Raw genomic sequence first — 71,445 nt, forward strand, 5'->3', positions numbered from 1 at the left:
TTGCCCCTTAATAGAAAAAAAAGAATTGGGTAGTCTAAATTTATATTATTTTAAAAGAAACAACAAAAAATCTTTGGCTCCTACTCCATTTCCCATAGGCTCCACATATTGATTCCCTGAGAGACAAAAAATATATCTGTCCCAGCATCAGATATATTCAACGATCGAGCATCCATGACCCTGTGGGCTGGAGAATTCTGAAGATTCACAACCCTTCCAGTGAAGAAATGTCTCCTCATCTCAATCCTAAATGATTGCTCTCATATCATGAGATTATGCTCCCACGTACTAGGTTCCCTGCCCTGGGGACTCAATCTCTCAGTGTCTATCCCGCCAAGCACCTTCAGAATTTTGTATGTTTCAATGAGATCACCTCTCATTCTTCTCATTTACTCAGCCTTGTATATCGCAGGACAAATTCTCATCTAAGGGACCAACCTAGTGTACTGCGTCCACTGCAAGAGTTTCCTTCCTTAAATACGGAGACCAAAACTGCACAGTACTCCAGGTGTGGCTGCATCAAAGCCCTGTCCACTTGAAGCAAGGTCTCCACTCCAATCCCCTTTACAATAAACACCAACATTTCACTTTCCTTCCAAATTGCTTGCTCTATCTGCATGCTAAGGTTCCCGTACCAGCCTCCCTGAACAGGCGCCGGAATGTGGCGACTAGGGGCTTTTCACAGTAACTTCATTTGAAGCCTACTTGTGACAATAAGCGATTTTAATTTAATTTCATTTCAAGGTTGTGTATCTTGTACAAGTACACCCAAATCCCTCTGAACACCATTATTTATGACTTCCACGACCGTTAACAAAATATCTTGCTTTTCTATTCTGTTAGAACACCAGAGTGGAGTCGCAAGCAGAAGACATGGATAAAAGACGGGAAGAATTCCCAGGATGGGAATGCAGGAAGAGAGGAAAGGGAGGACCAATGGAGTTAGAGGGAACCGGGGAAGGGGCCATCTGGAGGAGTAGACCACTGGTATGAACCACCAGGGAGAGGAGCAAAGAGGTTCCAGTTGTAAAATTTCTGCAGTTGGCAGGTTTTAACAAGGGCTCAGGAGAAGCCCTGTTGAGTGAAAACACAGCAGAAAGTTGGTGATTCGTACCATTCGCTGTTGGAGCAGCGTTAACCCTTTGGAACAGTAGTGTTTTGTTAAGAGCTGAGGTTGTGCTTGTGAGTTGGTGCTGGAGTGCAGATTTGTGAATCCAGGGGAAAGGAGTCTCAATGGTGGGCCATCGTTGAGGAAGTGTGAGTCGGGTGACGTTTGGAGAGAATTCCCAGGCTAGATCTTCAAAGATGAAGACTGGAATCCCTCATGCGAGGGACAGAGTTTCCACCAGATTGGCTGGCTCATGGTGTTTACTGGGTGGGTTCTGAGAAATCTGTGGGACCTGTCTTGGCCATATTTGCCATTTATTGTGCAGCATAGTGTCTTTGTTTACAGTTTGCCTGTTAATTCACATGTAGCTCACATTAAGAGTATAAGATAGATATTGTACATTATTTTATTTTTCTGAACTTGTAAAATAAAGTTTATTTTGTTTGTTCAAAAACCTTGAGCGGGATTCTCCATTCCCCGACACCTCCAAAACGGCATCATCGAGGAACGCGCCACGCGCCGTTGGGACGGCCTCAGGACGTCACCTGAAGGCCCTCCCCTGATGGGCCGAGTTCCCGACCACGCGGTTGAATGGGGAATCCATGGTCTCAGCAGTCGGGAACCTGGCGTGGCGACTTCGGACTGTGTCCACCACCTCCACAGTCGGGTGGGAGCCGTGCTGCTGGCTGGGAGGGGGACTTCAACGAGGGCTGGGGGGACTGGTAGGGGGGTGGCGAGTGGGTGGCCAGGGGGGAACTATCTGGCAGGTCGCGTCCACCCATGGCCAACCCATGTTGTACGGCGCGAAGGCTGCAGGTCGTCGCCATGTGCATGCGCGGCCACGGGCCCAGCAATTCTCCGGCCGTTTTTGTCGTGGACGCCAGGCGTTTACGTGGCACGACTGCTAGCCCCGCACCGGTCAGAGGATCGGTGCTGAGGCGCAGCCAATTTTTTTGACTTAAAAGGTCATGGATCTTCTGGGAATAGCCTGAAAATTGGAGAATCCAGCCTTTTGTGTCTCGATTTAAATTGTGTCGACTTTAAGCAAAACGTTACTGGTTCCTAACCCAATCGTACCAAAACCTTGGGGTTTGGTGTATCATCATAACAATTCTTACTACCAAACTGAATACCTTATGCTTCCCCACATTATAGTCCATCTGCCATCTTGTTGCCCATTCAGCGAACCTGCCTATATTTCTTTGCACCCTCTGTCTCCGCTTCACAGATTGCATTCCTACCCACCTTTTATCATCAGCAAACGTAGACACATTATTCGGTGTCTCTTCTTCTAATGTAGATTCTTGATGGCTGAGGCCTGAGTACTGATCCTTGCAGCACTCCATTAGTTACAGCCTGCCAACTTGAAAAATGTCCTGTTTATCCTTACTGTTTGCTTCCCATCTGTTAATCAATCCTCTATCCACATTAGGGTATTTCCCCCAAATCCATGAGCCTTTATCTTGTGTTTGAACCTTTTGTGTGGACCTTACTAAAAATCCAAGTATACTACATCTACTGGTTCTCCTCATTACATCCTCAAAAAACTGGTTGAGATAGGCTAGACAAAGAAAAGTTATCATTAGCTGCTGGTACAAGGGTGAGGTGACACAGATTTAAGGATTTGGGCAAGAGATGCAAGGAGGAATAATTTATTTTATGCAGTGAGTGGTAATGACCTGGAATTGACTGCGTACAAGATTGGTAGGGGCTTAGGTGATGAATCATTTCAAAAGGGAATTGAGTTGGCACTTGATTAACAGAACTATGTGGACAGAACAAGGGAATGGGACTGATTGGTTTACTCTACAGAGAGCTGGCATGAATTTAATGGGCTGAATGCTCTCCTTACATGCCATAATGTCTCTAACTATGTGTAGTTTCCAAGTTAGTCTCTCCTATTTCCATAGAAGCAAAGGGCAAGCAACAATTATTAGCTGTATCTGAACAGCAATAATACTGTTCTTAACTCGTACTAAATATTCATTCCAAGCCGCATTGCCCACTGAACCAGTAGGTAGACGGACTTGATCATTGCCGTTCCACAGCCTGCCATCCCAAACTCTGCTCTTTCTTTCCTTCCTACTCTGAATATTCTTAGCTACTGCGCCACGTTGACATCTGACGAATTAAGTCATTTGAAATAGAGAATTTGCAATGGGGAACTCGAAACATAAATCATATCCCAATGTTTATAGAATAGCATGTACACAAATCTAATGTCACTGATGTGTTGAAATGATGCAGGAAGTTGCTCTCTCTATAGTAAACGACTTAACAAACTTGCTCCAGTGAAAGTGCCAGTGATATATAAAATTTATGCTGGAATTTTCCAAGTTCTACATTGTATTAAACAACTGTACATATTTTTAAAGTATGCAATTCTCAGGTAGAAAAACTTACTTAAATTGGTAACATAAGGCTATCGAAGTGATTATTTGCATTTTATGTAAGTTTGCCTTGGAATCATTATAAAATCTCAATTAATTCACAGAATCATACAGCACAAGGCCTTTGGCCCATCCTACTAGCTCCAGCTCTCTGAAAGAGTTATACCAAGGGCCCACATTGGCCCATTAAGTGTTCATGTGGAGCTACCGACCTTGATAAATTGAATCCATTTGTTTTTCTCATTATCATTTTTTTTAAGGAAATAATTATCTAAATCTGTTTCTGGTTTAACAAAATAACATCAGATATCTAAAAATCTCCTTGGCACTGGATATTTTAAAAGATAACAGCCAGAACCTGTGAAATCATAAAAATATGAAATTATATCGAAAGCTTGCTTGGCTCAACAGTCATACCAAGTTAACAGTTACACTATTTTGCCAAGCAAAATGACATCATGTGCCATGGGGCTAATGGCTTATGTATCGCCCGCTAACCAATCACACAAGTGGCTCGCAGATGTGCATCAATGAAGGAACTAACCATGTCCTGTTTTTTAAGGCCATTTCGCTCAAAGAGAATTTTAATTTATTACAGGAAACAAATGTTTGCAACATTCATTGGTATTGTGCAGAATATTTGAGACAGGCTTCCAGTTTTTTGAAAAGAAATTTAGAGTACCCAATTAAGGGGTAATTTAGCGCGGCCAATCTACCTAACCTGCACATCTTTTTGGTTTGTGGGGGTGAGACCCACGCAGACACGGGGAGAATATGTAAACTCCACACGGGCAGTGAACCGTGGCCGGGATCGAACCCGGGTCCTCAGCGGCCTTGGCAGCAGTGCTAACCACTGCGCCACCGTGCTGTCCAAGAGATTGGCTTCTAGTAACGTTTGAATTGCTACAAGTAAATTTCTGTACCTGTTGTAATTTACATTCATTAAAAAAAGGAGTTGCATAGAAATCCATAAATGTGCCTCAGTCTTGCATTTCCTTATTATTGACATTTTAAGTAACAGCATTGCAGCTCTTAACATGTTGGGTTTTTGACTGCATTTTAATACATCCTCTTGTTATTAAGGTCGCCAATCCCTGACCTATTCAATTAGTCCACTCTTATGCCACACCCCTGCAAAAGCCACCTTTCCAAGCTTGTATCCAATTCCCCCTTTGAACGTTATTGAATCTGTTGGCACCACCTTTTTAAGTAGTGCATTTCAGAACATAACGCAGTGTAAAAATATTTCCCCTCTCCCATCTGTTTTTTTTTGCTAATTACCTTAATGGGTCCTGGGATCTGTTTGCTGTTTATGCTGGTAATTGGTGCTGGATTTAGTATTGTTATGACTCTCCAAAGTGGCCTTTCAAAGGTCACTCACACCCACCACCCAAGTATTTGCTCCCAGCTGGACTGAGAGGCTGGGGCCAGGCTAGCCAACTGCACTTTTAACCCCAAGCCGCTTGGAGTTAGGACTGTATGGAATAGTGGGAGATGGATGGGTAGGTTTCAACCACATGCAGTTGGGAATACAGTTGCCTTCTTGAACACATCACAAATATATGTCTATCCATCAATTAATTTTTTTCCATGTGCTTTAATGCTTGCACATTAAGCTCCCTGCCTGCAATGCTCTGGCGAACAGTGTTAAAGTAAGTTAGAAATTTGATCTCGGAGGCCCAGTGATTAGCACTGCTGTCACACGGCGCCACTGTCCCATGTGGAGTTTGCACATTCTCCCCATGTCTGCGTGGGTCTCACCCCCACAACCTACTGATGTGCAGGATAGGTGGATTGGCTATGCTAAATTGAAAAACAAAATTGCGCACTTTAAATTTATAAATTTTTTAAAAAAGAAATTTGATCAACACTGCTAATAGCTTACTGCCCACCCTGGAACACAATTGTTTTGGGTTGCACGATAGCACAGTGGTCAGCATTGTAGCTTCATAGCACCAGGGACATGGGTTCGATTCCCGGCTTGCAACACTGGGCTGGATTCTCCGCAGCCTCGCGCCAAAATCGCGTTCAGCGCGGTGGTAGAGAATCCACTTTCACGCAGAAATCCGGCCCAGCGCCAGTCCGGCGGTTTTGCGGGACCCGAGAATCGGTGTGATCGCGGAGTACACTATGCAGCCGGGGGCCCATTGTGAGGCCAGCCCAGCGATCCTCCGCTCCCGGCGGCGTGGAACTAACCTGGTATTGCCGATCGGGATGCTGGCATCGCAGCTGCGGACTCAGTCCGCCACCACCCTGGTAGGGGGCAGGGGTATCGGACGGGTCGGGGGGGGGGCCTTATGGGTGGCCGGGGGATTAGATCCGCGGTTAGATGCTCGGGCGCGTGGCCGATCAGGGCGGTCTAATTCTTCTGCCTGCCTCAGAGTCCGCCATGGACCTCGGGGCGGCCGCTGAAGACCGCCGCCATGCGCATGTGCGGACTCCGAACCGAAGGTGCGGGGGCCCGTATCCGCAGCTAAAGCTGTGAGATTTACTCCGGGTCCCTGCTAGCTCCCTGCAGGGCACTGAAATAGCTATCTTTTTTCAGGAATCTCTGGAGTAAAGCTCCAGCATTTTTACACCAGTGTGGGGACATAGTCCCATTTTGGGAGAATCCAGCCCACTGTCTGTGCGGAGTCTGCACGTTCTCCCCGTGTCTGCGTGGGTTTCCTCCAGGTTCTCCGGTTTCCTCCCACAAGACCTGAAAGACGTGCTTGTTAGGTGAATTGGGCGTTCTAAATTCTCCCCAGTGTACCCGAACAGGCGCCGATTCGGGCATTTTCACAGTAACTTCATTGCAGTGTTAATGTAAGCCTATTTGTGACACTGATAAAGATTATTATTAAAAATAATTCTCGGCCCTGCCCCCGACAATGTCGGAAGCGACAATTTCCTTGATTCTAAAGCGGGACAAGGACCCACTGCAATGTGGATCGTACAGACCGATTTCGCTCCTCAATGTGGACGCTAAGTTATTGGCAAAAGTGCTGGCCACGAGGATCGAGGACTGTGTCCCGGGGGTGATCCACGAAGACCAGACGGGATTCGTAAAGGGCAGGCAATTAAACACTAATGTGCGGCGGCTCTTAAACGTGATAATGATGCCATCGGAGGAGGGAGAGGCGGAGATAGTGGCAGCTATGGACGCGGAAAAGGCCTTTGACCGAGTAGAGTGGGAGTACCTCTGGGAGGTGCTGCGTAGGTTTGAGTTTGGGGGAGGGTTTATCAGCTGGGTTAAGCTCCTTTACAGAGCCCCGGTGGCGAGTGTAGTGCCGAACCGGCGGAGGTCGGAGTACTTTCGGCTGTACCGAGGAACGAGGCAGGGGTGCCCCCTGCTGTTTGCATTGGCGATCGAACCCTTGGCCATGTCACTGAGGGAGTCTAATAAATGGAGGGGGGTGGTCCAAGGGGGAGAAGAGCATCGGGTGTCGCTATACGCGGATGACCTGTTGCTGTATGTGGTGGACCCAATGGAGGGGATGGTGGAGGTCATGCAGACTCTAAGGGAGTTTGGGGAGTTTTCGGGCTATAAGCTCAATCTAGGGAAGAGGGAGCTCTTTGTATTACAGGCAGGGGACCAAGAAAGAGGGATAGGGGACCTACCGCTGAGGAGGGCGGAGGGGAGTTTTCGGTATCTGGGGATCCAGATAGCCAGGAGTTGGGGGGCCCTACATAAACTGAATCTGACGAGGTTGGTGGACCAAATGGAGGAGGACTTCAAAAGTTGGGACATGTTACCGCTCTCGCTGGCGGGTAGAGTGCAGTCGGTCAAAATGGTGGTCCTTCCGAGGTTTCTGTTTGTGTTTCAGTGCCTTCCCATCGTGATCACCAAGGGCTTTTTTTAAAGAGAGTAGGTAGGAGCATTATGGGGTTTGTGTGGGCGAATAAGACCCCGAGGGTAAGGAGAGGGTTCCTGGAACGCAGTAGGGACCGAGGAGGGTTGGCGCTGCCAAACCTAGGGAGCTACTACTGGGCAGCAAATGTGGCGATGATCCGCAAGTGAGTTATGGAGGGAGAGGGGGCAGCATGGAAGAGGATGGAGATGGCGTCCTGTAAAGGAACGAGCTTGGGGGCGTTGGTGACGGCACCGCTGCTGTTCTCGCGTCAAAGTATACCACGAGCCCGGTGGTAGCGGCAACGTTAAGGATCTGGGGCCAGTGGAGACGGCACAGGGGTGCAGTGGGAGCCTCGGTGTGGTCCCCGATCAGGGGTAACCACCGGTTTGTCCCGGGGAAGATGGACGGGGGGTTCCAGGGCTGGCATCGGGCGGGGATTAGAAGAATGGGGGACCTGTTCATTGACGGGACAATTGCGAGCCTAGGGGCACTGGAGGAGAAGTTTGAGTTACCCCCGGGAAATGCTTTTAGATATATGCAGGTGAGGGCTTTTGTGAGGCGACAGGTCAGGGAATTCCCGTTGCTCCCGGCACAAGAAATTCAAGACAGGGTGATCTCGGGTGATTGGGTCGGGGAGGGCAAGGTGTCGGCAATACACCAAGAGATGAAAGAAGAGGGGGAAGCGCTAGTAGAAGAGTTGAAGGGTAAATGGGAGGAGGAGCTGGGGGAGGAGATCGAGGAAGGTCTGTGGGCTGATGCCCTGGGTAGGGTTAATTCCTCCTCCTCGTGTGCCAGACTCAGCCTGACACAATTTAAGGTGGTTAAGAGCGCACTTGACGGGGGCGAGGTTGAGTAGGTTCTTTGGGGTAGAGGACAGATGTGGAAGGTGCTCAGGGAGTCCGGCGAACCATGTCCATATGTTTTGGTCATGCCTGGCACTGGAGGGGTTCTGGAGAGGAGTGGCGGGAGCAATATCTCAGGTGGTGAAAGTCCGGGTCAAGCCAAGTTGGGGGCTAGCAATATTTGGAGTAGTGGACGAGCCGGGAGTGCAGGAGGCGAAAGAGGCCGGCATTCTGGCCTTTGCGTCCCTAGTAGCCCGGCGAAGGATCTTGCTAATGTGGAAGGAGGCGAAGCCCCTAGTGTGGAACCCCTCCCCCTAGATGCTGTAGATTTGAACCTCTTTCACCAGAGCATCAGCCTGGGCCTCTGGATTACCAATCCAGTGATATTATCACTCCCCCACTTTCTCCCCTAAACTACATAAACTGAACGATTTTTCTTGATAAAGACAAATCTCCTTACCCAAGTCTGAACAGCTATGCAAGTCCATAGCCACAGCTTATAGGCTGACACTGATGCAAACGGGTACTGCTGGGGTTTAATCATCATTGGTATCCTACAATACTACAAACCTACCTGCCTCAAATGACAGAGTTCGCTTGGAAAGCTTAACTCACTGCCAATTTTCTGTTAGTATGTTCAGAATCCGATATAAATGAAGAAAATGATGAACAGTGGAAACCTGGTCAAACAGAAAGAATTTTGCAGGTCTTCCTAAAAATAGCTTAAATGCTGAACACTGCAAGCCAGTGTTTATACATAAGAATTAAAAAGCCTGGGACTGGAGCACGAATCATGCTCACAAAAGGAGTAACAAGCTGCATTTAAGCAACACCATTAACATAGACAGATGTACTGTGTTTCACACATGGATAGTTGAATCTTTCTTCCCTCCCTTGTTGCCCAGTTTCCCCTCACTAGACTCCAGTTCATTGCAAAGTGACCTGTCTCCGTGCATCTCTCAAAAGGACACGATTCGCGAGTGGGTTGATTGAGCAAGTGCTGGAAGCATCTGTTGAAAAATGACAACCCATGCCAATTCTTAACTGTATATAAGTTTACACATAGGAAATAAGAGCATGAACCTTAATCACAGCGTACTGCCACAATCGCCGTGTCCTTAGTGAGACTGGAGAGGTAGTTTTTTAGTTCAAAAAAATCGACAAATTTAAATTAAAAAAAAAATTTAGAGTGCGCTATTATGTTTTTCCAATTAAGGGGCAATTTAGCGTGACCAATCCACCTGGCCTGCATATCTTTGTGAAACAGACAGGGGGAGAATGTGCAAACACCACACGGAGAGTGACCCGGGGCCGGGGTCGAACCTGGGTCTTCAGCGCCGTAGACAGCAGTGCTTACCACCCCACAAAATACTATTAATTGCAAATCCAGACAGAGGACTTGTGAATAGTCCCAAACTAGTATGAATTGCCAAATGATGGGTCAAATCCCCCACCAAGTTTACGAAAGAGAATTAATCTAATAACTGCATTGCAATGTTGATTTTCACTAGGTTTAGTGGATTATTTATATATATTGTTTAATTTAAAGTACCCAATTCTTTTTTTTTTCCCAAAAAAAATAGGGGGCTGGTTTAGCACACTGGGCTAAATCGCTGGCTTTTAAAGCAGACCAAGGCAGGCCAGCAGCACGGTTCAATTCCCGTACCAGCCTCCCCGAACAGGCGCCGGAATGTGGCGACTGGGGGCTTTTCACAGTAACTTCATTGAAGCCTACTTGTGCCAATAAGCGATTTTCATTTTCAAATAGAATGGCCAATTTCATCTACTCTGCGCATCTCTTTGGGTTGTGGAAGTGACACCCACCACCGCATTCCAATGTAATGAATTATTGGGATATAATTGAATACCTGGATTGCATTATTTAGTTTGTGATTTCAGTGTGAACGATGAATTGTTGGATCTTTAATATCACAAACTGCAAACAAGTGAAAAAGACATTTAGGAGAGTACACATTACCGCCACGCTGCGTTAACACAAAATGTATTACAATTAAGCAGCCTTTAGGCTTTTCCCTACCTGGTTGATGGTCTATAAACAAAGCTGAAAAAATAAATCATTTTGTTCACAAAATTGTTGTGGTGCAGAAAGAGGCCATTTGTTCCAGTGTGTCTGCACCGACTCTCCAAATAAGAATTATGGCTTAGTGTAATTGTCCCTGCATATTGTTTCTATTCAAATAATTATGTAATTCCCCCTCGAATGAACCTGCTGCCACCACACATCCAGGCAGCGCATTTCAGACCCAAGCCGCTCTCTGTGAAAACATTTTCTCGCTCATCACATTTGCTTCTTTTGAAAATCACTTTAAATATGTGCCCTCTCGTTCTTGCACCTTTGACCAGCGGGACCTCTCGTTCTCGCACCTTTGGCCAGCGGGAAGTTTCTGCCACTTTACTCTGGTCAGACCCTTAAGATTTTGAACATAATAATCAATAATAATCTTTATTGTCACAAGTAGGCTTACATTAACACTTCAATGAAGTTACTGTGAAAAGCCCCTCATCGCCACATTTCGGCGCCTGTTCGGGTACACCGAGGGAAGAGTTCAGAATGTCCAAATTACCCAACAGCACATCGTTCAGGACTTGTGGGAGGAAACCGGAGCACCCGGAGGAAACACATGCAGATATGGGGGGTTCGTGCAGACTCTGCAGACAGTGACCCAAGCTGGGAATCGAACCCGGGACCCTGGCGCTGTGAAGCAACAGTGCTAACCACTGTGCTACCGTGCCGCACTAGCGAGTCTCCTCTAAGCCGGCTTCTCTCGAAGGAGAACAGTCCCAACCTCTCCAATTGACCCTCATAACTGAAGTTCTCACCCTGGAACAATTCTTGCAAACCTCTTCTGTGCTCTCTCCAATAATGTTCCCATCTTTCCTAAAGGGTGATGTCCAGAACTGTGCGCAATATTCCAACTGAGGTCTAACTCGTGTCTTGTATAATTTCACCATAACCTCCTTGATTATTTACTCTATGCTCCTATTAATTAAGTCCAGAATACTACATGCTTTAACTGTTCCCTCCACCCGTCCTGCCACCTTCAATGTTCTGTGCACATTTACACCCAGGTCCCTCTGCCCCTCTACCCCCTTAAGAATTTTACCCCTTATTTTAAATTGTCTCGCCATATTCCTCCTACCAAAATGCATCACCCCACACTTCTCCACATTCAGCTTCACTGCCACCTATCTGGCCACTCCACCGACTTATCTATGTCCACTTGAGCTTCTACACTGTCCTCTTCACAGGTTATAACACATCCAAGTTTTGTGTATCCGCAAACTTTGAGATTGTCCTCTGTACACCAAGATCTAGATCATTAATATAAATCAGGAAAGGGAACACCACTACAAACCTTCCTCCAGCCCCAAAAATATCCATTGACTATTACTCTCTCCTACCTATTATTCATACAATTTTGTATCTATTGTTACTGTCCACATTATTCCATGAGCTCTTACACGTCTCAGAAGTCTGTTGTGTGGCACTGTATTGAATGTCGTCTGAAATTCCCCAGTACACCACATCAACAGTATTCCCCTCTCCTCAAAAAACTCAGAGGTTCCATCTCAAAGGCCAATCCACATACAACAACCTGCTCTGAAAGCTCTGCCCACATTTTGACAGCGGTGATAAATTGCACGCAACAGCTAAGATAATCCACTACATTATTTTTAAAAACCCACTCATAACATTCTAAAATCAAAAAATCAATTCACCTCATCACCCGATGCTAAGGGATCCTTTAAAAAAAAACAGGATCCTAATCTACATCCTTATCAAAAACAAATCAGTTCTTCTTGGGGTCATTCCCCGTCCTCCCCAGCCCATGCACCAGGTTTCGTTGAAATCTGTGCATTAGGTACAATCTGTTGTTTAGTCAAAAGGGACCCGAATCATTAATAAATAAATAAACTATTGTCACAAGTAGGCTTACATTAACACTGCAATGAAGTTACTGTGAAAATCCCCTAGTCGCCACATTCCAGGGGCTGGTTTAGCACACTGGGCTAAATCGCTGGCTTTTAAAGCAGACCAAGGCAGGCCAGCAGCACGGTTCAATTCCCGTACCAGCCTCCCCGAACAGGCGCCAGAATGTGGCGACTAGGGGCTTTTCACAGTAACTTCATTGAAGCCTACTCGTGACAATAAGCGATTTTCATTTCATTTCATTTTTCATTCCGGTACACAGAGGGACACTTCGGAATTCTCAGCTGATACGGGAATTGAACCCGTGCTGCTGGCCTTGTTCTGCATCACAAACCAGCTGTCTAGCCCACTGGGCTAAGCCAGCCCCATGGTAACCAGTCTCCACCAGTAATCATAAAGCTGCCAGTCTGGATGGTGTTCAAGTCTTTTGGGTGAAAGCTTACACCCATAAGTTTCAGAATCAGGTGCAACAGTCAAGGCTGACACCTACCTTTTTTAGTCAATGGTGTGCATTGTTCCTTTATCATATAGCCATGTAAAATGGCCACCTGCAAAGGACCATTTGGTCAATTTGGGACACAGACAGGTACACAGCCTCTGTGTGTTGTGCAAAGAAACCAGACTTGGCTGAAACTTGCATCCATTAAGAGTCAATCACCATTTCCCCCAGGACAATAGAGTTTGAATCAAGGAGTTACAAGAGTAGCAGACTAACCGGCACGCCCCCACCCCCTTATTTGGAAAGGCCTAGGTGCCTGGGACAATGATAGCTGAGGCCCACCCAGCTATCGAGGTATCCGCCCCCTAATTGGCTGAGATTGATGAGGGTGATTGAAAACCCTATCGATCCATTGGACCTGGAGTAAGGAGCGCCCAAAAGGGCATGAAAGAGACGAAGGATAAAAAGCCCTGCGCACTCGAGATCTGTCTCTTTTGGGACCGGCCTGTGCGCGACCAACTACAGCAGAACAACCAAGTTCAAAGACCCGCGACCATTCCTGAAGGACGAGCCCAGCTGAGACGAACCCAACATCTTCCAACCGACCTCGTGGACGTGACCCGGATAAAGGCCTCATCTCGCACAGTGCCGGTCCCAAGTTAAGTAACGGTCATCTTAGTTGTTAGGTGTAGTTTAATACGGAACCGAGTGTATTATTGAACAGAGATACAAGTCTTGTGTTATTAATAAACTGTGTTTTTGAGCTAACATATTGGTTGTGTGGTCATTTGGTCAATATAAGAAACAGCTTGTGGTTCACATAACGGGTAAGAAAAGGCAACAATCAGAACCAGTTTAGTTTCTAGCCACAATAAAACTCAAGTAACATCCTATTAATAAGATAAGATAGCAATATTGAGACAGTACCTTCTACACATAGGGCATATTATCAAAAATTATCCTGCAAAAGTCATCCAATCTTCCCACCGATCGTGGTTACGGTTGCTTGTACATTGTGAGCCAGCAGCTTAACCCAGGAACCTATAACTGGCCTCAAACGCTCTTGGGGATGCAACCAAACTAACTTTACATGCTTAATCTTTACTGTGTGTGGCTACGCGGTAGTTAAGTGGGCACAGCACCACGCTAGTCAATGAAGTCATTAAGGCCAAGTACCAGAGTGCTCACAAACAACAATTTTATAGCACCCAGAAATGTCTTCACAGGAGCATTAGAAACCATATATATCTTTTAATTAAAACATTTAGAGTACCCAAATCATTTTTTTCAATTAAGGGCAATTTAGCGTGGCCAATCCACCTACCCTGCACATCTTTGGATTGTGGGGGCAAAACCCACGCAAACACCGGGAGAATGTGCAAACTCCACACGGACAGTGACCCAGAGCCAGGATCGAACCTGGGACCTCGGCGCTGTGAGCCAGCAGGGCTAACCCACTGCGCCACCGTGCTGCCCTTCAAAACAAAATACGATGACAACATCACCACTCCCTTTGTTCAGGAGAAAAACAATGGGTGCAAATATAAGTCATTATTCATAAAAGCAATGTACGACAGATAAATATTTAATCCCACTTCCGGGCAGCATGGTGGCACAGTGGTTAGCCCTTCAGCCTCATGACGCCGAGGTCCCAGGTTCAATCCTGGCTCTGGGTCACTGTCCGTGTGGGGTTTGCACATTCTCCCCGTGGCTGTGTGGGTTTCGCCCCCACAACCCAAAGAGGTGCAGGTTAGGTGGATTGTCCACGCTAAACTGCCCATTAATTGGAAAAGAAATAATTGGGTACTCTAAATTTATATATTTTTAAAAACAAATTTAAAATTCCACTTCCCGGTGAGAGTTCGTCATTCAACAAAAACAAAAGCTTTTTGATCGGATCGACCAACCTCACTTCAAATCCAGGCATTTATTCACACAAGATAACACAATCAGGAAGAACCGAGACATAGTGACTCCATTGTCATTCCCACTTCCACATCCCGCGACTTGGAGTTGACCAGTTCACGCCTGATCTCGGGTGAAATCTGCGAATGGCAGTGGGTTCTCAGCAGTTCCAGCAATGACTCTTTCTGCTCAGAGGAGAGATCTTCCTTGTATCGCTGGGCAAAGGTGAGCAGACTCTGGTGCCACAATACGGGCAGGTCTCGCTTATCAGTCCTGAACTGCAGGAAGTGAAACACCAAAGAGTCGATAACTCGGAAGGGAAGTGCATACTTCTTGTCGATCATCAGCCGAAGGAAGATGCTGTTTGCTCCATTATATTCCATTTCTGCAATCTTCAGCATTGCAGCACTGTTAACAGAAGATGGATTGTGGTAAAGAGATAGAGATACTGATATCACAAAACGGCAGATTATAAAAATGTATGACTCCACCATCAATGAGTCATCAATGAAGCTAAGAACAATTGTTTGATTAACTTAGAAAATACTCAAATTTGCATTTATAAACATGCAGAAACTAAGTTACAACTTGCATTGCATTAACTGCTTTATCCCCCCTCTGCAAAAATATCACTCGAGTGGAAATTGTTGATTGTTTATTTATTTCAAAACGTAACTAGTTAGGGAAGAACCAAGATAGAGGGAGAACCGCTCTCACCACAAAGGGTAGCTACAACTCACGTGGAAAAAAATAGATTTTAAAGCAAAATACCAGGCAGCACGGTGGTGCAGTGGTTAGCACTGCTGCCTCACGGCGCCCAGGTCCCAGGTTCGATCCCGGTCCCGGGTCACTGTCCGTGTGGAGTTTGCACATTCTCCCCGTGCTTGCATGGGTTTCGCCCTCACAACCCAAAGATGTGCAGGGTAGGTGGATTGGGCGTGATAAATTGCCCCTCAATTGAAAAAAATGAATTTATAAATTTATAAAAAAAAGAAAAGAAAATTCTGCAGATGCTGGAAATTTGAAACCTAAACAGAAAATGCTGAAACAACTCGGCAGATCTGGCATCTGTGGAGAGAGATGTTGAGTTAATGTCTCGAGTTCGTATGACTCTTCTACAGAGCTGCAGAGTTGCCATTAAGCCATGTTGGAGATATTAGGAGGGGTGGCCAGAAGTGCAAATTATACATTGTTAATAGTGTCATGTGACAATGTATATTTAAATAACACCTTTAACAGAAACATACGCCTAAAAGTGCTTCCCACATGGGATTACCAAATAAAGAGTTTGATGTGCAATTTCCCTTCCCTTCACTTAGAAAGCCACATGTAAAAACCAACAATTACCTGGTGTGTAGAACAGGGATGGAGCATTTTGTCAGAATGCTGCCGATAATGATAGCTTCTCGAAGTGTGCACGTGCCAGATTCACACAAAGGAAGGAGAATGCCTGGGGAAATGAGGGGAAAAGTTAATTTTAAAAATTACAATTAAACATCTATTCTTGCCTTCTGTTTTTTTTTTAAACCTGTCCCACTCTTGCACAAAGGAAAAAGTTAGAAATTCACGGAAAATAAAAAACAAAAGTGCTGGAAATACGCCAGGACAGTGAACACTCCTCAGAACGGTTCAAACAAAAGATCACAGGCCTGACATAACTTTTTCTTGCTCAATATGGACAGCGCGGTAGCACAGTGGTTAGCACTGTGGCTTTATAGCGCCAGGATCCCAGGTTAGATTCCCCGCTGGGTCACTGTCTGTGAGGAGTCTGCACGTTCTCCCCGTGTCTGCGTGGGTTTCCTCCGGGTGCTCCGGTTTCCTCCCAGTCCAAAGACGTGCAGTTTATGTGGATTGGCCATGATAAATAGCCCTTAGTGATCAAAAAGGTTAGGAGGGGTTATTGGGTTACGGGGATAGGGTGGAAGTGAGGGCTTAAGTGGGTCGGTGTAGACTCGATGGGCCGAATGGCCTCCTTCTGCACTGTATGCTCTGTGTAATACTAGACCTGCTGAGAATTTCCAGCATCTTCCGTTTTTATTTCTCACGCCCGTTTTCCCTCTCATGTTATAAACCACTTATTGTAGGGGCAGCAGGGAACAGCATGGCGCCGAGGTCCCAGATTCGATCCTGCCTCTGGGTCACTGTCCGTGTGGAGTTTGCACATTCTCCCCGTGTTTGCGTGAGTTTCGCCCCCACAACCCAAAGATGTGCAGGGTAGGGGGATTGGCCACGCTAAATTACCCCTTAATTGGAAAAAATGAATAGGGCACTTTAACTTTAGGGGAAAAAAATATTGTAGGGGCGGCACGTTGGCGCAGAGGTTAGCACTGTTGCCTGTGGCACTGAGAGCCTTGGGTTCGATCATGGTCCCGGGTCACTGTCCTTCTGGGGGGTCACTGTCCTTCTGGGATTTGCACATTCTCCCAGTGTCTGCATGGGTTTCACCCCAACAACCTAAAAGATGTGGTTAGGTGGATTGGCCATGCCAAATTTGCCCCTTAATTGGAAAAAATGAATTGGGTATGCTAATTTTTTTTTTTTTTTTTTAATCCAATAGAGTTTTTAAACTTTTTTAAAAATAATTTTTTTAAATTCATTTTTTCCAATTGAGGGGCAATTTAGCGTGGCCAATCCACCTACCCGGCACATCTTTGAGTTGTGATGGGTGAAACCCACGCAAACACGGGGAGAATGTGCAAACTCCACACGGACAGTGACCCAGAGCAGGGATCGAACCTGGGACCTCGGCGCCGTGAGGCCACACTGCTAACCCACTGCGCCACCGTGCTGCCCAGCCAAGGATGAACTTGACCTGGTGGTATGCCACGTCAGACAGGGGATACCAAAGAGACACATTCTGAGACATCTTTTCCAAGCCTTGGTTTTACTGGCCAGCATCAGCCTTGCAAGGTACCTGCCCTGATTAATGCTGTAATTTTTCTTCATTACAGATCAAACCGAGCAGCAGAGGCCAGAAGAATTACATTCAGCATATTTGTACCAGGAAAATAGTTTGGCTTTTAAATACCAATCAATTTTTCGTTGCCACCACCAGTGATTGGATTGGAATCATTGGCACTTCCTCCACATCGTCGATGGTTCAAGATGGCCTCCAATCAGAACACAAGTACAGAGGGACAATCTACAGCTACACTTCGTCACGGTTCAAGTTAAGGAACGTCGTTCCTACTTATGCCCCCAGTTCAATCTTACTGGAGTCCCAAGAACAACGATGCTGATCTGGGTGCGCATCCGCTGTCTCAGAAAGGGTTCTATGAAACTGCACATCAACCGTACTCTGCTGATCAGGGATAGTTTAGAAGATAAAAACTTCCAGCGCACCTGTTGTTACAATAAGAAGTCACATAGGTAGTGAAAGTTACAGGGTTCATTTGCTGATGAGTTAAAATGGAACCAGACGCATCCCTACATTAATCCTCTCAATTCTCTTTAACAGAGAAAATCCATCTTACCTTTAAACCAGGCTCCGGGTTTGAAAAGTGCTTTCTTTAAGGCCGCATAAAGGTGGAAGTTGAGGCGTTTGTATTCTGCGATATCATCTCGCATCCGAGGCAAAAGCACCAAGTTATAGAATCTCTGTGCCATCCTTGCCTTTAGATTGGCGGAAAAGATCCTGAAGGAGAATTGGGGGCGGAATGAAAGATGTGAAACATTGCATCAGGATTGCACCATTATTTTCTTTAAAAAAACAAAGATGGTGATATCGGGCTGAAGCAATATCCTGTGGAGGCTCAGTTCCTTTGGATACCAGATGACCAAACTGAGCTAATGATTAAGAATATCACAAGCGACTAGCCCCCAACAGAGCGCAATGGACCCTCCCCCTCGGCAGAGAAAGCAACCCTACAATAAAAGCTTTCCTTCAGTCGTAAATCTAATCAAAGAACTCTGTGGGTGGGGCAGACACGACTTGAACTTAAAAACAAGTACAATACTTTTATATATATTTTTAAATTTAGAGTGTCCAATTCATTTTTTCCAATTAAGGGGCAATTTAGCGTGGCCAATCCAACTATCCTGCACATCTTTGCGTTGTGGGGGCAAAACCCACACAAACACGGGGAGAATGTGCAAACTCCACACGGACAGTGACCCTGAGCCGGGATCGAACCTGGGACCTCGGCGCCGTGAGGCAGCAGGGCTAACCACTGCATCACCGTGCTGTGTACAATACTTTTATAATCCTCTCCTAGCAAAGCATAAAGGTTGAACTGCCCACAATTTTTAAGTACACTTCGCAAAACCGAGCAGAAAATAAATAATAACAGAAGTGGCACTTCAACAGGGTACATGAACACTGGTCCCTTACCTTGTTGCCTGATACATGGCTGCTGCTGTCCAAGTCTCTGGTTCAGTGATGTACAAGATCTGCTCCCAGTTTGACAATGCTGGGATAATCTTAAAGGCTTTAGGAAGTTTCCCACTTCTGTACTTGCACAATACCTTTTGGGAAAGCAAGGTGCAAAGTGCACAACCACAGTGAATACAGAGTGATGGGCTCATTTCATTCCTAAAAATTCACACACGCGCCTCCAAAAAGGACACAGATCACCAAACGCAGTTGAGAGTGAAGATTCCGGCCGTGAATGGTTCAATTTAAAAACGTTTTAAAATGGGGCTGCGTCTCAACAAACTGAACGCGGAAATTGATACCGTTACCCAAGATCGCTCACACGACTGCTTACCACATGCAAAGTTTCCTCTCCCAAACTGGGTCATGACAGAGACTTTCCCCAGCACCAGGGAAATAAAGGGCATGGGGAGGCAAAAACAATTTTTAAAAGATGCCATCAACTTAAGTATCTGTACAGACGATCAGCTTAGTTGTAGAAATGATGTCAGCACAGCTCTCACCCTGCTCGCCTGCAATTGATGCGTGGGACAAACATGGGGCGAAAGATAATAATTTAATATATTTTAAAAAGCATATTATGCTTAAAAACATGCTTTATATATCTAACCTTCTAGCCTCAAGATTATGGTTTCATGAAGGGTTTTGATAAAGACATTTATAGATTGTCCGGGCAGCAAGATGCATTAGGAATGCACATAATCACAAGATGTGAGGCAGCACGGTGGCGCAGTGGGTTAGCCCTGTTGCCTCGTGGCGCCGAGGTCCCAGGTTCGATCCCGGCTCTGGGCCAGTGTCCGTGTGGAGTTTGCACATTCTCCCCGTGTTTGCGTGGGTTTCACCCCCACAACCCAAAGATATGCAAGGTAGGTAGATTGAACACGCTAAATTGACCCTTAATTGGAAAAATGAATTGGGTACTCTTAAAAAAATTTTTAATTAAAAAAAAAATCACAAGATGTAAATTAGTGAAGAGGGAACTTAGTTGAGTGCACATCTCCACCACATGCTGTGCTAACTCAACATTATTACAATTGCACAACTCTTCCTGAAGGCTGTTCCCAGCCTGGTTGGTGCTCTGCAACCACAAAGCTGAAAAAGTAACTCCTTTTACTGAGAGCTTCCGTCTCACTGAGGGAGCTTCAGGCCAATTCATGTCCAACAACCTGCTCTGAAAAACCTCCTCAAATTTTATGGGCGGCACGGTGGCTAGCACTGCTGCCTCCCAGCGCCAGGGACCGGTGCTCAATTGTGGCCTCGGGTCATAGTCTGTGCGGAGTCTGCACGTTCTCCCCGTGATTGCGTGGGTTTCCTCCGGGTGCTCCGGTTTCCTCCACATTCCAAAGATGTGCCGATTAGGTGGATTAGCCCATTAGGTGGATTAGTCATGATAAATTGCCCCTTAGTGCCCAGGTTAGGTTGGATCGGTGGGATTGTGGGGATAGGGCAAGAGAGTGGGGAGCTCTTTCAGAGGTCGGTGCAGACTCAATGGGCCGAATGGCCTCCTTCTGCACTGTATGGATTCTATGGATTTTGACAGCTATGAAAAATTGCACCAGTGTGCAGTGGTGGAGTGACAAAACGTTCAACACAAAGAGATGGGCTTTAAAGGACAGATTCAAGGAGGTGGACAATATTATGGGGAGGAAAATTCCAGGGCACAGGACCCTCCTGGCTATAATAATAATAATCTTTATTATTGTCACAAGTAGGCTTACATTAACACTGCAATGAGGTTACTGTGAAAAGCCCCCAGTCGCCACATTCCGGCGCCTGTACGGGTACACTGAGGGAGAATTCACAATGTCCAATTCACCTCGCAAGCACGTATTTCGGGACTTGTGGGAGGAAACCGGAGCGCCCGGAGGAAACTCACGCAGACACGGAGAGAACTCCACACAGACAGTGACCCAAGCCGGGAATCGAACCTGGGACCCTGGCGCTGTGAAGCAACAGTGCTAACCACAGTGCTACCGTGTCGCCCGAATGGGTGGGGCAGGGAATTTGGGGAGGGGATGGGGAATGCAGTTGTAAAGATGGGAGGAAGTAATGTAGATAACACTCTCATATTTCTCCATAACAGAGATAGAACTTAGGTTAAAATCCTCACACCCCAAGAGTTCCCACCCACGGGATTACGGGAGGAATATGTCCTTCCGCATCAAAACGGAGAAACATTAATCAGGTAATCCGAGCAAATCACCTACAATGTTTTTCATGATGTGTTTTTCAGGGGGAGGTGGTGCATGCCTCTGGGGACAGTATCAAGAAAATAATCTTAAATTTGATAGAAATAATAAACATACTTCATTTTAAATATGTCAACAAATCTAGTTTAGAAACGTATTTGTAGTTACACACAAAATCATTTCATTAACGTCACCACATCCTTCATCAATAAAAATGATATTAGAAATGCACAGATACACCAGATTAGGAATGGGACAACAGTCTGACTTCTCCTATCCTGAAATAGAAACTGAGAGTTGACTGACAGGGATGTTGAAAATTCTGAAATGTTTTGAGAGTGTGGATACAGTGAGAATGTTTTCCTGGGGGGGGGGGGATGAAGCGAATGGTATAGACGTGCTCAAGGGGAATAGAGAAAAGCACAAGGGGGAAGGGAATAGATGATTATAATTATAGATTTAGATGAGAAAAGCAGGGAAGAGGCTCAAGTGGAGCACAAACACCAGTGTGGCCTATGTTTTCTTTCATGCGCATGGCTGGGAAAGCAGCTATATATATCTTGATGTCAAGGTTAGCAATTCATGTAACAGCTTCAGTTGATGCAGTGTGAATAGTTGTAATGGCAGCATGTCGGCACAGTGGTTAGCACTGCTGCCTCACAGCACCAGGGACCCGTGTTCAACTCCGGCCTTAGGCAAGTCTGCATGTGTAGCGCCCACATGACCCCCAATACATACTACCACAGCATGTTCTCCCAGTGTCTGCGTAGGATTCCTCCGGTTTCCTTCCACAGTCCACAAAATGTGCAGGTTAGGTGGATTGGCCATGTTAAAATTGCCCCATAGTGTCCAAGGATGTGCAGGTTAGGTGGGGTTACGGGGGTAGGATGGGAGAGTGGGCTTAGGTAGGGTGTGCTTTCAAAGGGTCAGTACAAACTCAATGGGCCGAACAGCCTCCTTCTGCACTATAAGGATTCTATGGATCTTCAGGGACGAGGTTCGGAATGTGGGCGATGCTCTAACTTAAATTACCACCGTCACAATTTAAGTTGTTCCTCTCGTTTCACTTGAGGAGCAAGTGGTCACATCTTCCCCGGCCCATGCTCAGGCAACGGAGGATTGTCCAGAAATTATGTGGAAGCTCGAAACCTGGGACTTCACCACTCGGGTCAGTTGCCAGGTTACAGTTGGTGATGTACCAGAAGGTGTGCTGTTGCAAGAGGAAGCTGCTTTTAGAATGTGGAGTGTGTTCAGTAGGGACTGTGAGGTGCCAAACCAGCTTGTAGGTTGTTTTTGAGGTCTGGTGGCGATGCGAGTGCTTTATTAGCCATCAGCCAGTGTGGTTCTTTAGGAGGATGTTTTCCCTGTGGACATCAGGGGCTTCAATACGTGCTAGCACAGGAAGCCACTTGAGGTGTGTTGGCCTCATCATCATATTCGATACCCGAGGTGACATGGGGGCGCAGTGGTTAGCACTGCTGCCTCACGGCACCAAGTATTGTGGTTCGATCCCGGCCCCGGGTAACTGTCCGTGTGGTGTTTGCACATTCTCCCCGTGACTGCTTGGGTCTCACCCTCAAAACCCAGAGATGCGCTGGGTAGGTGGATTGGCCACGCTAAATTGCCCCTTAATTGGGAAAATTAAAAAAATCATATTAGATATCCTCTGTAGCCCAACATTATGAAGTATGAAGCAGTCATTCTATCCACTTATTTCACTCTCACTCCAACGCAGCACTCCCTCTCCTGGCAAGACTGGGTATAGCAAGTTATTATGAATAGCACCTAATTATCCGAATGTGTGCCCTCAAGAATACTCCCACTGCTAAAGCTGTTGCCTTGGTCAAGAAAATATAATAATGCACTATGAACATAGCAGAACTCTTTACCTCACGAACCCCCTTATACACGTCCAGGACTCTGGGGTTGAGCTGAGGCATGGGTCTGCCGGAGAATTCAGACATGACGGTCTCCACTTCCGTCTGCTTCTCTGTGATCTTCTCCATAATGATGTCAGCAAGAGTTCGCCTTCAAGAGCAAAACAAAACAAGGTTAACTGACCAATGCACACGTGCAGTGAAAACCAGTTTACATCCAACTAATGTTTGGGCTCAAAATAGGAAGTTAATAATTAATTGACAATATCTTCCAACTTACAAGTAGTGACAGTATAAGGATCATGGCATTGAAGGCCTCAAGAACATTGTCATTAAAGATAACTAACACTTCACTCAAAACAGTTCCATGGATGAATTTGTCTCCCAATGTGATCATGAGTCATAGAGGGGCAAAGAAGCCCAAATCCTACTCCTGCTCTGCTGAGTTTTGCAATCTGCAAAGACTGCAGTGGGCAGAAGGAGACCACTCGGCCCATCGAGTCTGCACTGTCCCTCCAAAAGAGCACCCCACCCAGGGCCACTCCGCTGCCCTAATCCCATAGACCCACATAACCTGCACATTTCTGGACACTAAGGGGCAATTTATGATGGCCAATCCACCTAACCTGCACATCTTTCGACAGTGGGGGGGAACCCGGAGGAAACCATGCAGTCACAGGGAGAAAGTGCAAACTCCACACAGAGAGTCACCCAAGGCCAGAATCAACCCCAGGTCCCTGGCGCTGTGAGGCAGCAATGCTAACCATCATGACGCCCATTGGGTATTTGACTTAGCTTCGGTATTTAGGGAGAGCAGGTGGACTGAGCAGATCCAGAAAATACAGAAAGCGACTTGCTAGCAGCCGCTCTGGAGCGTTACACAGCATTCCCGGCAAGAAACTGCACACACACCAGATGACAAAATAACAAAGCTCAGATGTGATATTCATCCTATTCCACCCACAGACAAATGGTCTGCTGATAATCACGGTCTGACTTGCATCCGAAAGACAGGATTTATGGAGGGAGGGGATGAATGGTAATATAATGGGAATGGGGTGGATGGGAGCAGTGGATGAGATGATGGAATTGGTCAAGTGCACCAATTTGACCACAAATTTTTCACAATTCTCTGTTAGCCTTTGTACGGGTGAAGTATATTCAAAACAGTACCTAATGTACTTGTCACTTCAAATAGCAAAGCTGTGCTCTAGAAACATGGCTGTTATGGTTAGGGGGTTGAGTTGATTCAACTTCCCATTCCCTTAAAACTCTGACATCTCTCTGACTATCCAGAATGGAGCAGGAACGGAGCACAACTTGTAGAGTTTTATGTGGAAGTGATTATTCTTCCCAGCAGAAGTATCAAAAGGCACTGGGCTTGCATAGTTACTGGACATTACCTGAGCGGTGGGTTTTTGCTCATGAACGTATCGATTGCCTTTTCATCCTCGGGGTTCATGATGACTTCCTCATAATACTCTTCCTTGACAATCGCTGCAGCTCTGTCCAGCGTGGGCCATTCATCATCCGAATCGGAGTCATAACCTTGACCTTTTGAACTTGTGCCTACAACACCAACACACATTAATAGCCACAAGCACCCTGGGGAATGGGGCAACTCTTCAAGTATTCATCCAATTACATTTTCCTATTTAATGGTCACTTTTTATTTTCACCCCCTTGGTTTAGCTTCCTCTGACCTTTCGCAAGAGGTCAGCCAGTGACGACCTCCACTGCTCCTTTGACCCAAACTCCTGTAGTGGACTCGCCAACACTAAGGGCATTCAAATGGTCATTGGATAGATATATGGACGATAAGGGAATAGTGTAGATGGGCTTTAGAGTGGTTTCACAGGTCGGCGCAACATCGAGGGCCGAAGGGCCTGTACTGCGCTGTAATGTTCTATGTTCCTGTAAGTGGCCGAGGGTTCTTTACTTCAAAATATAAAGCTGCAATTGATAAGGCAGCACAGAGCTGGAAATGTCATTGGCCAAGATGCCAATTTCCCATATTTAATATGGGCGTGCGGAGCCTTTTTGGTGTAATATCTGTATGTGTTTTCCCACAATAATCTCTGCTAAATAGGCCAAGTCAGAATTTCCACATCCGTACGAATGAGGAGGATTAGGCCACTCGGCCCCACGAGCCTGCTCCACCATTCAATAAAGTCATGGCTAATCTGATTGTAATCTGAGCCCTACATTCCTGCTGACCCCGATAATCTTTCACCCCCTTGTTAATCAAAACTTTTACTTTGATTTGCCTGTATTACTTTTTTTTTTTTAAACTTGGCCTTAACTTAATAAACCTTACAAACATTGATAAACGTTACCAGTATTGATAAATCCAAATAATATATAACACACTTTACTAGTTGCAATAATAATCATTACTGAAAAGGATCACTCCCCCCCCCCCCCCCCCCCCAGGTGCAATGAATTCCCACATGAACCCAATTCTCTGCTCACTCGGTCTCCATCTCATTCAGGCGTGATCTCTTGACCGTGCGTCGCTTACTGACCGTGCAGTTTGAAAGGATTCTCTTATAGACCCTTTGATGAGTCGCGAGATAGTTCAGCTTCCTGCCACAGAAATTACCACCAATTGAACCAACTTGTGATCTAAAGGCATCCTTCAGCCTCTCTGTGGAAGTCTTGTCTATTCATTAAGGTTGCGTTCTCCTTTTTTTTTTTTTAAAGACCACATTCAGTAGTTCCAGGCATGCAGCTCTGGACAATGAAAATAAACATTGTTTATTGAGAAATTCAGCTCGCCTCACTCTCCTGTCCTCTCGCCGTAACCCTGGGATCTATCCCATTCCCTCTCAAAAGCCTCGATGGAATCTGCCTCCACCTCCACCACCCTCTAAGGCAATGCATTCCTGATCACTACCACCCCCCATGTTTTTCTGTCGCCATTGGTTCTTTTGCCAATCACCTTCAAATCGGCGTCAACTGGTTCTTCACCCTTCTGCCAATGAAAACCGTTTCCCTCTATCCATCTACAGCAGAATCCCTGCTGTCCGGCATGCTCCAGGAATGGGAGGTACAGGTTACACCAGTTAACTGAGATCAAGGCGAGATCAGAGACAGCCGAGGGAAGACCTGACGAAGGTGTACAAAATTATAAGACCTATAGATAGGAAGGAACCTTTCCCCTTAGCAGAGGGTCAATAACCAGGGGACATAGATTTTTAACGTAAGGGGCAGGAGATTTAGATGGGGATTTAAGGAAAATCTTTTTCACCCAGAGGGTGGCGGGAATCTGGAATCACTGAAAGGGTTAAAGTGCTTCTTAAATGTTGCACTTAACAGCAGAGGAACCCTCACAACATTTAAGAAGCATTTATAATCTTTATTATTGTCACATGTAGGCTTACACTAACACTGCAATGAAGTTACTGTGAAAAAACCCCAGTTGCCACACTCCGGCGCCTGTTCGGATACACTGAGGGAGAATTCAGAATGTCCAATTCACCTAGCACGCACATCTTTCGGGACTTGTGGGAGGAAACCGGAGCACCCGGAGGAAACCCACGCAGACACGGGGAGAATGTGCAGACTCCACACAGACAGTGACCCAAGACGGGAATCGAGCCTGGGACCCTGTGAAGCAACAGTGCTAACCACAAAGAAGAAACCAAAAAGAAAATGCTGGAAAATCTCAGCAGGTCTGGCAGCATCTGTAGGGGGAGAAAAGTGCTAACATTTCGAATCCAGAAGGGTCATCTGAACTCGAAACGTTAGCTCTTTTCTCTCCCTATAGATGCTGCCAGACCTGTTGAGATTTTCCGGCATTTTCTTTTTGGTTTCAGATTCCAGCAACCGCAGTAATTTGCTTTTATCCAGTGCTAACCACATTTATTTGAGCACTTGAAACACTATGGCATACAAGGCTATGGGCCAAGTGCTAGAAAATAGGATTAAAATGGACAGATGCTTGATGGCCAGCAGACACAAATGGCCAAAGGGCCTCTTATTTAGCTGTAAAATTCCAGGGCTCTATCTAGGACCAGGGAGTTTCAACACAAACGGTTACGAGATGTTTATCAACTACCAAGGGAAGATAACAGATTTTTGTTTTCAGCACTTTGTAGAATGAATGTCACTTATTAACATTTTAATCAACCTTTTGTCCCAGGACTTTAAAAAGGCATGTGAGTAAATTTTGCTTTAAAGCCTATATCACTGTTGCTGGGTCAATATCCTAGACGATGACTTTATAACTCCTTCCCTAACAGCACTGTGGATGTACCTACACAAGGGGCTGCAGCGGTCCAAGAAGGCAGTTCAACACCACTTACTTAAGGGCAATTAAGGCTGGGCAACAAATGCTGGCCTAGCCAGCGATGCCAACATCCCATTAACATATTGTTACAGGAGATCTGAACAAACTGTGCACAGCAGCAATCCACCTCAGTCGGTTGTACAACATGCTGTAACAGGGAGAGAAAAAAATCAAATAACAGCCTCCATTCAAAAGCTTGTTTTATTTTCCTATTCCTTCAGTTTCCGACTGACCTTCTACACATTTCTACCGTTTTCTGATATTACTAACGCTAGAGAATCACTTAAAATATTCTGAAGGGGGCAGCACGGTGGCGCAGTGGTTAGCACTGCTGCCTCACGGTGCCAAGGTCCCAGGTTCGATCCCAGCTCTGGGTCACTGTCCATGTGGAGTTTGCACTTTCTCCCCGTGTTTGCGTGGGTTTCGCCCCCACTTCTCGAAGATGTGCTGGGGAGGTGGATTGGCCACGCTAACTTGTCCCCTAATTGGAAAAAATGAATTGGGTGCTGTAAAAAAAAATTTAAATATTCAGAACGATTAAATTGTTCGTTGGCAGAAAAACTGCTCCACCAAAGTCCCATTGTTTCAGTGTTGACAGAGTAGGACAGCCTCTTCTTCTCCCCCACCCCCCCAACCAGCCTGTTGGAAAACTCAATCATCTTTATAATGAAGGCTGCTTCTGCTGGGGGTTTGCATTTGGGTTCTGGCCACATTTTGGGGAGGGGGGGGGGGGGGGGGGACATGAAGACTTTGGAGAGGGTAGGTGATATTTACTAGAATGGTTCCAGGGACTGGAGAACTTGGTGTTTCCTCCTTCGCGCAGAGAAAGTTAAGAGGCGATTTGAGAGAAGCATTTAAAAGTGATGAAAAGTATAAGCGAGTGCTCAAACAGAAATTGTTCCCAATGGTTGAAGAAACTATAAGCAGAGGGCACAGATTTAAGGAGATTCACAAAAGGGTCCAAGGCAACATGAGGAATAACTTTAGTTTCTTTACTCAACGGGTGGTTAAGGTTTGGAATGCACTGCCCCATAGGGTGATGGATGCAGATTCAATATCTTTCAAAAAGGAATTGATCAAGCATTTAACCAGCGATACAGGAGAAAGGGCGAGAGGGACTAACTGGATAGCTCTTTGAAAGAGATAGCACAGACTCACTGAGATGAATGGTCACATTTGGTGCTGCAGCATTCTCTGAAAACACAACAATATTTGTCAGCTATGATCACGCAATCAGGGCAGCATGGTATTGGTTAGTCCTGTTGCTTCTCAGCTGCAGGATCCCAGATTCGATTCCCGTCTTGGGTCACTGCCTGTGTGGAGTCTGCACGTTCTCCCCGTGTCTGCGTGGGCTTCCTCCGGGTGCTCCGGTCTCCTCCCACAGTCGAAAGACATGCAGGTTAGGTGGATTGGCTATGCTAAATTGCCCTTAGTGTCCCAATAAGAGATAGATGGGGTTACTGGGTGGTCTTTCCAAGGGCCGGTGCAGACTCAATGGGCCGAATGGCCTCCTGCTGCACTGTAAATTCTATCACCACAGCACACAGAAATTGTAAATAGATTGTTGGTTTGTCAGCTTCTGTAAAGAAAACAGGATACTGCTTACAGTGAACACTTTACACAGGATCGACACCCAGACTGCTATGGTCTATGCTGGAGTTCATATTCCACACCATTTTCTTCTGACCTGACTTCATTTTAAACTCTAACATCTCCTATTTCTTTGCTGCTTGGGTGCTTATTTTCTAAATTCAAAAACTTCATTTTGTTCTGATTAAAAGAACTAATTTCAGAACTACTTGGGAACTGCCAGGCAGATTTAACACCAACCCTGTGACTATCTCTTGCTCTCTCTCTGTCTGTCTCACTCTTCTGATCCTCTGCTGCATTCAGACCTCGTTGCAGACTCGGTTTCTCCTCTGCACAGAAGCTGCCAGACCTGCTGAGCTGCCGCAGCATTTGCTGCTCCACTCTCCCACCTACCCAGCACCGTAGTTTGGGCTCTCTCGCCTCTTCCCTTCCTCTTCCCGACTCCATGCTCTGCCTCCAGCTCCTCCTGCTGAATCCTGGCCTGCTCCAGGATCTTGCGGGACAGCCTCTCGTCCACGTACTCATCCTCGGCCTCCCGATCCCGGCCTCGCTTCTTGGTGCGGCTGACGGGCTTCACGGCGGCTCCCTGCAGGATTTGATCGGCCAGGGCCAGGCTCCTGGGCTCCGGGGCCCCTTTCGCCGCTTTAACCTTCGGCATCTTCGGCTAAAAACCCGCCCACCCTTTGACGTTAAAATAAAGAGAGGAATCCCCCCGGCCCGTTTCCCTGGGACAGCCACACGTGGCCCACATACCCAGCCAGCGCGCCTGCGCGCAATGTAACCATCTCAATGTAACACACCGCGCTCCACTCATTAGCATAGTCAATTTCATGCAGATTACAGCCTCATGCCCTACTCTCACCTGCTGCACCCACAGCCCAAACTCACCTCTTTGCTCATCCAGCCCAGCTCAGGAGGCCTTTAGAATCATAGAATTTACAGTGCAGAAGGAGGCCATTCAGCTCATCGAGTCTGCACGGGCTCATGGAAAGAGCACCCTACTTAAGCCCACCCTGCACCCTATCGCCATAACGCAGTAACCCCACCTAACCTAAAGGGAAATTAGCCTGCACATCTTTCGACTTGTGGGAGGAAGCAGGAGCACCCGGAGGAAACCCACGCAGACACGGGGAGAACGTGCAGACTCCGCACAGTGACTCAGGCCGGGAATCAAACCTGGGACCCTGGAGCTGCAAAGCAACTTTGCTAACCACTGTGCTACCGTGCCGCTCCATCGTGGCTCTTTGGACGTGCTCATCTATTTAGACTTACTCCCCCACCCACCATCTTAACTCTACAAATAATAATAATCTTTATTAGTGTCACAAGTAGGCTTACATTGACACTGCAATGAAGTTACTGTGAAAATCCCCTAGTCGCCACATTCCGGCACCTGTTCGGGTACACAGAGGGAGAATTCAGAATGTCCAATTCACCTAACAAGCACGTCTCTCGGGCCTTGTGGGATGAAACCAGAGCACCCTCTCCCTTCACATTTTCATCCAACGCTATTGAACTGGGTGGGCGACATAGTAGCATAGTGGTTAGCAGTGTTGCTTCACAGCGCCAGGGCCCAGGTTCGATTCCCGGCCCTTGGTCACTGCCCGTGTGGAGTTTGCACATTCTGCCCGTGTCTGCGTGGGTCTCACCCCCCCACATCCCAAAGATTTGCAGGGTAGGTGGATTAGCCACGTTAAAATGACCCTTGGTGAAAAACATTGGGTACTCTAAATTTATTTTTTAATAAACTTTTTCAAAAAGTTCAATGCCCTGATCCCACCTTCCCCCCATATCCCTTGATTCCTTTATCCTCAAGGGCTATATGTAATTCCTTCTTGAAATTACACAATGTTTTGGCCTCAACTACTTTCTGTGGTAGCAAATTCCACAGATTCACCGCTCTCTGGGTGAAGAAGTTCCCCCTCACCTCAGTCCTAAAAGGTTTACCCCTTATCCTCAAACTATGACCCCTAGTTCTGCACTCCCCCAACCATCGGGAATATTTTTCTGAATCTACCCTGTCTAATCCTGTTAGAATTTTGTAAGTTTCTATGAGATCCCCTCTCACACTTCTAAACTCCAATAAATATAATCCTAACCGATTTTGTCACTCCTCATATGACAGTCCCAACATCCCAGGAATCAGCCTGGTAAACCTTCGCTGCCCTCCCTCCATAGCAAGAACATCCCTCCTCAGATAAGGTCACCAAAACTGGACACAATACTCCAGGTGTGGCCTCACCAAGGCCCTATACAATTGCAGTAAACATCTATATTCCTATACTCAAATCCTCCTGCTATAAAGGGCAACATACCATAGATTATCATAGAATTTACAGTGCCGAAGGAGGCCATTCGGCCCGTCGAGTCTGCACCGGCTTTTGGAAAGAGCACCCTACCCAAGGTCCACACCTCCATCCTATCCCCATAACACAGTAACCCCACCCAACACTAAGGGCAATTTTGGACACTAAGGGCAATTTAGCATGGCCAATCCACCTAACCTGCACATCTTTGGACCATTTGCCTTCTTTACTGCCTGCTGTACCTGCACACTTACTTTCAGCGACTGATGCACGAGGACACCGAGGTCTCGCTGAGTATCCACCTCTCTCAATTGACACCCATTCAAATAATAATTTGCCTTCCTATTTTTGCTACCAAAAAACATGGTCGAAAATGGAGGGGGTAGATAAATAGACATTTTGTAGTTTTGCGCCATTACTTCTGAGAATTTGGAGAAAGGTATTTGAAAGTCACCTCCTTTGTTACATTAGAAAAATCTGCCTTTAGGGCGGCACGGTGGTGCATTGGTTAGCACCTCTGTCTCACGGCGCCGAGGACCCAGGTTCGATCGCGGCTCTGGGTCACTGTCCGTGTGGAGTTTGCACATTCTCCCCGTGTTTGCGTAGATCTCACCCCCAAAACCCAAAGATGTGCAGCGTAGGTGGATTGGCCACGCTAAATTGCCCCTTAATTGGAAAAAATGAATTGGGTACTCTAAATTTTAAAAAAAAGAAAAATCTGTCTTTGATGGGGTAAAGAGCAGCTGATTTGCACGTTGCCTCACTACTCTTATAACTACTTTCTATCGCCCTCCACACTCAATCTTATTTAAACAGTTGTACAATAACATACTTCCTCAAAGCCATATTCATGTTTAGTATGCACATGATTTTTTTTTTTAATTTAGAATACTCAATTAATTTTTTCCAATTAAGGGGCAATTTAGTGTGGCCAATCCACCTACCCTGCACATTTTTGGGTTGTGGGGGCGAAACCCACGCAAACACGGGGAGAATGTGCAAACTCCACACGGACAGTGACCCGGGATCGAACCTGGGACCTCAGCGCCGTGACGCAGCAGGGCTAACCCACTGCTCCACCATGCTGCTCTGTGTTTACATCATTTGTAATTTGATCATGGTAAATTGTATTAATGTTTACATACATGTTAATAACATCAGTTTTATGTCATGCAATATTCTACTAATAATGCAGAGTTTTGCTAAAATATTCTATTCCTTGCATGGCTATAGAGCCTAATTTCTGTAAATCCTGAATTCAATTAAAACTCAATTGCTGTTTGTGGAATCGTTCAGCTATTTGCCAATTTCCAGCACATAGGAAGCTAATATGAATGTACTACCCTTCTCTATTTGAAAAAAACACTCTTGACACTTTTAAGTGTGAAGAACCAGGGAGTCAACAGTTGTGAATCTAGATTGAGATTTATTTATTGCCACGTGTACCGAGGTGCAGTGAAAAGTATTGCTCTACGTTTAGTCCAGATGGATCGTACCATATATGAAAAACATGTATGAGCAGCACGGCAGCATAGTGGTTAACACTGTTGCTTAAAAGTGTCAGGGTCCCGGGTTTGATTCCCGCTTGGGTCGCTGTCTGTGCGGAGTCTGCACGTTCTCCTCGTGTCTGCGTGGGTTTCCTCCCACAAGTCCCGAAAGACGTGCTTGCTAGGTGAATTGGACATTCTGAATTCTCCCTCTGTGTACCCGAACAGGCGCCGGAGTGCAGCGACTCGTGGCTTTTCACAGTAACTTCATTGCAGTGTTAATGTAAACCTACTTGTGACAATAATAAAGATTATTATTACATAGAACAGACGACAGATACCTACCTGCATAATAATTTAATTGATCTGTTGATTTTCACTAGGTTTGATTTTGATTTGATTTAAGTTTCACTAGGTTGAGTAGATTATAAGGGCAGCACGGTGGCGCAGTGGTTAGCATTGCTGCCTCACAGCACCGAGGACCCAGGCTCGATCCCGGCCCTGGTCCATGTGGAGTTTGCACATTCTTCCTGTGTCTGCGTGGGTCTCACCCCCACAATCCAAAAAGATGTGCAGGGTAGGTGGATTGGCCACGCTAAATTGCCCCTTAATTGGGAAAAAAAAAATTGGGTACTCTACATTTATTTTACAAAAGAGATTTAGTGGATTATTACTGAACTCTGCTGCATTCTAAATTGAACTCTATTTTATTATCCAATCTATGTTTTTCATGGATTACTTGCTGTCAGACTTGAGTTTACACAATATGTTCATTGGCACTATATGAAATGAAATCACTTATTGTCACAAGTAGGCTTCAAATGAAGTTACTGTGAAAAGCCCCTAGTCACCACATTCCGGCGCCTGTTCAGGGAGGCTGGTACAGGAATTGAACCGTGCTGCTGGTCTGCTTTGGTCTGCTTTTTAAAAGCCAGCGACTTAGCCCAGTGTGCTAAACCAGCCAAGAACCAATATGGGTTCTTGCGTTGGTAGGGAATACATTAAAAGAAAGAAAGACTTGCAATTGTACAGCACTTATCAAGAGGGCTCAAAGCACTTTAAGTCAGTGAAATGCTTGTTTAAGTGTGGTCACTGTTGTAATGTGGGAAACGCACTGCAGATGGCATACTTTGTTCGATTTCCTAAATTTGTACTTATATTTGTTTTAAATAGGCTCCTCGTTGACAAGCCTTGGTCTGTGACCGTGACTGAGTTTGTCTTAAAAGCAGATTTGCAGCCAATGTTGGCTGTGGGATCAGGAATGTTAATGCCAGATAACCTGTAAAGTGGCTCTGACCCTGCCCTCCAGGAGCAGCCAGGAGGTCCTCCTGGTCAGTAGGGGAGCAGTTGTGGAAGGCTGGCTGCAACCCAGTTTGCAGATCCCTCTTTCAGAGCGTGCAACCTTCTTTGTGCAGGCAGCCTTGGGGAAGAGGAGAAGGAGGCAGGTACAGCAGCCTTGGCGCTGAAAGGGGCACAGGGAAGCATTTTGACCTGCTCTTCTGCAGCAGGAGGGTGCTGAAAGGTTGCAGAGTTGGAGGAAGTGCAAGAGCCAGAATTAAGAAGATGGGTGTGACTTGGTGAGAGACACCTTCTTTATGAACTCTCTTTATTCCAGATGTAGAAAGAAGGGTGAGACCCCAGGCTAGATGGAGCCTTGGCAGTAACTCCTCTGTCCCCAACACCGTCCCCAGTATCCAAATCTGAATTCAAGTGCATTCAGCATCCTATGGCTCCAACTCCAAAACAATTTAAAATGATAATTTTGTCTTTCACTGACCACAACAAAATGTTCTTGCGTGCCAGCATTGAGGAGCTTAGCATTTCTTAAATGTTCAATTCTCATTTGCAGTTTGAGGATATATTGCATCTATACCACGATAATGCATAATGTGGTAGATTTAATTTGTTTTCTTTTAAATTATTCCCTGCTGCCCCGATGACAGATTCTGACCAATTGGTCCCTGTGCTGTCAGGAGGAGGTGTTATTTCTTTCTTTCTTTAAATTTTCCAATTAAGGGGCAATTTAGCGTGGCCAATCCACCCACCCTGCACATCTTTGGGTTGTGGGGGTGAGACCCACGCAGACATGGGGAGAATGTGCAAACTCCACACGGACAGTGAAGGAGGAGGTGTTGTTGAGATTAATGTGTTTTGGGGTCGCAGATTGAAGACTTACGTCACTGTTTTTGCCCCTGGGTTGTATTGGACGGGCGGGGGTTGCAATCAGAAGCTGGTGGGTGCTCTGGAGGTCACTCCCTGACCAAGGCAGAAGCCCTCATCACATTCAAGAAATACACTAAGTGCTGTAACCTATAGAGCTAATGACCAAGTGCTGGAAAGTGACGCGGACATGAATGGTCTTCTGTGCTGTAAATGTTCTGTGCTTCAGAGGATGTTGAGGCAAGGGATTACTAGAGGCACAAATGTCCATCAGGAAAGCAGCAGACGTTGACCTCCTCTCTCTGCCTCATAAAGCAGATGTCTTGGGCAAACAGCCTTGAACAAAGGTCTTGGACGTTTGAAGACCAGGTGCTGGATTTTCATATGGGAATGGTTATGGGGGTTGATTTATAAATCACATCCACAGAGGCCAACACAAGATCCTGACACCTCCAGGGTGCACTCCAGTTTTTAATGGGGCGGGGGGGGGGTAATGGCCTGTAAAAGCCCATGAGCTTTTTAACTGGCCCGAGGGTATGAGAAGGTAAATTCCAATGTGGAAATCGACAAACCTCAACCGTCTCGGGAATGTTAGCTGTAGATTCAATATGGGGAGAAGTGAAAGTTTTTCTCACAGAAGGTAGAAATGTTTTTGAGAGGGCACTTTACGTCAGATTATGCATATTACCCCATTTGGCCATATGGCCACTTTCCTGTGCAGGTAGGCTGCTGGACCTTTTGAGGTGCTATCTGTTCCCTTGGGCAAGGCAGTGGCAGGCCCTAGCATGGCTGTCGTCTGCCTTTGTCACTTTCTGGCAGCTCCTGCCTCCTGGTAATCCTCGGTGCCCCGAATTGGATGACAAGCTCGCCTGCTGACCAGTTAGGACATTCCATTTCAAATCAACATCACGTGAGCGATACATTGGGGGCATGGGATTTTCCTGGATGGAAATTGCCTGGGCCCTGGGTTCCCAACAGTGATTTGAAAAGTAAACGCAAAGATTTGCCCTGAGTGCAGAGCAGGACACAGGTTTATCATAACTTTAACTGTACGTATACCGAACATTTTAATTTTGTGTAACCGGCAGTGCAACAAAGTGCAGTTGATAGCAGAAACTGCTCAAAGGGCACGATTTCTGGCAGGGTTTGGAGGTAAGCTGTGCAGAAAAATAGTGTTTTGCGCAGCATTAATGAGCATATCGTAAGTCAGCCTTTCAACTCGAAAGTAATCGTAGAAAGGTTGAATATTTCAGAAATGGGATGCTTTGTATCACTGGAGCCAGTTCTTTTCATCGTAAATCCTGACTACAAAGTGCAAAAGGTTTAAGTTCAGAAACCTGCCTGACCAGCACAACATTCATTATTCACCAGGTTGACGTATTGCATTTGCCCCTGTTGTGGATCCCCAGGTAGGGTTGTCAACCCTGGATGGACGCAGTCCTGGCGATTTCATTGCATGATCTCTTGCTCTCACACTTGCGCTGTTGGCTATCCCCCCTCGCGATGATTCCCCTTTCTCATACCAAGTGTAACATAGACACCCTGTTACTCAATTTTTTTTTGAATTATTTTATTCCAAACTCACAAAGACAGTGACCTGAGGCTGGAATTGACCCAGGTCCCTGGAGCTGTGAGGCAGCAGTGCTAACCACTGTGCCACCTTGCCACACATGTCTTGATCCTAAGCTCTGGAATACCCTCCCTATGTCTCTGCATCTTTTACTCGCTTTCCTCCTGTATGACACCCATCTCTTTGACCAAACTTTTAGTCATCTGATCTAAAAACTCTCTATGTGACATTGTTTATTTGATAGTACTCTTGTGTGTTTTATTACATTAAAGGTGCTACATCGATATAAGTTGTTGTAAAATATACCAAGGTGCTTCAGAGGGATATTAGTTCACTATAATCTCTGCCTAAATGGTACTATTGACGCATATTCCCTTGTGCTGGGAATATTAATCAATGCATTTGCATTCTAAAAATGTTAATGCTTGCCGTAAACTGTCGGCCTGGATTTTTTCTCCAAAAAATACTTTATTCATAAAATTTGTAAAGGTACATAAAAGTTGACTTTACATAAAGTGCAACAGATCAGTCACTTTCTGTACAGTATGTGCTGCTCTGAGGTCCCTCGCCTTCCATTACAGGTTATGTTTCCAATATTCATTTCATGTCAAACATGCAGCCCGAGGGTTTTATACATTTTCCAGTCTCTGGGTGTAACATGATGGGAGGGCTTATACAGTGGCCATTTCCCATTGGACCTTTCGGTGTCTGCCCCAGTTTTAGTCTGTCCCTCAGTATGTCTTCCTGCAGGTTGGAATGCGTCAGTCTGCAACAGCCGGTCGTGGACAAGTCCTTGCACTGGAACACCAGGCTTTGGGCAGACCGAAGAGCATCTTTCACCTGGTTGCTCTCAACAGCAGCAGTCAACGTTCATCTCGCTGTGCATCGCTGGCAGGAAAAGGTGCCGCACAGAGTCCGGCGTCACAGAGCTGTTCGGATTGAACCCCCCCCCCCACACAAAAAAAATACGGTCCCTTCCCCACTGTAGCCACCACAAGGGCAGTGTGCAGAGGGGGCGAGACTCTATGCATGTGGGGAGGGCTCTTCTCGCCAACAGTCAAACTGCACCTTTAATAATAATTTAATCTTTAGTGTCACAATTAGGCTTGCATTAACACTGCAATGAAGTTACTGTGAAAATCCACTAGTCGGCACACTCCGGCGCCTGTTTGGATACACTGAGGGAGAATTCAGAATGTCCAATCCACCTAACCTGCACATCTTTCGACTTGTGGGAGGAAACAGGAGCACCCGGAGGAAACCCACGCAGACACGGGGAGAACGTGCAGACTCCGCACAGACAGTGACCCAAGCCGGGTATCAAAGCTGGGACCCTGGAGTTGTGAAGCAACAGTGCTAACCACGTGCTACCGTGCCGCCCACTATTTGTTTGAACGTTCTGGTGATGAAGCGTACCACCAAATGACTTTGACGATCTGCTCTGGGTCTGACTGCTTTCAGTGTTGCAGTTGCACACTCATACTATTTTGTCTTTCCTCTGCTGAATGCCAGCGTTGCGGTGGTTCAGACTCTTTGTCATGGTGACTGCGAAGTAACAAACCGATCTCCTGTTCTGACAGTGCAAAGGAACAAAGAAAAAAACTCGCAACAACTCAAAAGCTTTCAAAATTATTGAACCAGCAGTGGTCGCTGCAACCTGTTGCCAGTCTGCATCGGTCCTCATACTGGACACACCGAAACACGGTCATCACCGCCTGGTTGCTTTTACATCATTCTAACCCCAATACTCGGTTTATTTCTGATTTTATTCTGTGAGTGTAGGGACTGGAATATTCAATTAAAGCATTCCGTCCCGGGAATATCTGGCTTCTTTTTAATATAAATTTAGAGTACCCAATTCATTTTTTCCAATTAAGGGGCAATTTAGCGTGGCCAATCCACCTACCCTGCACATCTTTGGGTTGTGGGGGTGAAACCCACGCAAACACGGGGAGAATGTGCAAACTCCACACGGACAGTGACCTGGGGCCGGGATCGAATCTTGGACCTCGGCGCCGCGAGGCAGCAGGGCTAACCCACTGCGCCACCGTGCTGCCCAGAATATCTGGCTTCTTAGTGACTACAGCTGTATCCAGCAAATGAAGGCAACGGCCAAGCTGGTGTAAATTACTTTTCGGGAAAAGAAGATATTCCAAAACCTGAATTTCAGTAGGTTCTTGTTTCCTGTAGATTTCTTTGGGAATAAATTCACCGCGGACAGTTCAAAAAAAATCCACACTTTTTGCAATTGTTTCTGGAATTCCCGAGCTTCTGGAATGGTCCCCATGAATTGGAAAGTGGAAAACTGAACCCCGCTATTCAAGAAAGGAGGGAGAGAGAGAGTAAGGAGCCAGTTAGTCTGACATCAGTAGTGGGGAAAACACTAGAATCTATCCTTTCTATAGGGGAAGGCACACCTACTGGCTATTAGGGAGGAAATTCCAGGATTTTGACCCAGCGACTGAGAAGGAGCGGTGATATATTTCCAAGTCAGGGTGGTAAGTGACTTGGAGAGGAACCTCCTGTTGGTGGGTTTCCCAGGTATCTGCTGCCCTTGTGCTTTTAGATGGTGGTTGTCGTGGGAAGGTGCTGCCTAAGGAGATTTGGTGAGTTCCTGCAGTGCATCTTATAGGTGATCGGCTGCTAATGTGTGTTGGTGGTGAAGGGAGGGAATTTTGTGGAAGGGGTGCCAATCAAGCGGGCTGCTTTGTCCTGGATGGTGTCAAACTTCTTGAGTGTTGTTGGAGCTGCACTCGTCTAGGGAGGTGGAGAGTATTCCATCACACTCCTGACATGTGCCTTGTAGGTGGTGGACAGGCTTTGAGGAGTCAGGAAGTGAGTTACTCAGCGCAGGATTCCCAGCCTCTAACCTGCTCTTGTAGCCTCAGTTTTTGCATGGCTAGACCAGTTCAGTTTCTGATCAGTGGTAACCCCCAGGATGTTGATATTAGGGATTTCAGTGATGGTAATGTCATTGAATGTCGAGAGGCGACGGTTAGATCCTCTGTCATTGGAGATGGTCATTACCTGGCGCTTGTGCGGTGTGAATGTAACTTGCCACTTGTCAGTCCAAGCCTGGATATTGTCCAGGTCTTGCTGCATTTGGACATGGATTGCTTCAATGTCTAAGGAGTTGTGAATGGTGCTGAATATTGTGTAATCATCAGTGAACATCCCCACCTCTGACCTTATGCTGGAAGGAAGGTCACTGATGAAGCAGCTGAAGATGGTTGGGCCGAGGACACTGAGGAACTCCTGCAGTAATGTCCTGGAGCTGAGATGACTGACCTCCAACAACCACAACCATCTTTCCTTTGTGCCGGGTATGACTCCAACCAGCGGAGAGTTTTCCCCCCTGATTCCCATTGACTCCAGTTTTGCTGGGGCTCCTTGATGCCACACTCAGTCAAATGCTGCCTTGATGTCAAGGGCAGTCACTCTCACCTCACCTCTGGAGTTCAGCTCTTTTGTCCCTGTTTCGACCAAGGCTTTAATGAGCTCGGGAGCTGAGTGATGCTGGTGAAACCCAAACTAAGCATTGGTGAGCAGAGCAGGTTATTGCTGAGTAAGTGCTGTTTGATAGTACTGTTGAGGACTTACCTGGGTAATTTTCCACATTGCAACGTAGATGCCAGTGTTGTAGCTGCACTGGAACAACTTGGCTAGGGGTGTGACAGATTTTTGAGTAGAATCTTCAGTACTATTGCCTGAATACTATCTGGGCCCATAGTCTGCTGCCTCACAGCGCTCGGGTGATAGCACAGTAGGTGTGCCTTCGATCTCGGCCCCGGGTCACTGTCCGTGTGGAGTTTGCACATTCTCCCCGTGTCTGCGTGGGTCTCATCCAGGGGGTTACGATGAGAAGGCAGGAGAATGGGGACGATAATTTATTTTTTTTAATTTAGAGGAGGTGGGTCGCGGGCGGGTGTCGGGAGGGTCGCGGAGCCGCCTTCACAGCGCTCCCGATCGCGCAAATCCCCGCGCAACAGCCGGCTTTTAATAACGCCGGCTGCAAGCAGCCTTTGAAATGGCCGCGAACACGTAAAAAAAATTGGCCGCATTGCACATGCGCGCATGCGCAGTGCGGCCGCTATTTTGTTAAACGGTCGCAACTTTTTGTTTTATAAGTTTGGGTTTTTAAAATTCATTTTATTCATTTATTTTATTCATTTAATTTTTTTCCCATTTATTTTATTAATTTTATTTTTTATTTTATTTTACAAGTTCGGGGGGTTTTATTTAATAAAATTTTACGGGAAAAATGCAGAACTTTGGACAGATGGAGTCTCCATACTTTCCGACACCGGAAGGCTTCACCTTCATCCAGCAGGTTATATTGGAGGAGCATGTACGAGGGCCAAAAGGACCCAAAACCATTTCCTCCATTTTTATCAGCAGCAAACAAGGTGAGAGAAAATGGTGGGTCGCGAAGGTCGGCCGGGTTGGGTCGCGAAGGTTGGCCGGTTGGTAAAAATGGGTCACCGGAAAAAAGGTTTGAAGAACACTGATTTAGAATACCCAATTCATTTTGTTTCCAATTAAGGGGCAATTTGGCGTGGCCAATCCACCTGCCCTGCACATCTTTGAGTTGTGGGGGTGAAACCCACGCAGACACGGGGAGAATGTGCAAACTCCACATGGGCAGTGACCCAGAGCCGGGATTGAATCTGGGACCTCGGCATCGTGAGGGGGAGAGACACGAAGCGAGTGCAAAGGCAGGTGTAATATAATGTGGGAAAACGTGAAGTTCTCCACTCTGCAAGGAAAAATCATAAAGCAGAATCTATTTTAAAATGGTGAGTGTGGGCAGCATGGTGGTGCAGTGGGTTAGCCCTGCAGCCTCACGGCGCCGAGGTCCGAGGTTCGATCCCGGCTCTGGGTCACTGTCCGTGTGGAGTTTGCACATTCTCCCCGTGTCTGCGTGGGTTTCGCCCCCACAACCCAAAGATGCGCAGGGTAGGTGGATTGGCCACGATAAATTGCCCCTAAATTGGGAAAAATAAATTGGGTACTCTAAATTTATTTATTTGAATTTTTTTTTTAAATGGTGAGCGACAGGGCGATGCTGGTATTGAGAGCGACCTAGGTGTCCTTGTGCACAAGTCACAGGAAGTCAACATGTGGAGGCAGCAAGCAGTTAGGAAAGCAAATGCTACGTTCATTATTACAGAACACCTGGAGTTCAGGAGTGTTGTACAGTTGTACCGGACCATAGTGAATGAGACCCACATCCAGGTTACTACGGATAGATTTGGCTGTCTTTTCCAAGAAAGGATATACTTGTTTTGGAAGATGTGCAATAAAAGATCCAGGGACGAGGGGGATAGTCCCACGAGGAAAGATGGAGCAAACTAGATTTACGTTCCCTAGAGCTGAGAGTAATGAAAAGTAATCTCAGAAAACATATCAAATTCTGAAGGGATTTTGGCAGGCTAGATGCCGGATGGATATTTCCCCTGGCTGGGGTATCTAGAATTAGGCGTCACCATCCATACCACGGGCTGAGATGAAGAAACATTGCTTCACTCGATGGATGGTGGCTCTCTGGAATCCCGTAGAGAGCTGTCGCTTTGGGCAGCACGGTAGCACAAGTGGCTAGCACTGTGGTTTCACAGCACCAGGGTCCCAGGTTTGATTCCCGCTTGGGTCACTGTCTGTGCGGAGTCTGCACGTTCTCCCCGTGTCTGCGTGGGTTTCCTCTGGGTGCTCCGGTTTCCTCCCACAGTCCAAAGACATGCAGGTTAGGTGGATTGGCCATGATAAATTGCCCTTAGTGACCAAAAAGGTTAGGAGGGGTTATTGGGTTACGGGGAAAGGGTGAGGGCAGTCTCGATGGGCCAAATGGCCTTCAGCACTGTATGTTCTATGTTCATTGAGTATAAGCAAGACGTCGGTGGACAGATTTCTGGACGCCAGGGGAATTGAGGGCTATGGGGATAGTGCAAGAAGGTAGAAGTAGAAGATCAGCCATGATCTTACTGAATGGAGCTGGCTCGAGGGCCAAATGACAACCTCCTCTTATTTCTTAAGTTTAGAATTTTCAACCTCCAGTGTTTGAAGAGGGAGAATACAATCTGATTCGGACAGGATACAGGTTCACCCTCAAGCCGATCTGATTGGTTCTGTCAGATTCTATTCCTGCTCCCTAATTGACCTGATTGGATCAGACAGTTCTCATTTCCTGCTTCCGAACGGATCTGCTTTGTACCAACAACCAACTAATCTGGTGATTTTTCTTCTCAAATGCTGACCCGTAGTTTGAGACGGTGACGGTTTTTGAGCAATGTGGAGGCAGAGAAGGGCACCTAAGGGTCTGCTGTAGAGGGCCAGTGTCAGTAATTTGTGAGATGGCTATCCACTGCACTTGTAAGAATCAGGACTAATTCCTAAATGGTGCCGAGGTACAATAATTATTATGGTTCTAGGCTGGAAACTCAATGGTCATGCATTCAAATTCCACCATGACAGGTTGTGAAATAGAATTAGTGTGCTGAACTGGGAGAGACGGAGAGAGAGCACCAGAGCTGTCAAAGAGCAGAGTACAGTAGCACAGTGGTTAGCACTGTTGCTTCTCAGCTCCAGAATGCCGGATTCGATTCCCGGCTTGGATCACTGTCTGTACTGAGTTTGCATGGTCTCGTCGTCTCTGCGTGGGTTTCCTCCGGGTGCTCCGGTTTCCTCCCACAGTCCAAAGGTGTGCAGGTTAGGTGGATTGGCCACGCTAAATTGCCCTTAGTGTCCAAAAAAAAGGTTAGATGGGGTTACTGGGATAGGGTGGCGGCGTGAGCTTATGTAGGGTGCTCTTTCCATGAGCCAGTGCAGACTCGATGGGCCGAATGGCCTCCTTCTGCACTGGAAATTCTACAAGAGAGAGAGCATCAGAACTGGCAATAGTAACCCCCTCCCACCCACCCCCTCCAACCTTCAGGGAAGGAGCCTGCCCACCCTACCCCATGTGTCACTCTGGTCCCACATGATGTAATGAATTCCTAATGATGTCTGAGGTGACCTAGCAACCAGAGTGAAGCAAGAGGCACAATTGGTTACCACAAATTGATCGTTGATGCAAGCGTTTTTTTTGAAAAAGCAGACTGTCATTTTACCTCTGTCAAGGAAAAGCAAGACTGATTGCATCACCAAATCAGCTAATATTTTAAGAATCAGCTCCAGGTCAGTGTATCTCCTCAGCTGGTGTTCTTTACAAGAATACTCTTCTCAAAGAGTGAGTGATACTTTGGGGTGGACTTGCAGGGAGGTTAGTTCAGAAAACATTTCAGGAAGAAGCGGGATGCTGCGATTGGGAGTTTAGGCTCTACCTGGCTTGCTGTTTGGATATATACAGGCAATCGTCTGGAAGTGAACACCTACGTATTTGTTCTCCCCTCATCCTTGGAGGAGACGTCCCCTCCAGAAGATGGCACCGGAGCGAGGCGACTCTGCGAGCTCTCCCCAACCGATCCACTTTTTACTTAACTTATACTCGTTCTAATCTTTTAAAATTTAATTCTAAGACTAACATTATTACTCACCTCTCTCTTTTACATTGTATACCTTGTGTTGCCCTATTATGTATTTTCTTTTATTCCCTTTTCTTCCCCTGTACTTAATGATCTGTTGAGCTGCTCGCAGAAAAATACTTTTCACTGTACCTCGGTACACGTGACAATAAACAAATCCAATCCAACTCCCAGCGGATGTCTCCCCAACAATCCCCTTTGATTGTTTTTGTCAGTGTTTGTGAAATTGTGAGAATTCTCTATTTAAACACTCAGTATAGTGGTCAGCACGGTAGCACACATGGCTAGCACTGTGGCTTCACAGCGCCAGGGTCCCAGGTTCGATTCCCTGCTGGGTCACTGTCTTTGCGGAGTCTGCATGTTCTCTCCGTGTCTGCGTGGGTTTCCTCCAACAGTCCAAAGACGTGCGAATGGCCTCCTTCTGCATTGTATGTTCTAATGTCCCCCCGGGCAACCCCGGAATGATCGCACGCAACAAATGCTAGCTTGGCAGTGCCCCTGCCAGCTGACAAAGCCACCTGGGCACCAGCAGTGCCAGGTCACCACCTGCCCAAAGGGTATGCAGCTGGGGGCCTCCGACCCCCTGGGAAACCCCCCTGAGTGCCGTTCCGTCCGGTCCCCGTCTGTGGGGACCAATTTTCTTTCCTCAAAAAATATAATTTATTCATAATATCTATCATAAACATTACAGAACATTTTGAATTGTCTTGACTGTACATTTCCATCAGAGTTACACATTCCCTTGACTTTCTTCCATTCAATTTTGATAACATTACACATCGCTCTTCACAATTCCTTCTTAAACATTTACATTGTCATGTTTCTTTTCTCCATTGGAGTGTTGGTGGCCCAGACCGAGGGGAGTTTACACTGTTACCCGCCCCTCGGTGTACATTTGCTGGTAAGACCATACACAGTGGTCTTTCCCCATTGCGCCTTCGGGACCAGTACCAAACAGCGCATGCCCAAGGTACCCGAAGTAAAGGAGTTGATTCCCAAAGCCTCGGTAACCTCGGGAATCTGCACATTAGAATGAAGCTTACTGCCTCGCTCTGATACGCAGATTTGCCAAAAGGTGATCCCGCCCATTGTGGGTGGGATTCACATCGCAACGTCTCGCGAGATTGCGTTAAATCTTGTGAGCCGTGGCGAGCCGTGTGGATCCCAGGACCGGTGTCTCCCGTCTTTCAACGGCCACGCTGCACCGCGGCGAGATGCTTTTTCGGCGCAGTTTGGCCCGAGCCCCGCTGCACTGTGGCGAGATGCTTTTTCGGCGCAGTGTGGCCTGAGGATCGCACCCAGAGTGTCATCTTCAGAAGTGGAGGGGAGAAATAGAATGGAAATGCAAAATTCATCTCTTCCCCCCCCCCCCCCCCCACACAACATCTCCCACCACCAAATGCTGCACGTGACTGTGGGCTGAGCTTTGCTAATCCGTCCATTCTCTTTTGCAGTGTTTCCCAGATTCCAGCAGTTGAAGGGAAGAGTGTCCAGCAAGCTGTGGAAATGATCACCAAAAAACTGGAGCTATTGGGTGCTGTAAAGCAGGGGACGTTTTGTGTGGACTGCGAAACCTATCACGCAGGACAGAGTGTGACAGTCCCAGGTAACTACCACAAAGGCTGAAGGCCCTCGGCTCCAAGGCTGTCGAATCACAGTTTGTGATTGTTCCTCCACAAACTTAAAATATAGAAAGACCTGCAAACCGTCTGCAGTGAAATTAGTGTCTTTACTGTAACAAAGAACATACAGTACAGAAGGGGGCCATTCGGCCCATCGAGTCTGCACCGGCCCACTTAAGCCCTCACTTCCACCCTATCCCCGCAACCCAATAACCCCTCCTAACCTTTTTGGACACTAAGGGACAATTTAGCATGGCCAATCCACCTAACCTGCACATCTTTGGACTGTGGGAGGAAACTGGAGCACCCGGAGGAAACCCACGCAGACACAGGGAGAACGTGCAGACTCCGCACAGACAGTGACCCAAGCCGGGAATCGAACCTGGGACCCTGGAGCTGTGAAGCAACTGTGCTAACCACTTGCTACCGTGCTGCCCTTTAACGATGCTCCTTTAAGTCCCCCATCCTCCACAGTTGCATCTTTCCCATGCCTGTCCTCATGCCGTACCTATTCCATTCCTATCATGACTCAGGTATCATCTCTCCAACATGTCCCCCCCCCACATCCTCCCCGTCCCAATGCCACCTCCATCACATTCCGCCCCGTCATCTCATTTCTATCTGCCATTTCCCCCTCCCGTGCAGCCCCCCCTTGCCTGCCCAGCCACCCATGTTTTCTACATTACTGTTGAGCCCCCCCTCACCTCCCACCGCTCTTTTTCTGCACCAACCTCCCCCGCCCCACTGCTGTCGCAACGGCCACACGTGCATGCATGCGCCGTGAGCTGCAGTCCTCCGCAGGCCCCCGGTGCCCCTGTGTCTGCCAGCTTCGGCCCCGAGATGGACCCACCGAGGTGACACAAGGCGAAACATCTGGAGAGCGTGCTTAAGGAAGACTCGAAAGCGCAGACGGATAATATCAGAACGTCGACTGGCCTCTCTGGGACAGGCAGGGGGGACAGCGGAGAATACCAATCAGTGGAGAAAGATTACTCATAGTGTGGCCAACACTCGGGGAGAAGACGGATGAAAGACAGACAGACAGTACTGGAGTGCTATAACCTGCAAGGTGACAGACTAGGCTGGAAAGTAGTATTTGGCTGGATGGCTACTTGTGCGGCATGGTAGCACAATGGTTAGCACTATTGCTTCACAGCACCAGGGTCCCAGGTTTGATTCTTGGGTCACTGTCTGTGCGGAGTCTGCACGTTCTCCCCGTGTCTGCGTGGGTTTCCTCCGGGTGCTCCGGTTTCCTCCCACAAGTCCTGAAAGATGAGCTGTTAGGCGAATTGGACATTCTGAATTCTCCCTCTGTGTACCCGAACAGGCAGTGGAATGTGGCGACTAGGGGCTTTTCACGGTAACTTCATTGCAGTGTTAATATCAGCCTACCTATGACAATAAAATTATTATTATTGTGCTGTAAATTGCTTCTGTGATTCACCACAGTGATACTGGAGCTAAAAGGGTTCCATTACGGACACAGATTACGTAGACCAGACTTACAAACTTGAGTGTAGAAGATTAAAGGATGATCTATTTGAAGTGGGTGAAATGATTGTAGGCGTTGATGAGTAGAAAGAGAGAAACTATTTTCTCTCAGTGGAGGGGGTAGGGGGGGCGGAGTCCAGAACTAAAGGGCATAGCCTAAAAATTAAAGCTGGGTCATTCAGGGGTGAGGTCAGGAAACATTTCTTCACGCAAGTCGTGGAATTCTGCAACGCTCTTCCCCCCCCCCCCCCCCCCCCCCCCCCCTCCCCCCCCCCAAAAAAAAAAGCTGTTGATGCTTCAGGGGGCCAATTGAAATTATCAACTTTGGGTTTGACAGATTTTTGTTAGGCAAATGTACCATGGCTTATAGAAGCAAGGCAGGTAGATGATGCTGTGATGCATGATCTAACTGAGGGATCTTCTTTGTGTGTTGTGTTTGTCTGTGCATGTTTTCATTTGCTTTTTACATGGTCAGATGAGTTAGAAAGCTGGCATCAACATTCAGCACTCATTTTCAAAGTCAAAAATTGCGACAATTGGAATGGTGCATGGGGAGACTCTGGTGTGTCACTCGGAGGAGGTGAACAGAAGACCTCCTTCGGAAGGAATGATCGTTTTCACTTCAGTTTTGTGCATTTCTCCCTGTTCTATCTCACCACAGCTGCTTACAAAGGGCATGTGCCGTTTTATGTATAATGTTTGCTGGTATTGATGTACATTGGGTGACTTCAATAATAAACCCTCTTGCGTTCACAACCGTCACATTGGTATCCCTAAGATTGTTACGATAAGTTCAGCGGATCGATGCTACCATGAAAGACTGAGCTGGTGGAAACATGGATCTGTGCTTCATGCTTCCAGTGCCCTGGGCACAACGCTTCAGGAATGCAGTAGAACTTGGTCTTTGAATGTTATTTCCATTGATGTTGAGACATGCAGTCTCCGTCTTAGACTGCAAGACTTCAGGTGATTCACTCACAATGTCACCCTCTGTATCAAAAGACATTTCCATTTCCCTCTGCACTGCACCCCCCTCCCCACCCTTCCAAGTCAAATACATCCTTCCTTTTTTTAAATTTAGAGTACCCAATTCTTTACTTTTCCAATTAAGTGGGCAATTTAGAGCGACCAACCCACCTACCCTGCACATCTTTTGGGTTGTAGGGGCGAGATCCACGCAGACACGGGGAGAATGTGCAAACTCCACACGGACAGTGACCCAGAGCCGGGATCGAACCCGGGTTCTCGCCACCGTGAGGCAGCAGTGCTAACCATTGCGCCACCGTGCTGTCCCCAATACATCCTTCCTGAGGGTGCAGTTCCCTGAACTGAACAGAGTACTTTAAGTAAAAACATTCTAAAGACAACTTAACGTGTTGAATCTTTTTAAAAAATGTAATGAATATATTTCACAAGTCCTCCCACCTTACAATTTTGTCCCTGTTTTCATGCACAGGATTCTCTTGCACTTTTGTTTTCTGAAAGTGAATCTCAGCCAGAGGTGACAGAACATCTGCGTTTGGTTTTTGATGCACCCGGGATAGGGAGGGGAAAATAAGCCGGAATTCCGATTCTCGTTTGCTCTTCATTTGACTTCTACTGGGAAGCGTGTATGTGTGTAGAGCGGATTGTGAAAATGGGTCTGATAATGTCCATGGTCGAAGCTCTTACTGTCTAGGTGCTCACGTGAGGAATGGCTACTGGTAAATGCCAACAGGTGATCAGTGCCTGCGGAATTTAAAGTCGGTTGAATGAGTGAGCGCTTTCAAAAGAGGAAGTGACTCAATCAATAACTGATATAAATCTGCTGTTGAGTCAAAATTCTGTGTATCTGTGTGTGTGTGTGTCTGTGCGTGTGTGTGTGTGTGTCTGTGTGTGTGTGTGTCTGTCTGTGTGTGTGTGTGTGTGTGCGTGTGTGTCTGTGCGTGTGTGTCTGTGCGTGTGTGTCTGTGCGTGTGTGTCTGTGCGTGTGTGTCTATGTGTGTGTGTGTGTGTCTGTCTGTGTGAATGTCTGTCTGTGTGAGTGTCTGTCTGTGTGTCTGTCTGTCTGTGTGAGTGTCTGTCTGTGTGAGTGTCTGTGTGTGTGTGTCTGTCTGTGTGTGCGTGTGTGCCTGTGCGTGTGTGCCTGTGCGTGTGTGCCTGTGCGAGTGTCTGTGTGTGTGAGTGTCTGTGTGTGCGAGTGTCTGTGTGTGCGAGTGTCTGTGTGTGCGAGTGTCTGTCTGTGTGTGTGTCTGTCTGTCTGTGTGTGTCTGTCTGTCTGTGTGTGTGTGTGTGTGTCTGCGTGTGTGCCTGTGTGTCTGCGTGGGTGGGTGTGTCTGTGTGCGTGTGTGCCTGTGCGTGTGTGCCTGTGTGTCTGCGTGTGTGTGTGTGTGTCTGCGTGGGTGTGTGTGTGTGTGTGTGTGTGCTGCGTGGGTGTGTGTGCCTGTGTGTCTGCGTGTGTGCCTGTGTGTCTGCGTGGGTGGGTGTGTGCGTGTGTGCCTGTGCGTGTGTGTGTGTGCCTGTGTGTCTGCGTGGGTGTGTGTGTGTGTGTGTGTTGGGTGACTAATTTACTGCACCTTTGTTGGACAGCTGCAGCTCCCAGCCTGAACTGAGTGTGACCTCTTGTGGGTTGGGAGTATAACGAGGGCTCAAATCTCTTTGTTGGCCTTGCGCTCATTAATTCTAATGATATCCATCCTTCCTTCCCATCAGGGCAGGCTGCAAAGTTCATGTACGTTATGCACAACACGGAATTCCCACTCAGCTGCTTTGCCTTATTTGAAAATGGCCCCTACTTGGTCGCAGACACAAACTTTGACACTCTCATGATCAAACTGAAGGGGTTTTTCCAGAATGCAAAAAGCAGCAAGATCGAGAGCCGGGGATCTCGCTACCAGTACAGTGACTTCCTAATAAAGGTCGGGACAGTCACAATGGGACCCAGTGTACGTGGCATATCTGTTGAGGTACGTTCACTAAATTGTCTTGCTTCAGCTGTGGATTCTTGATTTCGGGCCCCTTCGTTTTTCTGGCATTGATTCCACAGGGTTATTTATCAAAATCTTTATTTTGGGGGCAGCACGGTGGCGCATAGGGTTAGCACTGCTGCCTCACGCCGCCGAGGGCCCAGGTTCGATCCCGGCTCTGGGTCACTGCCCGTATGGAGTTTGCACATTCTCCCCGTGTCTGCGTGGGTCCCACCCCCACAACCCAAAGATGTGCAGGGGAGGTGGATTGGCCACGCTAAATTGCCCCTTAATTGGAAAATATGAATTGGGTACTCTAAATGTATTATTATTATATTTTTTAATAAACATTTTATTGCGCTGTTTTTGGTATTGTAACAACAAAATAAACAATGTACATGAAACTATAAACATAGTGCAAAAGCCGCCTCCCCCCCCTTACAAGTCCCACCTTTATTAACCCCCTACTCTATGTTAAACTAACCCCCCCCCCTCCTTCTGCTGACGATTAATTTTCCGCGAAGAAGTCGACGAACGGTTGCCACCTCCGGGCGAACCCTAACAGTGACCCTCTCAAGGCGAACTTGATTTTCTCCAAACAGAGAAAGCTAGCCATGTCCGATAGCCAGGTCTCCGACTTGATATCTGAGTGTTGTGGCACTGGAGGAGATACATCGATAGAGAGGGGTGAGGCCATGGAGGCATTTGAAAACAAGGATCAGTATTTTAAAATCAAAACCTTACCTGACTGGGAGCCGTTGTAGATCAGCGGGTACAGAGGTAACCAGGAAATGGAACTTGGTATGTATTAAGATGTAGGCAGCAGCATTTTGGATGACCTCAAATGGTATTTCATCCTGAATTCAGGGGTTTAAAAAAACAGATTCGTGCAGCAATAAGTAATTGAGTTTTCTTTGTGAACAATAAAATGTGTTATCTGAGTGAAGAATTTGAAAGGATTAAGTAAAATGCTTACGGTAAATAGCGATTGCTTACAACTTAGCTCACTTGGCTGGACAGTTGGTTCATGATGCAGAGCGAGGCCTGCAGCGGGGGTTCAGTCCCAGTGCTGGCTGAGGCTGTTCATGAACGTCCCGACTTCTGAACCTTGACCTTGCCTGAGGTGTGATGATCCTCAGGTTAAATCGCCACCAGTCAGCTCGCCCCCCCCCAAAAGGGTTGTGAATCTGTGGAATTTGCTGCCCCTGAGTGTGGTGAATGCTGGGACAGTGAGTAAATTTAAAGAGGAATTAGACAGATTTCTAATTGGTAATGGGTTGAAGGGTTATGGAGAACGGGCAGGACGGGATCAGCCATGAACACATTGAGGGTATTTAGGCTCGGGAGGGTAAATTACCTACTCCTGCTCCTAGATCATGTGTTCTCGGGACGAGATGCTCTGGCTGACTTTGCAGTCCAACTCTTGGTCTGTAACATTGTAGGTAGCAGATAAGGAAAATATCAGCCATGATAGAATGGCAGAGCAGACTCGATGGGCCGAATGGCCTAATTCTGCTCCTATGTCTTATGAACTTATAAGGGGAAAGCAGCCGATGCCCATCTGGGACTTTACTTACAACTGGCTTCACGAAGCATGGGCTTGCTGAGAGACTAAGGCAGGTGCACTCTCAGTGCTGTTTAACTCAGGGCTAAGTCGCTGGCTTTGAAAGCAGACCGAGGCAGGCCAGCAGCACGGTTCAATTGCCGTAACAGCCTCCCCGAACAGGCGCCGGAATGTGGCGACTAGGGGCTTTTCACAGTAACTTCATTGAAGCCTTCTTCTGACAATAAGCAATTTTTTTTCTTTCTTCGTGGAGCTGTATCAGTAATCTTTTTACAAAAATTTAGAGTACCCAATTCATTTATTCCAATTAAGGGGCAATTTAGCGTGGCCAATCCACCTACCCTGCACATCTTTGGGTTGTGGGGGCGAAACCCACGCAAACACTGGGAGACTGTGCAAACTCCACACGGACAGTGACCCAGGGCCGGGATCGAACCTGGGACCTCGGCACTGTGAAGCAGCAGCACTAACCACTGCGCCACCGTGCTGCACCGCTGTATCAGTAATCTGTCTGTGATACACGTGGCTGAAAGTGTGACCCATGTTGACGAGAAAAGATGAATTGCTCCTAGTGGGAAGTGGGAAAACAGTTGCCGGCATTCTGCAAGAATGGCTGTGTACCGATTGAAGCCATATTTGGCTTTTATGAAGGTTGTTTCTAATTTTGGAGTTCACTTTTTTATTTTGAGTGAGGATTATAGGGTCCAAAAATCTCCTATGTGATTGATTCTGTTCTATATAGGATACTTGAATTGTGAAATTTTGCTTTGAATTTTTTAAAAGTTGGGTTTTGGCATTGCAGACGCAATGAGAAACTGCATCATGATGCACTCACGTAGATGCCATGTTATGGGCAGAAATCCCAATTCGGGAAAGAGAGGGCGGGTGTTACGAAAATTGATTTGATGCTTTTTTTCTGGTACTTACAACATTATCAAGGAAACTACAATGAGACTGGGTGGTGTACAAATATAATTCAATGGTTTCCGATCCATTCATTTGACGAGGGAGCTAGGCTGACATCACTGTCAACTGGCGGTACGCTAGCATGGTGGTTAGCACTGTTGCTTCACAGCGCAAGGGTCCTGGGTTCGATTCCCGGCTTGGGTCACTGTCTGTGCAGAGTCTGCACGTTCTCCCCGTGTCTGAGTGGGTTCCCTCCGGGTGCTCCGGTTTCCTCCCACAAGTCCCGAAAGATGTGCAGGTTAGGTTATTTGGACATTCTGAATTCTCCCTCTGTGTACCCGAACAGGCGCCGGAGGGTGGCGATTGGGGGATTTTCACAGTAACTTCATCGCAGCATTAATGTAAGCCTACTTGTGACAATAAAGATTACTATTATGATGTATTCTCTTTGCCCCTCTTTCAATGCGGCATGTGTTCATGGGCTCTCGACTTGGCACATCCTACTCCTTTTGACCAAGGTCAAGAATGCATACTGTAGATATGGTTTGCAGTTGAGTTAAATAAGGTCTTTGTAAAAGAATAAATTATGTGTTTCCCTAATTCTAGGTGGAATACTGCCCTTGCATCGTGTCCAATGACTGTTGGAACCTCATGATGGAATTCATGCAAAGTTTCATGGGAAGCCACACCCCTGGGATTCCTTCTGTATTCTCGACAAAACACGACGGGGTTTATGCACCGACCGACACAGTTATTCAGTATATGGAACTGTTTAATAAAATTCGGAAGCAACAACAGGCTCCGGTATCTGGAATTAGATAGTCTGCTTTAATGTAGAAAAGCTGCATCAAGCCGCTTGTGGACTTCATACGTTGTATGTTTTATTTTTTAAAAATCTGGACCTCATTCTTACTAGATTGAATCACGGTAAGATTACATTTTCAATATGGAGTGTTCTTGACATCAATCGAGCCGCTACAGAAATCTTGCACAATACTTCCTGTTTAAAAGGAGTGGTATGTGGCAGAAAGAAAGGTGGTTTGTTGTTTTTCAGCTCTGCTGATAAAGTTGGTTTGCTCAACATCTCGATGTCCTTGTTCTAAACTGATCTGTAAAATCTTCCTGCCCTTTATCGCTCCCCACCCAACCCTCTCCCCATCTCTGCTCGCGCTTACTCCATTGTACAACCGGAGCGTTTTCTGCGCCAGGGTCACTACATTGGAAATGGGCAGAGCATGAAGTCTGCTCACTCAAGTTTGCACCCACAGCTTTCACAATTTCAGCCGCACCGCTGTGAAGGATTGGAAGCCAGCTGTTTGCAAAGACGGGGGGGAAGATCGATCTATTCGAATGCACACCCAGTGACCGATTTCAAAGTCGCGGGAGTGCTTGGCTTATGCAGACTGCCTGTCTGGTTGTGGGTGGTGTGTAGTACGGAAGACGTAAGCAGCAGAGGAAGATGCAAAGAGTGGACAGGTCTCTTGCTCCCGACAGCAATATAACCCTTAAACAAAAGCATTGCCGGAAATCCGAACTACTGAAAATGCTGGACCATCTCTGCAGGTTAGGCAGCAGCTGTGGAGAGAGTAACATTCTGGTGAAAGATCATCAAAGATGAGCAGCAGGGTAGCACAGTGGTTAGCACTGTTGCTTCACCGCGGCAGGTTCCCAGGTTCGATTCCCGGCCTGGGTCACTGTGCGGAGTCTGCACGTTCTCCCCGTGTCTGTGTGGGTTTCCTCCGGGCGCTCCGGTTTCCTCCCACAAGTCCCGTAAGACGTGCTGTTAGGTGAATTGGACATTCTGAATTCTCCGTCTGTGTACCCGAACAGGCGCCGGAGTGTGGCGACTAGGGGCTTTTCACAGTAACTTAATTGCAGTGTTAATGTAAGCCTACTTGTGACAATAAAGATTATTATTATCAAACTATAATTTCTCTCTCTCTCCACAAATGATGCCTGCCCAAGTGTTTACCTGTATTTTCTGTTTTGATAAAATAACCTTTAATGTCTTCCTGTGCGACTGCACTGATAACCAACTCAATGAAAGTAAATTGCTTTGCTTTAGATTAGAACTGAAAGGTTGCATTGGTCTTTGTAAGTCCTTTGTTACGGTTTAATAGGTGCATTTAGTGAGCCTGGCAGGATTAGTCACTCGAAGCTTGGTCTGTGTTTAAAATCTAAACTGAATCAACAGCACTGACACATTCAGCCCCAGTGCTGCACGGGGGGGGGGGGGGGGGGGGGGGGGGGGGGGTAAATTCTAAAACAAAATACACCCGAGTATTCCCATTTTCGATCAGTTGATTTGACTCCCACTGGAGAGTTTGCATGTGGCCTTCTGGAGAGGACCTTCTGCAATGGTCCATGTGACCAAAGAGCCGGCTTGAGGTTTGCTCAGCAGATTTACACATGGATGGTCCCTTATGTGAGGTACCAGCGGAACGGCTGGTGCTGTGTGTGTTGTGTGTGAGTTTCTGAATTTTAGCTGTTAAATATTTGAAAACCTCTACGTTTGTATCAACTGTTGAAGCAGTCCAGGGAAAATGTTTTTAAAAACGATTTGAAGAATCCAATGGGTTTGCTTTTTGCTTGTTGAGTGATAGTACCTTCCCTAGGGGATAATACTGGCACAGTGGGGACAGTGAGGAAATGTGATTCATGCGGCAGTTTTTATACTCAATTCCGAAACCCATTACAGCTCTCCTCACTCCCATGTTCAAAGCTCTCCCAGGCTGCTATGTAGCATGTTGTCTTGCTGTACAGCAGTCCACGGGCTTTTTAAAAATCTGTTTGTGGAGAAGATAATTCATTGACGGGACACACCACTCCATTACTGTCCAATGTTGAGATAATGTCATAAACCACAAGACCAAACCTTGAAGTGACTATGTCAATCTTGGGGAGGTGTTGGTTCTCTGAAGCCCTTTCGAAAAGTGTTTTATTTACAGTGTGTCTCACCCGAAGATTCTTGCTGATTTTCTTTGTGCAGAGGATGGCTGGAGCAGGATTATTGGATTTATGAAGTGATATCGTCTCTGGCATGGCCTGCTGAGCAGTAATGGTCGCATTTATTTAACTGAACAAATACTACAGGCTGAACAACCTGTCTACAGAAAATAAAGAAAAATTGCAAATCTGTCGGAAGTTTCATACAAAAATAGAATGGTGGAAACGTTCAAATTGTTTACAATATGCGGAGAAAACCATTGCGTTCAAAGGTTCATTCATGTCTGAAATTTAAACCGGTCCGTGATGTTTCGCTATCCTTTTATGCCTCACTTCATTCACTCCTGGTTCCCATATTGACTCTACGGGCGGGTTTCTTCAGCCGCGTCTGCCCGCTGACCAGAGATTTGCACCAGTGGATCTTTACACGGTCCAGTGCCCCGCCCTTACAGTGGGCAGGGTGGAAGAATCTTGCCCTATATGCTTGGGATAAGGAAGAGGCATTTCCACCCCTCTGTAACACAATGACGTTCTCCAATGCAGGGAGAGAGTAGGGATAAGTTCAACTTTTTCAGGTTGGCAAACTGTAACTAGCGGACATTCAATGGCATTACAATCGCTGAATCCCCCACTATCAACACCCTGGGGGGTTACCATTGATCAGAAACTGAACTGGACTAGTCCTATTAATACTGTGGCGGGCAGGTCAAAGGCCAGGAATCCTACAGCGAGTAACTCACCTCCTGACTCCCCAAAGGCTGCCCACCATCTACAAGGCACAAGTCAGGAGTGTGATGGAATACTCTCCACTTGCCTGGATGAGTGCAGCTCCAACAACACTCAAGAAGCTCAACACCATCCAGGACAAAGCAGTCCGCTTGATTGCTCCCCCTTCCACAACATTCAAACCCTCCACCGACCAACAGTGGCAGCCATGTGTACCATCTACAAGATGCACTGCAGTAACTCACCAAGATTCCTTAGGCAGCACCTTCCAAAACCACGACCACTACCATCTAGAAGGACAAGAGCAGCAGATACCTGGGAACCCCACCACCTGGTTCCCCTCCAAATCACTCACCACCCTGACTTGGAGATATATCACTGTCGCTGGGGAACACCCTGGAACTCTTCCTAACAGCATAGTGGGTGTACCTACACCCGAAGGACGGCAGCGGTTCAAGAAGGCAGCTCACCACCACCTTCTGAAGGGCAACTAGGGATTGGCAATAAATGCTGGCATAACCAGTGATGCCCACATCCTGTAAATGAATTTTTTAAAAAGATTGCGACAGAGAACCTTGCTGGAAACTCAATCTAAATCAATGTCTTGGATGAAGGGAACAAATGTCTGGGAGCTATTTGCCAATGACACCAAGATAGGTAGAAAAGTAAGTTTGGGCAGCACGGTGGCGCAGTGGGTTAGCCCTGCTGCCTCAAGGCGCCGAGGTCCCAGGTTCAAATCCGGGCTCTGGGTCACTGTCCGTGTGGAGTTTGCACATTCTCTCCATGTTTGCGTGGGTTTCGCCCCCACAACCCAAAGATGTGCAGGATAGGTGGATTGGCCACGCTAAATTGCCCCTTAATTGGAAAAAATGAATTGGGTACTCTAAATTAAAAAAAAGAAAAGTAAGTTTGTCAAGAGGTCTGTAACATTGTAGGTAGCAGATGAGGGACATATCAACAATGATAGAATGGTGGAGCAGGCCCGATGGGCCGAATGGCCTAATTCTTCTCCTATATCCTATGAACTTATGAGATGGAGAGTCTGCAAGGGGGGTATCAACAGGAGGTGGAGAGTCTGCAAAGGGTATTGACTGAGTGAGCAAAAAGAAATTGGCATTCAGAGTGTAATGTGGAAAAATGTGAACGTGTACACCTTGGCAGGAAGAATCCAAACACTGTTTAAATGAGAGAGATTGCAAATCTCAGTACAGAGGGATCTGGGAGTCCTGGTACCTGAGTCACAAAAATGTAGTATACATGTACAGCGGGTGATCAGAGGGTAAATGGAATGTTGGCATTTATTGCAAGGGGAATGGAATATAAAAGTAGGAATGTTTTACTGCAGATGTATATCTGGAATACTGTGTCCAGTTTGGGTTGACTCATTGAAAAAATATCTAATTGCATTAGAAGCCGTTCAGAGAAAGTTCACTCTACTCAAATCTGGGGTGATCATAGAATCATAGAATCATAGAAGTTTACAGCATGGAAACAGGCCCTTCGGCCCAACCAGTCCATGCCGCCCAGTTTTTACCATTAAGCTAGTCCCAGTTGCCCGCACTTGGCCCATAACCCTCTATACCCATCTTACCCATGTAACTATCTAAATGCTTTTTAAAAGACACAATTGTACCCGCCTCTACTACTACCTCTGGCAGCACATTCCAGACACTCACTACCCTCTGAGTGAAGAAATTGCCCCTCTGGGCCCTTCTGAATCTCTCCCCTCTCACCTTAAACCTATGCCCTCTAGTTTTAGACTCCCCTACCTTTGGGAAAAGATGTTGACTATCTACCTTATCTATGCCCCTCATTATTTTATAGACCTCTATAAGTTCACCCCTAAGCCTCCTACGCTCCAGGGAAAAAAGTCCCAGTCTATCCAGCCTCTCCTTATAACTCAAACCATCAAGTCCCGGCAACATCCTAATACCAAAGAAAGGTGGAGCAATTTGGCCCGCACCCATTGGAGTTTAGAAGAATTGAGATGTGATCTCATTAAAGCCTGCAAGATCCTGTAGCACGGTGGCGCAGTGGGTTAGCCCTGTTGCCTCACGGCGCCGAGGTCCCAGGTTCGATCTCCGCTCTGGGTCACTGTCCGTGTGGAGTTTGCACATTCTCCCCGTGTCTGCATGGGTTTCGCTCCCACAACCCAAAGATGTGCAGATTAGGTGGATTGGCCACACTAAACTTGCCCCTTCATTGGAAAAAAAATAATTGGGTACGCTAAATTTTTTTTAAAAAGCACTGCAGTTAGCACCCTGGGTCACTGTCCGTGTGGAGTTTGCACGTTCTCCCCGAGTGCGTGGGTCTCTTTCCCCCCCCCCCCCCATAACCCAAAAAGATGTGCAGGGTGGGTGGATTAAGGGGCTAAATTGCCCCTTAATTGGGGGGGGAAAAAGAATTGGATACTCGCAAGTTTAAAAAAACTTTCCTCAATAGACTTTCATCCCAGGAATCAGCCTAGTGAATCACCTCTGAACGGCTTCCAATGCAAGTATATCCCTTCTTGGATTGGATTGGATTTGTTTATTGTCACATGTACCGAGGTACAGTGAAAAGTATCTTTCTGCGAGCAGCTCAACAGATTATTTAAGTACATGAAATGAAAAGGAAATAGAAGAAAATACATAATAGGGCAACAAAAGGTACACAATGTAACTACATAGGCACTGGCATCGAATCAAGAATACAAGGGTGAAGCGTTAATAAGGTCAGTCCATAAGAGGGTCGTATAGGAGTCTGGTAACAGCGGGGAAGAAGCTGTTTTTGAATCTGTGCGTGTTCTCAGATTTCTGTATCTCCTGCCCGATGGAAGAAGTTGGAAGAGTGAGTAAGCCAGGTGGGAGGGGTCTTTGATTATGTTGCCCGCTTTCCCCAGGCAGCGGGAGGTGTAGTTGGAGTCAATGGATGGGAGGCAGGTTCGTGTGATGGTCTGGGCTGTGTTCACAACTCTCTGAAGTTTCTTGCTATCCTGGGCCGAGCAATTGCCATACCAAGCTGTGATGCAGCCAGATAAGATGCTTTCTATGGTGCATCTGTAAAAGTTGGTAAGACTTAATGTGGGCCTGCCGAATTTCCTTAAATAAGAAGAGATATTTACATGGGCAGCACCGTGGTTTGCACAGTTGCTTCACAGCTCCAGGGTCCCAGGTTCGATTCCCGGCTTGGGTCACTGTCTGTGCGGAGTCTGCACGTTCTCCCTCTGTCTGCGTGGGTTTCCTCCAGGTGCTCCGGTTTCCTCCCACAGTCCAAAGATGTGCAGGTTAGGTGGATTGGCCATGCTAAATTGTCCCTTAGTGTCCAAAATAGATTGCGTGGGGTTACGGGGATAGGGTGGAGACGTGGGCTTAAGTGGGGTGCTCTTTCCAAGGGCCTGTGCAGACTCAATGGACCGAATGGCCTCCTTCTGCACTGTTGATTCTATGATAAGACAAAAATGATATCCAATACTTGTGGTGTGTTGGTAGCAAGACTTCTCTGGTTTTATACTCCCCGCCCCTTCTAAACAGAGTGAAGTTCACACCTTGGTGGTTCCTCACCTCGAGGATTCAGCACAAGTAACCAAGTTACTAGCAATAAAAACAAGAGTCACACGGACTCGAAACGTTAAGTCTGTTTCGCTCTCCAAAGATGCTGCCAGACCTGAGTTTTTCTAGCATCATCTGTTTTTATTGGGAGATTGCCAGCATCCACAATACTTTGCTTCTAATTTATTAGCAATATCTGGTGTGCAATCATAAAATGCAGGCCATTCACACACGTTGCTCCTATAGCGTGGGTAACTAATGAATGAAAACAATGTCAGCCTATTTTTGTTGTTTATGATGTTGACAACCACCAATAGAAACCAGTAGACCACGTTACCGTCAGGTGGGAGCAAGTTAAGTCTCTTTTTTTTCTGTGCAGTATATGCCTTGTGCAGCTGGGGCGATGGCCTGTGGAGTTACCAGCTGTAAAAGTATCTTTAATCTTATGCCAGGTTCTTGAGAATCACCCAGAAATCGGTGACTGATGGGATTTAACAATATGCTAAATATTGCGGTTTCAATGTTCAGCTCACAATGGTCAGCTCACAAATATAATTCATAGTTCGGTTCTCAAATACTACACATTTAAAAAAAAAAAATTTAGAGTGCCCAATTATTTTTGTACAATTAAGGGGCAATTTAGCGTGGCCAATCACACTGCGCATCTTTATGGTTCGCAAAGTGAGATCCACGCTGACACGGGGAGAATGTGCATACTCCACACTGACGGTGACCCTGGACCGAGATTTGAACCTGGGTCCTCGGTGCCCTCGGTGCTAACCACTGCGCAACCGTGTCGCCCCCCCCAAACGCCATATTTAAAACCTGATTTATTTCACTTTAATCTGGTAATTTCTTTAAATTATTGTCAATCATGACATGATTTCCCATTTTCATGACCTCAGACGAGCAGATATGTCAATAGAGGGGAGTTATTAAGAGTAAGGCTGAACATGTGAAAATGTTTATTTTTACAAGTAACGCACATCAAAGGGTCATATTTTTCAGACGAGATTTGCATTGCCCACGTTTATTTTCCTGTTACACCTGCTGGGTCAAGCATGTTTTGAAGCTCTTTCTAAATGCCATAAAGTCTTTACAGCTCTTTAAAGCTCTTGACTATACTGTAGTCACTACAGAAAGTAGCTTTACTGTTGTGTAGAGTTTATGACCACTATCACTCAAAACTCTGCCTTCTGTGGCTTAATTGGTAAATGTGCAGCCTATTGTTTGAGTATGCAGACTTGGAAAAATCAAATGCCAAGGTTGTTTTGCAACTACTGATCTCAATTGCGTGGTAACAGTGATCAAAGGTTGGCATCATTACTTGGACCTCATTATTTGGCCAGGGATCTCCTCATAGAATTTACAGGGCAGAAGGAGGCCATTCAGCCCATCAAGTCTGCACCGGCCCTTGGAAGGAGCACCCTACTTAAACCCGCACCTTCACTCTAACCCTGTAACCCCACCTAACATTTTTGGACACTAAGGGCAATTTAGCATGGCCAATCCACCTAACCACATCTTTGGAGGAAACCCACGTAGACACGGGGACAACGTGCAGACACCACACAGATAGTGACCCAAGCCGGGAATCAAACCTGGGACCCTGGTTTGCAACAGAACTAACCGCTGTGCTACTGTGGTGCCTGTTGGAAAAGCCAATCGTGGGGACATTTGACAAGGGCAGGTTTAGCCTTGATTGGGATGGCTTTGTGATAAAAGAAGCAGGTGTAGATTGGGACTTTTCTTTTTATGCAGCATGTTTTCGTGACCTGGAATGCATCACATTAATGGATCCTGGAGACAGATCAAGGGTGAGATATTCCAGCTGGGGTGCCGACAGAATCTTCCGAGGTGTGGGGTAGATTCAATGGGAAATCCGATTGACAGGGGTGGGACGTGAAGATCCCATCACTGGCCAATGGTGGGCCGCCTCCTGCTCCCAAGAAGCACACGCGAGGAGGCCAGAGAATTTTGCTCTTGAATAGTAACTTTCAAAATGGAATTGGGTGTATTCTTGACAAGGAAAACATTTGCTGTGTTGTGGGGAAAGAGCAAGGGAGGGGTAACTGGATTCTTCCAAAGAGCTGTCCGAATGGCCTCTTTCTGTGGTGTAATATTTGACCTGAAAGTCGCTTGCTAAGATTCATTTGGGGCTATCGCATGAGGATTGGCCTCTTGTGCAAGGTACCACATGATGAAGGCTGATATTTTGGAACCGGACCCCCTTTAGGAAAACTTTCCAAAATGTAGAGAAAATTGTTGGGGGGTGGGAAGAATTGCAGGAGTGCAAATGGGGTGGAGGGGGATGCACATGATGTTGAGATAGGGTGTCTAACAAACCAAGGTGCAAACAAACCAAAACACGTGCTAGTAATGGCAGATATATTTGCAGTCTAACGTATCTGGTTAGATATGGATAGAAATCTGGATCCCATTACATTCCAGTCATTGCTGTGTGCTTACAGATGTTTTTTCTCAATGAATAAAAGGAAGGCAATCGTTTTCTAATTGTCTGTTCTAACCTGCAGCCATCAAAGCTGCAACGTTTAGATACCGCACGGTTGATATCAGGAAATAACATGCTTACTTATGTTGACCATAGGAAATAATCAAGCAGTGATCTTGAAAGGGACAGGCCAGGTTGGCAGCTATCACAACCGTGCTCCAGACATCAGCTACTTTGGTGCCTATTGCGTGACTGTAGAGTTGCTCAGAGTTTCGGTTTGGTTAAGCTGTGGCGTTCCGAGTGGTAAGTTTCACTCCAGGGCCTTGTGCACATTTTCCACCCTGACGTTTAAACCCAGAACTTCATTTTGAGAGATGATCATCTTTTTCAGGGTGAGATGTTAATTTAAACCGATGCCCTGTGTGCAACGTGAATGCTCCCCCACACACTTTGGAGGACACGAGAGTTCCCCAGGCCAACATCTACCCCTCGGCCAACATTACTGCGAGACAGGCTAACCATCTCGTGCTGCCTTTAGAGCTTACTTGCGCGCAAATGGCTCCTGCCTTTGACAATGCAGCAGTGGCTCTAATTAATTAGCTGCGAAGCATTTCAGAAAATTCCCAGGATGTAAAATGTAGTGCACCACAGCCGCTCCAGTCCGGAATGCTTGGGATCAAGCCATTTCTGGATTTTGGAATTTTCTGCACTGTAGAATCACCGAATGTCTGACAACAAGTGTGTGAACGGAAAACACCAATAGATATAAATATTTAACTAAAGCATAAAACAATGAAGAAACATAAAGCAGCAATAAAAACTGATGTACTTGTCAAAATACTGTACTTTCCATGCAGCTGCTCCCAAGGTACTGAAATAAAATGATGCCGTGAGTTGCTGTGGTCTGTTCTAAAGATTTCCGGGCAACTGGTGTTTCTGAACAATAGATTTCCAGACTGGAGAGGTTACGGTGTATTATAATGAAAAATCTTCTTCAGCGAGAAGCTTATCACATGCTCGTTTAAACAGTGGTGACATTTTTCCCATTTATGTTTATTGTCTAGTGTAAAGAAAACTGATTCTTTCCCTTCTCTTCACAATGTAAAAAGGAGTTTCAGCAGCACAGAGGAACTGGAAGATGCACTGAACATTGGTGATAATGTTTGGTTTCACAAGCTCCCTCTGTGTTAAGGTTGAATAACTTCAAGGATTGGCTCCACCAATTAACTTATAAGAAACAATGATTTATAGGGCGGCACGTGGCACAGTGGTTAGCACTGGGACTGCGGCGCTGAGGACCCGGGTTCCAATCCCAGCCCTGGGTCACTGTCCGTGTGGAGTTTGCACATTCTCCCCGTGTCTGCGTGGGTTTCACCCCCACAACCCAAAGATGTGCAGGGTAGGTGGATTGGCCACACTGAATTGCCCCTTAATTGGAAAAATAAATAATTGGGTGCTCTAAATTTATTTTTTAAAAAGACAATGATTTATTACAACTATTGAAAACGGTCTTTCCATACTCAGCTTCATGGTCCAATTGCTGGGACAAGTCCCAACATGTCCCAGTGAATTCCTAACTCCGTCCCTGATTGAACTAGTGGGTCACATGACACTTCCCTCAGAAAAGGTCCCTAAAATGGGCTCGCGACTACATCCCTCGTCTTTTAAGTCCCTTTTTAATCCCGGCACTGACGTTCCAGGTTCGATCCTGGCCCTGGGTCACTGTCCATGTGGAGTTTGCACAGCCTCCCCTTGTTTGCGTGGGTCTCACCCCCATGACCCAAAGATGTGGGCCGGGATTCTCCGAAATCCTGGCCAAGTGTTGAGTGGTGCACGCCGGAGTCAAAGGGCCTCCTGGCCCAGTGATTCAGCGGCCCTCAGGGGGCCAGCACGGCGCGGAGTGCTGTGGCTGCTCCGGCGGCAAAAGGTGGCCCTGCATTGCCGGCGTGGGTCCGCACATGCGCGTGACGGCCGTGTTTGCACCGGCGCCGTGCAACATGGCGGAGCCCTACAGCTGGCCCGCGCGGAAGGAGGTAGTCTCCCTCCAGATCGCGGGCTCCTGCCGATCGGTAGCCCCCGATCGCAGGCCTGGATGCTGTGGAGGCCCCCCCGGAGTCTGATCCCCCCCCCCCCCCCGCATCCCCCCCCCCACCAGGACGGCCACCGCGGCCGCGGGTCTGAGCTCCCGCGGGTGGTACCAGGTTGGAACAAAGCCGGCGGGAATTCGGCCGGTCGACTGCAGAGAATCGCAGCCCTCGACCGGCGCCCGCGTTGACTGCGCAGGCGTGATTGCCGCCGATTCTCTGGTCGCCGGAGAATTGCGGCCCGGCGTCGGAGCGATGTGGCGGGAATTTCCCGCGTCACCGGTGAGTCTCCGACCCGGCGCGGGCTCGGAGAATCCCGGCCGTACAGGCTAGGTGGATTGGCCATGTTCAGTTGCCCCTTAATTAGAAAAAAAAATTAATTGGGTATTCTAAATTTTTTTTAAAGTCTCTTTTGTCATATGGGAATAATTAAATTACACAATCGCCAAAACAGTAAAGATAATGAACGCTTTCACACTTGCCATCAATAAGTCAGTCTGTCCGGTGACCTCTTCTTTCTCATTGAGCGATGTAGCTCCAGTGACTGAGGTTTTTCTATTGAGGTAGTTACTGTCGGCCTTACTCCACAAGGACTCGTTCCTTGTACTGACTTCACTTTCCTCTGTTTCCACTGTATCCTGGGGATTAACACTCTGGCCTGGTACTAGTGGATCTGACAGTTCATTCCTCGTGCAACCCACAATGCTTCTTGCTGGCACAATTGTATCAGGTCCCAGCACTGGCTCTTGGGACGGTTCTCGCCCATGCGTGGTCTACATGCTTCTTTAAAATCCTGTCCTGTACTTTAACCTCCCCAGTGCTGGCCACAACTCCTGGGAACCCTATTTGGTCCGTTACCAAAGTTCTTCAAAAAACTTGATGCTCTATCTCAAATGCTTTTGCACTTTTAAATGAATCATGGTTCCTCTTCTGATACCCCCTGTCTTGCCTCGACCCTCCCCGCTATGTTTGGGAACACCAGGCTTAACCTGGTCTCAACCGACGATCCAATAGTTGGATGCGGGGTGATCCTATAAGATAGTAGGAACCTAGTCAACTTGGTATTCAAAGATGTGCGTGGTACGGTGGCACTGTGATTAGCACTGCTGCCTCACAGCACCAGGGACCTGGTTTCAATTCCAGCCTAGGGTAATTGTGTGGAGTTGGCACTTTCTCCCTGTGTCTTCCTGAGTTTTCTCCGGTTTCCTGCAAAGGTGTGCCGGTTAAGTGGATTGGGCATGCTAAATTGCCCCGTAGTGTTAAAAGATGTGTGGGTTAGATGGCATTACAAGGTTTTGGGGGTAGAATGGAGGAGGGTGCTCTTTCAGAGGGTTCCATGGTTCTTCGCCAGCCTTGAAAATCTCATCTCAAACACCTCTATCCACTTTGAATAGGTGTCCACGAACAACAAAATCACTGTGTTCATAAATGGCCCCACATAGTCAATGTGGACCCTAACCCATGATCGACCTGGCCATTCCCATGGATGTAACGGAGCTGTGACAGGTATGTTCAGCTGAAATTGACACTGATTGCAGTGCTTTACCGCTCTGACAATTGCAGCGTCAATGCCAGGCCACCACAGTAATAATTCTCTTCATGTTCTGAGGATGACCACTCTCGATCCCCAGAGGACAATGCCATCCCCACAGCTAAGCTCGTCTTTCCAGATCTGGTAAGGTTTCATTTCCTCTGAAGTTCTCTTGTTCTGCCATGCATACAATATTGGATTGGATTGGATTTGTTTATTGTCACGTGTACTGAGGTACAGTGAAAAGTATTTTTCTGCGAGCAGCTCAACAGATCATTAAGTACATGAAAAGAAAAGGAAATATGGAATAACGGACCGATGGAAGAATTTGGAAGAGTGAGTAAGCCGGGTGGGAGGGATCTTTGATTATACTGCCCGCTTTCCCCAGGCAGCGGGAGGTACAGATGGAGTCAATGGATGGGAGGCAGGTTCGTGTGATGGACTGGGTGGTGTTCAAGACTCTCTGAAGTTTCTTGCGGTCCTGGGCCGAGCTGTTGCCATACCTGGCTGTGATGCAGCCAGATAGGATGCTTTTTATGGTGCATCTGTAAAAGTTGGTAAGAGTAAGGGCAGCACGGTGGCGCAGTGGGTTAGTCCTGTTGCCTCACGGCGCCGAGGTCCCAGGTTCGGTCCCGGCTCTGGGTCACTGTCTGCGTGGGTTTCACCCCCACATGTGCAGGGTAGGTGGATTGGCCATGCTAAATTGCCCCTTAATTGGAAAAAAATGAATTGGGTACTCTAAATTTATTTATTTTTTAAATAAAAATTTGTTGTACATATTGTCTTCATGGCCTCCCCATCTCTGTCGTCAGCCTGGTCCCAGTGTTCTTCAACCTCAAGAGGTGAACCCCTTCTTGAAGGCACAGGTAGGTCTGCTCCCCCACTACTGGAGCCTGAGGTCCCAGTGTCCACTTCCATCCGTAATGCCCTTCCTTTTACCACTAACTCCACTGTGATCGGGGCCACTTTTACATTATTCACAGATAGCTTTCCGCTCCGCCTAAGGAGCATCTTCAAAAGGTATATTGGTGCTGTGCCATTCGATCTACTAGTGCTAGGCACGCTCCATTTATACTTGCACTTATGTCTCAGATGTCCTTTTTTTCTGCACCTGAAACATTCAGTTTCCCTAAGTCTTCATGTGTCTTGAGGGATGGGAGGGGTGGGCTTCCCTCACATCTGTAACACTCTGCGCACTCGGGGTCCAGCCTAGCCTGTAGATTTCCTCTTCTATACCTTCTGGCTCTTCCAGTTCGCATATTCATTTCCTTACTTGGACCAGCCCCATCCCTCCTGACGTCACTGCCGCTTGTGGTTGCCTGCCTTAACTTGTGGACTGCGCTGCTCTGAGCACTTTGTACCTCCTGGGCGCCCTGCTACATGCTCTACATGGCTACAGCAATCTCCTGCGCCTTTAAAAACATTTTTAAAAAAAATTTAGAGTACCCAATTCATTTTTTCCAATTAAGGGACAATTTAGCGTGGTCAATCCACCTACCCTGCACATCTTTCTGGGTTGTGGGGGTCAGACCCACGCAAATGTGCAAACTCCACACGGTAAGTGACCCAGAGCCGGGATCGAACCTGGGACCTCGGCGCCGTGAGGCAGCAGGGTAAAAAATATATATATATTTTATAACTAATTTTTTTTACGGGATGTGGGTTTTGCTAGACCAACACTTGTTGTCCATCCCTAATTGTCCTTGAGAGGGTGGTGGTGAGCTGCCATCTTCAACCGCTGCAGTCCCTGTGTAGGTACAACCACCTGCTATTAGGGAGAGAGTTCCAGGATTTTGACACAGCGACAGCAAAGGAGCGGCAAAATATTTCCATGTCAGGAATATGAGTGGCTCGGAAGGGAACTTCCAGGTGGTGGGGTTCCCAGGTTATCTGCTGCTCTTTTCCTTCTAGATGGTAATGGTGGTAGGTTTGAAGGTGCTGTCTAAGGAGCCTTGGTGAGTTACTGCAGTGCATCTTGTAGATGGTACACACTGCCGCTACTGTGCATTGGTGGTGGAGGGAGTGAATGAATGTGGAAGGGGTGCCAATCAAGTGGGCTGCTTTGTCCTGGATGGCGTTGAGCTTCTTGAGTGTTGTTGGAGCTGCACTCATCCAGGCAAGTGGGGAGTATTCCATCACACTCCTTACTTGTGCTTGTAGAATGGGAACAGCCTTTGGGGAGTCAGATGAGTTACTCACTGCAAGATTCATAACTTCCGACCTGCTCTTGTAGCCACAGTATTTATATGAACAAAGAACAAAGAAATGTACAGCACAGGAACAGGCCCTTCGGCCTTCCAAGCCCGTGCCGACCATGCTGCCCGACTAAACTACAATCTTCTACACTTCCTGGGTCCGTATCCCTCTATTCCCATCCTATTCATGTATTTGTCAAGATGCCCCTTAAATGTCACTATCGTCCCTGCTTCCACCACCTCCTCCGGTAGCGAGTTCCAGGCTCTGTGTAAAAAACATGCCTCGTACATCTCCTCTAAACCTTGCCCCTCTCACCTTAAACCTGTGCCCCCTAGTAATTGACCCCTCTACCCTGGGGAAACGCCTCTGACCATCCACTCTGTCTATGCCCCTCATAATTTTGTAGACCTCCATCAGGTCGCCCCTCAACCACCGTCGTTCCAGTGAGAACTGTTGCTCCTTTTCTTATCCTTAGTCTATTTGCACTGATTACGTCACCTTTGCTCATGAGTCGCCAGGTATCTTTATGATACCGCCACGTGGTTCAAGGTCAGGTTATGATTAATAATACAGCACACCGCTTAGTAAGGATTAAAACAACGGTCATTTATTATATACAACAAGCAATATTAATGCCCTAATACTACTTTCCATATAATAACCCTAATACTACTGGCCAATACTTAACTTAGGAAGAGCCCACCAGGTCAGGGAAACAAATGGCTTGTCCAATCAGATCTGGCCCGCGGGATTCAAAAGGCTGCTACAGGTCGGTGGCTAGGTGTCTCTACCGGATAGCGATCGCTGGATTCAAACTTACTGTTGCCGGTTGCTGTTCTTGCGAAGGTCTCGAGCAGGCGAAGAGGAGAGTGGGAGTAGATCCACAAATTCTCTCCAGTAATTTCCCTACCACTGAAGTAAGGCTCACCGGCCTGTAGTTCCCTGGATTATCCTTGCTACCCTTCTTAAACAGAGGAACAACATTGGCTATTCACCAGTCCTCCGGGACATCACCTGAAGACAGTGAGGATCCAAAGATTTCTGTCAAGGCCTCAGCAATACAATACAATGAATCAATACAATGACTAGTCCAGTTCAGTTTCTGGTCAATGATCACCACCCCCAGAATGTTGATAGTGGGGTATTCAGTGATGGTAATTCCATTGAGTGTCATGGGGTGATAGTTTGATTCTCTCTCATTGGAGATGGTCATTGCCTGGCACTTGTGTGTCACGAATGCTATTTCCCACTTGTCAGCCCAAGCCTGGATATTGTGCACGTCTTGCTGCATTTGTACATGGATTGCTTCAGTGTCTGAGGAGTCGCAAATGGTGCTGAACAATCACCAGCGAACATCCCACATCTGACAATACGTTGGAAAGAAAGCCATTAATGAAGCAGCTGAAGATGGTAGGGCCTAGAACATTACCCTGAAGAAGTATTCCAAAAAAAGGAGTGGGGGTGGGGGGGGCGGTGGAATCGCATTGTTTGAATATGCTTTTCCCCCCTTCTCCCTCCTGAATTACAGACAGTGTCCAAGAGATGATGAATCATTTACTTTTGGGAGTATCCTCTCCAGGAAGGCTAACATAAAAGTATCTTTCACAACGTGAGGACATCCCAAAGTGCTTTGCAGCCAATGAAGTACTTTTGCATTGTTGTCACTACTGTTATGCTGGCAAACGTGGTCGCCAATTTGTGCACTGCAAACAACAATCTGATAATGAAAGGCTTTAAGTTTCAGACAATGGCTGCCTCCCTCTCCATACTACACTCCCCAATCTACCCTATCAGTTCCACATAATATTTTGAAATATTTGATGTAAGTTACAGTTAGGCATTTCTCTCACCCTAATAGGAACCAGACTCCATAACCAGTGTAACTCCCAATCTACCCTAGTCAGTTCCCTTTAATAGCCTGAAAAATTTGATCAAGCCAATACTTAACCTGAAAAGCTCTGCATTTTAAGCCCTCCTCCACCATAATCCGAGGCTCCCAAACAGGGTAACTCCCAACCCGTCGTCTGTTTCCCACTCTATCTAGAAAACTGTGACGCCTTATGTTTATGGCCCCCTCTACCCACCCCCCAACAACCCATTGCTGCATCTTTCAGGCCAGCATAGCAAAATCCTATTCTCTGTGTGTGTGTGTGATTCTCTCAAGGGTAACCCAAAAGGGAAAGAAGACTTGCATTTGTATGCACTGCTCAAGGACTACTGGATGCCTCAAAACATTTTACAGCCACTGTGTGAAATGCCGTTTTAATTACAGTAAGTGTGCTGCCCCTCCACAAAACAGCAATGTGATAACCAGATAATCTATTTTTGTTACGTCAATTGTAGGATTATCGGCCAACACACTTGGTCTTCTTTGGATAGTGTCATGGAGTATTTTACATCGATCTGAGCAGCCACAGAATTAGGAGAGGAGACCCCCTTGCCCCTCAAGCCTGCTCCAGTCGACAATAGAATGCTTACAGCACAGAACAAGACCATTCTCCAAAGAGTAATTCACCTGGTCCACTCACCTACCTTTCTCCAGTAGCCCTGCAAATATTTTCTTTTGAGATAATGATCCGATTCCTTTTGCAAAGCCTCATTTGAACTCCCTCCACCACACTGCACTCTCGAGGAGTGAATCCTAACCATTTGCTGTTGCGATTGTGCTTTTACCAATTCTTCACCTTCTTGATCCTCCCACCAATGGGGAGTTTCTTCCTATGTACGCTGTCCACACCCTATAATATTGAATACCTCGATTAAATCCCCGCTCAGCCTTCTCCAAGGGAAAACAGCCCCGACCTCTCCAATCTACCTGTGCAACTGAAGTTCCTCATCTTTGAAAGCGTTCTCGTGAACCTTTTCTACACCCTCTCAAACATCTTCATCATCCTTCCTAAAGTGTGGCTCCCAGAACTGGATGCAATCCTCCAGCTGAGGCCAAACCAGTGATTTGATTTGATTTGATTTGATTTATTGTCACATGTATTAGTATACAGTGAAAAGTAATGTTTCTTGCATGCTGTACAAACAATGCATATCGTACAAAGGGAAGGAAGGAGAGACTGCAGAATATAATGTTAGTTATAGCAAGGTGTAGAGAAAAGATCAACTTAATACTAGGTAGGTCCATTCAAAGTCTGATGGCAGTAGGGAAGAAGCTGTTCTTGAGTCGGTTGGTACGTGACCTCAAACTTTGGTATCTTTTTTCTGACGGAAGAAGGTGGAAGAGAGTATGTCCGGCGTGTGTGGGTCCTTAATTATGCTGGCTGCCTTTCCGAGGCAGCGGGAATTGTAGAGAGAGTCGATGGATGGAGGCTGGTTTGCGTGATGGACTGGGCTACGGAAAGGGACATGTACACAGCACATGGCCCGGAGTGGATGGGTGAAGGGGGGGGAGGGGAGGTGAGAGGTTCAAGCTGGGGAAAGGGAATTGAATGCGGCGGGGGGCACGGAGTGAGGGTGGGGTTGGTGAGGGTCGGGTGAGTGAGGGGCGAGGTTGGGGTAGGTGAGAGGCTTGGGTGGGTGAGGGGTGGGGTGGCACGGTTGAGGGGGTGGGCACGGGTGAGGGGGTGCGGATGGGTGATGGGTTGGGTGAGGGTGAGAGGCCAGGGTGGGTCAAGG

General features: G+C 46.9%; 2 protein-coding genes across 2 annotated transcripts; one reads left to right on the top strand and one right to left on the bottom strand.

Annotated features, from left to right (window-relative positions):
* Nucleotides 1-14,476: 14,476 nt before the first annotated feature.
* On the bottom strand, nucleotides 14,477-29,549 carry bysl (bystin-like). Its single transcript, XM_072479969.1, has 7 exons — nucleotides 29,182-29,549; nucleotides 24,311-24,476; nucleotides 22,920-23,058; nucleotides 18,800-18,933; nucleotides 17,943-18,103; nucleotides 15,817-15,919; nucleotides 14,477-14,877 (listed from the first exon to the last, which is right to left on the bottom strand). The coding sequence occupies exons 1-7, from the start codon at nucleotides 29,444-29,446 to the stop codon at nucleotides 14,514-14,516; spliced, it is 1,332 nt and encodes a 443-aa protein (XP_072336070.1). The 5' UTR covers nucleotides 29,447-29,549; the 3' UTR covers nucleotides 14,477-14,513.
* Nucleotides 29,550-33,980: 4,431 nt separating this feature from the next.
* Nucleotides 33,981-54,286, top strand: med20 (mediator complex subunit 20). Its single transcript, XM_072479970.1, has 4 exons — nucleotides 33,981-34,158; nucleotides 45,283-45,434; nucleotides 49,633-49,886; nucleotides 52,963-54,286. The coding sequence occupies exons 1-4, from the start codon at nucleotides 34,145-34,147 to the stop codon at nucleotides 53,176-53,178; spliced, it is 636 nt and encodes a 211-aa protein (XP_072336071.1). The 5' UTR covers nucleotides 33,981-34,144; the 3' UTR covers nucleotides 53,179-54,286.
* Nucleotides 54,287-71,445: the final 17,159 nt, after the last annotated feature.

This window comes from Scyliorhinus torazame, chromosome 17 (genome assembly GCF_047496885.1).
Source record: "Scyliorhinus torazame isolate Kashiwa2021f chromosome 17, sScyTor2.1, whole genome shotgun sequence".
Classification (NCBI taxonomy): Eukaryota; Metazoa; Chordata; class Chondrichthyes; order Carcharhiniformes; family Scyliorhinidae; genus Scyliorhinus; species Scyliorhinus torazame.

Bases quoted from the DNA above. Each gene is read 5' to 3' on its own strand.
- med20 (XM_072479970.1), top strand. The intron at 45,435-49,632 runs GTAACTACCACA...CCTTCCCATCAG, and splicing joins ACAGAGTGTGACAGTCCCAG to GGCAGGCTGCAAAGTTCATG. The intron at 49,887-52,962 runs GTACGTTCACTA...CCCTAATTCTAG, and splicing joins TACGTGGCATATCTGTTGAG to GTGGAATACTGCCCTTGCAT.
- bysl (XM_072479969.1), bottom strand. From the start codon at position 29,446: ATGCCGAAGGTTAAAGCGGCGAAAGGGGCCCCGGAGCCCAGGAGCCTG. The intron at 23,059-24,310 runs GTAATGTCCAGT...TTGCTCTTGAAG, and splicing joins AGCAAAAACCCACCGCTCAG to GCGAACTCTTGCTGACATCA. The intron at 18,104-18,799 runs GTAAGGGACCAG...ATTCTCCTTCAG, and splicing joins GCCATGTATCAGGCAACAAG to GATCTTTTCCGCCAATCTAA.